Source organism: Macaca nemestrina, chromosome 10 (genome assembly GCF_043159975.1).
Source record: "Macaca nemestrina isolate mMacNem1 chromosome 10, mMacNem.hap1, whole genome shotgun sequence".
NCBI lineage: Eukaryota > Metazoa > Chordata > Mammalia > Primates > Cercopithecidae > Macaca > Macaca nemestrina.
Window position 1 is genome coordinate 133674395 of NC_092134.1, and position 51386 is coordinate 133725780.

Sequence of the window (51386 nt, forward strand, 5' to 3'; positions counted from 1 at the left end):
AAAAAAAAGGAGTGCTAAGAGAAAAGTTTATAGTGCTAAATATCTACTCGAAACTTCTGAAACAGCACAACTTGACAACCTAATGTCACACCTCAAGGAACTACAGAAATAATAACAAACTAAACCCAAAGCTAGCAGAAGAAAGAAAATGACAAAGATGAGAGCAGATCTAAATGATATTTAGATGAACAAACCAAAAAAAATTTAAAAAAACCCAAAACATCAATGAAACAGAAAGCTGGCCCTTTGAAAAGATAAACAAAATAGATATACCATTAGCTAGATTAAGCAAGACAAAAAGAAGATTCAAGAAAGTTCCATTAGAAGTGAAAGGAACAACTAGTACCAGCCACTGCAAAAACATGCCAAATTATAAGACCATCGATGCTAGGAAGAAACTGCATTAACTAACAGGCAAAAGAGCAAGCTAACATCATAATGACAGGATCAAATTCACACATAACAATATTAACCCTCAATGTAAATGGACCAAATGCCCCAGTTAAAACACATAGACTGGTAAATTGGATAGAGTCAAGACCCATCAGTGTGCTGTATTCAGGAGACCCATCTCACATGCAGAGAGATGCCTCAAAATAAAGGGATGGAGGAAGATCTACCAAGCAAATGGAAAGCAAAAAAAAAAAAAAAAAGCAGGGATTGCAATCCTAGTCTCTGATAAAACAGACTTTAAACCAACAAAGATCAAAACAGACAGAGAAGGCCATTACATAATGGTAAAGGGATCAATTCATCAGGAAGAGCCAACTATCCTAAATATATATGCACCCCATACAGGATCACCCAGATTCATAAAGCAAGTCCTTAGAGACTTACAAAGAGACTTAGATTCCCACACAATAATAATGGGAGACTTTAACACCCCACTGTCAATATTAGACCAATCAATGAGACAGAAGGTTAACAAGAATATCCAGTACTTGAACTCAGCTCTGCACCAAGCGGACCTAATAGACATCTACAGAACTCTCCACCCCAAATCAACAGAATATACATTCTTCTCAGCACCACATCGCACTAATTCCAAAATTGACCACATAGTTGGAAGTAAAGCACTCCTCAGCAAATGTAAAAGAACAGACATCACAATAAACTGTCTCTCAGACCACAGTGCAATTAAATCAGAACTCAGGAAACTCACTCAAAACCGCACAACTACATGGAAACTGAACAACCATCTCCTGAATGACTACTGGGTACATAACGAAATGAAGGCAGAAATAAAGATGTTCTTTGAAACCAATGAGAGCAAAGACACAATGTACCAGAATGTCTGGGACACATTTAAAGCAGTGTGTAGAGGGAAATTTATAGCACTAAATGCCCACAAGAGAAAGCAGGAAAGATCTAAAATTGACACCCTAAGATCACAATTAAAAGAACTAGAGAAGCAAGAGCAAACAAATTCAAAAGCTAGCAGAAGGCAAGAAATAACTAAGATCAGAGCATAACTGAAGGAGATAGAGACAAAACAAAAACAAAAACAAAAAACCCTTCAAAAAATCAATGAATCCAGGAGCTGGGTTTTTGAAAAGATTAACAAAATTGATAGACCGCTAGCAAGACTAATAAAGAAGAAAAGAGAGAAGAATCAAATAGATGCAATAAAAAAATGATAGAGGGGATATCACCATCAATCCCACAGAAATACAAACTACTATCAGAGAATACTATAAACACCTCTATGCAAATAAACTAGAAAATCTAGAAGAAATAGATAAATTCCTGGACACATACACCCTCCAAAGACTAAACCAGGAATAAATTGAATCTCTGAATAGACCAATAACAGGCTCTGAAATTGAGGCAATAATAGTCCACCAACCAAAAAAGTCCAAGACCAGACAGATTCACAGCCAAATTCTACCAGAGGTGCAAAGAGAAGCTGGTACCACTCCTTCTGAAACTATACCAATCAATAGAAAAAGTGGGAATCCTCCCTAACTCATTTTATGAGGTCAGCATCATCCTGATACCAAAGCCTGGCAGAGACTCAACAAAAAAAGAGAATTTTAGAACAATATCCCTGATAAACATCAATGCGAAAATCCTCAATAAAATACTGTCAAACTGAATCCAGCAGCACATCAAAAAACTTATCCAACACAATCAAGTGGGCTTCATCCCTGGGCTGCAAGGCTGGTTCAAAACATGCAGATCAATAAACATAATCCATCACATAAACAGAACCAGCGACCAAAACCACATGATGATCTCAACAGATGCACAAAAGGCCTTTGACAAAATTCAACAGCCCTTCATGCTAAAAACTGTCAATAAACTAGGTATTGATGGAACGTATCTCAAAATAATATGAGCTATTTATGACAAGGATGCCTTCTCTCACCACTCCTATTCAACATAGTGTTGCAAGTTTTGGCCAGGCAATCAGGCAAGAGAAAGAAATAAAGGGTATTCAATTAGGAAAAGAGGAAGTCAAATTGTCCCGCTTTGCAGATGACATGATTGCATATTTAGAAAACCCCATTGTCTCGGCCCCAAATCTCCTTAAGCTGATAAGCAACTTCAGCAAGTCTCAGGAAACAAAATTAACATTCAAAAATCACAAGCATTCCCATACACCAATAACAGACAAACAGAGAACCAAATCATGAGTGAACTCCCATTCACAATTGCTACAAAGAGAATAAAATACCTAGGAATACAACTTACAAGGGATGTGAGGACCTCTTCAAGGAAAACTACAAACCACTGCTCAACGAAATAAAAGAGGACACAAGCAAACGGAAGAATATGCCGTGTCCATGGATAGGAAGAATCAAAATCATGAAAATGGCCATGCTGCCCAAGGCAATTTATAGATTCAATGCCATCCCCATTAAGCTACCAATGACTTTCTCCACAGAATTGAAAAAACTGCTTTAAAGTTCATACAGAACCAAAAATGAGCCCGCATTGCCAAGACAATCCTAAGCAAAAAGAACAAAGCTGGAGGCATCATGCTACCTGACTTCAAACTATACTACAAGGCTACAGCAACCAAAATAGCATGGTACTGGTACCAAAACAGAGATATAGACCAACAGAACAGAACAGAGGCCTCAGAAATAATACCACACATCTACAACCATTTGATCTTTGACAAACCTGACAAAAACAAGAAATGGGGAAAGGATTCCATATTTAATAAATGATGTTGGGAAAACTGGCTAGTCATACGTAGAAAGCTGAAACTGGATCCCTTCCTTACACCTCATACAAAAATTAATTCAAGATGGATTAAAGACTTAAATGTTAGCCCTAAAATCATAAAAACCCTAGAAGAAAACTAGGCAATACCATTCAGGACATAGGCCTGGGTAAGGACTTCATGACTAAAACACCAAAAGCAATAGCAACAAAAGCCAAAATAGACAAATGGGATAATTAAAGAGCTTTTACACAGCAAAAGAAACTACCATCACAGTGAGAAGTCAACCTACAGAATGGGAGAAAATTTTCACAATCTACCCATCTCATAAAGGGCTAATATCCAGAATCTACAAAGAACTTAAATTTACAAGAAAAAAAAACAAACAACCCCATCAAATAGTGGACAAAGGATATGAACAGACACTTCTCAAAAGAAGACATTTATGCAGCCAACAGACACATGAAAAAATGCTCATCATCACTGGTCATCAGAGAAATGCAAATCAAAACCACAATGAGATACCATCTCACACCAGTTAGAATGGAAATCATTAAAAAGTCAGGAAACAACAGATGCTGGAGAGAATATGGAGAAATAGGAACGCTTTTACACTGTTGGTGGGAATGTAAACTAGTTCAGCCATTGTGCAAGACAGTGTGGCGATTCCTCAAGGATCTAGAGCTAGAAATACCATTTGACCCAGCGATTTCATTACTAGGTATATACCCAAAGGATGATAAATCATGCTGCTATAAAGACACATGCACACGTATGTTTATTGCAGCACTATTCACAATAGCAAAGACTTGGAACCATTCCAAATGTCCATCAATGATAAACTGGATTAAGAAAATGTGGCACATATACACCATGGAATACTAGGCAGCCATAAGAAAGGATGAGTTCATGTCCTTTGCAGGGACATGGATTCAGCTGGAAACTATCATTCTGAGCAAACTATCATAAGGACAGAAAACCAAACACCACATGTTCTCACTCGTAGGTGGGAATTTAACAATGAGAACGCTTGGACACAGAGTGGGGAACATCACACACTGGGGCCTGTCATGGGGTGGGGGGCGGGAGGATTGGGAGAAATACCTAATGTAAATGATGGGTTGATGGATACAGTGGGCCAGCATGGCACACGTATATCTGTGTAATGAGCCTGCATGTTGTGCACATGTACCCTAGAACTTAAAGTATAATAATAAAAAAAAAGAGAGAATAATATGATCTATGGAAATAATGTTAACTGTTTTTTCTAGTTTTGTGTCTTTTGCAAATTTGACATTGTTGATATAGAAATATAGCTTCCCAAGCTGTTTATAAGGCAACCGTCACACATTTGTATCTGTCAAATTCTGAATTTCTAGGTTTTTGTTTGGTTTGGGTTTGATTGCTTTTTGAAGCAGTCAATATGTTATATAGTAACAAATAAAATATAAATAGTTTATCCTCCGGGGAAAAAAAAGAAATGAGAATGGAAACATTACAATAGATACCACAGAAATACACAAAATCATTTGAGACTACTATGAACACCTCTAAGTACACAAACTAGAAAACCTAGAGGAAATGGATAAATTCATAGAAAATACAACCCTCCTAGATTAAATCAAGAAGAAATAGAAACCCTAAACAGACCAATAAAAAGCAGCAAAACTGAATCTGTAATAAAAAAAAAAAAAAAGCCAACCAAAAAAAGCCTAGGACCAGATGAATTTACAGCTGAATTCTATCACTCATTCAAAGAATTGATGCTAATCCTACTGAAACTATTCAAAAACTGAAAAACAGGGAATCCTCCCTAAATGATTCTATGAAGCCAATATCACCCTGATACCCAAACCAGGAAAGAATATAATTTTTAAAAGACCAGTACTACAGACCAATATCCCTGATGAATATAGACATAAAAATCCTTAACAAAATACTAGTTAACTGAATCCAACAGCCAATCAAAAAGATAGTACAATGCTGGGCGCAGTGGCTCATGCCTGTAATCCCAGCACTTTGGGAGGCCAAGGCAGGCGGATCACTTGAGGTCAGGAGTTGGAGACCAGCCTAGTCTACATGGCAAAACCCCATCTCTACTAAAAATACAGTAATTAGCCAGGTGTGGTGGCACGTGCCTGTCATCCCAGCTACTCCGGAGGCTGAGGCAGGAGAATCGCTTGAACCCGGGAGGTGGAGGTTGTGGTGAGCTGAGATCATGTCACTGCACTCCAGCCTGGGTGACAGACTGAGACTGTGTCTCAAAAAGAAAAAAAAAAAAAGAAATATATAAAAAGATAATACATCATGATCAAGTGTGTTTCATCCCGGGGATGCAGGGATGGTTTAACATAAGCAAGCCAATAAATGTGAAACATCACATAATTAGAATTAAAAACAAAAACCGTACGATCATCTCAAAAGATGCAGAAAAAGCATTCAATAAAATCCTGCATTCCTTTATGATAAAAACCCTTAACAAACTAAGCATAGAAAAGGCTTAACCTCAAAATAATAAAAGCCACATAGGACAAAGCCACAGCCAACATCATACCGAAGGGGAAAAGCTGAAAGCATTCCTCTTGAGAACTATAACAAGACAAGGATACGCACTTTCATTATTTCTATTCAACATGGTACTAGAAGTCCTAGCCAGAGCAATCAGGCTAGAGAAAGAAATAAAAGGCCTCCAAATTGATAATGAGGACGTCAAACTATCACTGTTTGCCACCAATATGACTGTACACCTAGAAAACTCTGAAGACCCCTCTGAAAGACTCCTAGACTTGATAAACAAATTCAGTACTCTTAGATTACAAAATCAATGTACACAATTCAGTAGCACTGCTATACACTAATAACAACCAAGCTGACAGTCAAATCAATAACTCAACCCTTTTACAACCGCTGCAAAAATAAATACCTAGGAATATACTTAACCAAGGAGGTGAAAGAGCTCCACAAGGAGAACTACAAAACACTGCTGAAAGAAATCATAGATGACACAAACAAATTGAAACACATCCAATGCTCATGGATTGGAATAAACAATATTGTGAAAATGACCATGCTGCCCAAAGTGATCCACAGATTCAATGCAATTTCTATCAAAATACCATCATCATTTTTTCACAGAACTAGAAAAAACAATCCTAAAATTCATATGGAACCAAAAAAGAGCTTGGATAGAAAACACAATCCTAAGCACGAAGAACAAATCTCGAGGCATCACACAATTAGACTTAAAATTTTACTCTAAGTCTATAGTTACCAAAACAGCATGGTACTGCTATAAAAGTAGACACATGAACCAGTGGAATAGAAAAAAGAGAACTCAGAAGTAAAGCCTAATTAATGTCCAGGCAACGTGCCTCACACTTGTAATCCCAACACTTTGAGAGGCCCAGGCGGGCGGACCACTTGAAGACAGGAGTTCGAGACCAGCAGAGCCAAGATGGTGAAACGCCTTCTCTACTAAGAATACAAAAATTAGCTGCATGTGGTGGCCAACACCGGTAATCCTAGCTACTCGGGAGGCTGAGGCAGAAGAATCACCTGAACCTGGGAGGCAGAGGCAGCAGTGAGCTGAGATTACGTGTCACTGCGCTCCAGCCTGGGCAACACAGCGAGACCCCATCTCAAAAAACAAAAACAGAAAACAAAAAAGAGGCGGCGGCAAGGCGCCAGCGGGAACTGGTTTGTGGGTAAGTGGGTTCTCTGCGGAGGCAGCTGGGAAGGAGGGGTTGCAGTTGAAGCGGCTCAGTCAGCTGACGAGGCCAGACCTCAGCAGTCCGAGCTGGAGCACAGCAGAGCCCAAGGCGCTTTCCCCGGAGGGTGGGGACAAGTGGGTGAGTAGCCGCCACGACTCGGCCTATCATGTCCTCAGAGACGACTGGAGCCACGGAGAACCGAGGCCTCCCCGAAGGCGAGTCGTCGGTGCCGCCGCAGCGCCCTCGAGCGGGAATCAAAATCAAAACTCGCCGAGGACCACGCCTATAGTCCCAGCTACTCGGGAGGCTGAGGCAGGAGAATGGCGGGAACCCGGGAGGCGGAGCTTACAGTGAGCCGAGCTCTTGCCACTGCACTCCAGCCTGGGCGACAGAACGAGACTCCGTCTCAAAAAATAAAAAAATAAAAAAATATATCACTGAGGACGAACAGATCAACGCCAGCAAAAACGAGGAGGATGCAGGAAAAATACTCATTGGTGGCCTGAGCTGGGATACCAGCAAAAAAGATTTAAAAGACCATTTTACTAAATTTGGAGAGGTCATTGACTGTACAAAAACAATGGATCCCAACATTGGATGGGCAAGAGGGTTTGGGTTTATCCTGTTCAAAGATGCAACCAATGTGCAGAAGGTCCTAGACCAGGAGTACAGGCTGGATGGCCGTGTCATTGACCCTGAAAAGGCCATGGCTATGAATGAGAGGTGACAACGTGCCAGCAGCCCTCGCTCGCTCTCGGCACCTCCTCGGCCTTGGCGTCCGCTCTGGCCGCACCTGAGGAGCCCTTCAGCCTGCCGCTGCACTGTGGGGGCCCCTCTTGGGGGCTGGCCAAGGCAGGAGCCAGGTCCTTCTGCTCGCCAGGAGGTGTGGAGGGAGAGGCGCGGGCGGGAACCGGGGCCGCCCGCGGCAGTCGCGAGCAGGCGCAGGTTCTCTGGTGGGCGTGGGCTCTGCGGCCCCGCATTCGGCGAGGGAGGTAGGCGCCTGCTGGGCTTGATCAGGGTCGAGATCCCTCTGGGCTGCGGGGGTGTCCTGGCAGGGTGCCACGGAGTCCCATGGCGACTGCCAGTGAGAGGTGAAGCCCGCTGGGCTTCTGGGAGGGTGGGGACTTGGAGAACTTTTCTGTCTAGCGAAAGGTTTGTAAATGCACCAATCAGTCCTCTATATCTAGGTAATCAAGTGGGGACTTGGAGAACTTTTGTGTCCAGCTAAAGGATTGTAAACACACCAATCAGCACTCTGTGTCTAGCTAAAGGTTTGTAAACACACCAATCAGCCCTTTGTGTCTAGCTAATCTAGTGGGGACTTGGAGAACTTTTGGGTCTAGCTAAAGGACTGTAAACGCACCAATCAGCACCCTGTCAAAACAGACCAATCAGCTCTCTGTAAAACAGTCCAATCAGCTCTCTGTAAAATGAACCAATCAGCAGGATGTGGGTGGGGCCAGATAAGGGAATAAAAGCAGGGCACCAGTGGCAGCAGTTGCAACCCGCTAGAGTGCCTTTCCGAGGGGTGGGGACTTTGATTTTTTGTTCTTTGTAGTAAATCTTGCTGTTGGTCACCCTTTGGGTTGGCAGCCTTTGTGAGCTGTAACGCTCCCTGTGAAGGTCTGCAGCTTTACTCCTGAAGCCAGCGAGACCCGGAACCCACCAGGAGGGACAAACAGTTCCGGACGCGCCAACTTTATGAACTGTAACCCTCACTGCAAAAGGTCTGCAGCTTCACTCCTGAAGCCAGTGAGACTACGAGCCCCACCGGCAGGAACGAACAACCCCAGATACATTTAAACATCCGAAGAAACGAACAACTCCGGACGTGCCACCTTTATGAATTGTAGTCCTCACTGCCAAGGTCTGCAGCTTCACTTCTGAGGGCAGCGAGACCATGATCCCACAGGGAAGAATTAACAACTCCAGACGCGCCACCTTTATGAGCTGTAACACTCACCGCGAAGGTCTACAGCTTTACTCCTGAAGCCAGCGAGACTACGAACCCACCTGCGGGAACAAACAACTCCAGACACATCTGAAGGAACGAAAAACTGCAGAGGCGCCACCTTTCTGAACTGTAACGCTCAGGAGTAAGGTCTGCAGTTTCACTTCTGAGGCCAGCGAGACCACGAACCCTCCGGAAGGCATGAACAACTCCAGACGTGCCGCCTTTTTAAGAGCTGTAACACTCACCGGGAAGGTCTGCAGCTTCACTCCTGAAATGAGGAAGACCACGGACCTACCAGAAGGAAGAAACTCCAGACACACCATGTTTAAGAACTGTAACACTCACCAGGAGGGTCTGCAGCTTCATTCTTAAAGTCAGTGAGACCAAGAACCCACCAATTCCGGAAACATGACTTCATGGAGGGTCTGAATCCTGAAGCCACTGAGGAAAAGATCAGGGAGTACTTTGGCGAGTTTGAGGAGACTGAGGCCATTGAAATTCATTGGATCCAAAGTTTAACAAAAGACAAGGTTTTGTGTTTATTACCTTAAAAAAAAAAATCTGTGAAGAAGGTTCTGGAGAAAAAGTTCCATACTATCACTGGAAGCAAGTGTAAGATCAAGGTGGCCCAGCCCAAAGAAATTTACTGGCAGCAGCGGTATGGTTCTCGGGGCTGTGGAAACCACAACTGAGGTAACAAGGCGGCGGCGGTGGTGGTGGTGGTGGTGGTGGTGGTGGTGGTGGTGGTGGTGGTGGTCAGGGTAGTACAAACTACAGCAACAGGCAGTGACATGGTGGCCCTCAGAATACCTGCAAGCCATACTGAGACAGCAGCAGGAGAGACCAACCAATCACACACATGCTGTGTTTGGATATGGAGTGAACACAATTATGTACCAAATTTAACTTGACAGACTCTCTAGGCTTGTCCCACGTGCATCTTATTTAAAATTTCCCACACGGAAATCACTCTCTTGTTTACTATTTCCAGAGCTCTAGTTATTTAGGCAGCGTGTGGTGTCTGAGAGGCCGGAGGGGCATTACTCGCTGATTTTTAGTACCAGGTCCTCCAGAACAAAATGGCAGTCTTTGCTTCCTGTTGCCACATGCTGCAGCCTGGACCTGTGGGCCCTGGTTGTACAGAGTATATTGTATCTCAGGAAACCAGTGTCACCTTTTAATTTTATATTATTTATGTCATACACTTCCAGTAATAGAAGGGTTAATTTTACTGTACTTTTTAGTACCTTTGGGGAATCTAATGTAACATATTTTACACGTGTCCTGATTTTGCGACAACCTGGGTATTGAAGCTATCCAAGCATTTAAAATAAAACATTAACCCCCCGCCATAAAAAAGCCAAATACTTAACATCCAACTGATCTTTGTTGAAGCATGCAAAAACGTAAACCTATTTAATAAATGATGCTGAAAAGACTGGCAAGCCACATGTAGAAGAATGAAACTGGATCCCAATCTCTCGCCTTACACAAAAATCAACTCTAGATGGGTCAAAGACTTAAATCTAAGAACTGAAACCATAAAAATCACAGAAGATTACATTAGAAGAACTCTTCTGGACATTAGCCTATGCAAAGAATTTATAACTAATACTCCAAAAGCAAATGCAACAAAAATGAAAATAAATAAATGGGACTTCATGAAACTAAAAAGCTTCTGCACAGCAAAATAAATAATCAGAGTAGACAACCCACAGAATGAGACAAAATATTTGCAAACTATGCATCCAACAAAGGACTAATATCCAGAAGCTACTAGGATCTCAAATCAGTAAGAAAAAAAAAATCCCATCAAAATGTGAGCAAGGGACATACGTAGACATTTCTCAAAAGAAGATATACAAACATGAAACAATGCTCAACATTACTAATTATCAGGGAAGTGCAAATTAAAACTACAGTGAGATACCATCTTACTCCTACAATAATGGCTGTTATTAAAAAGTCAAAAAAAAACGATAGATGTTGGCATGGATATGGTGAAAAGCAAATGCTTATACACTGCTGGTGGGAATGTAAATTAGTACAACCTCCATGGAAAACAGTACGAAGATTCCTTAAAGAACTAAAAGTAGATGCACCATTCAATCCAGCAATCCTGCTACTGGGTATCTACCCCAAAATAAGTTGTTGTATATGAAAAAGACACTTGCACATGTATGATTATAGTAACAGAATTCACAATTGCAAAGATATGGGACCAACCTAAGTGCCCATTAACCAATGAGTGGATAAAGAAAATGTGGTATATATACACCATGGAATACCACTCAGCCATAAAAAGTAATGAAATAATGTCTTTTGCAGTACCTTGGTTAGAGCTGGAGGCCATTATTCTAAGTCAGTCAGGAGTGGAAAACCAAAAACTGTATGTTCTGACTTACAAGTGGAAGCTAAGCTATAAGTAGGCAAATCCATACAGAGTGATGTAATGACTCAGAAGCAGGAGGTGAAAAGGGAGGGGGAGGGATTAAAAAAACTACATATTGGGTACAATGTACACTACTCAGGTGACTGACAGGTGCATTACAAACAGAATTCACAACTATATAATTCATCCATGTAACCAAAAACCTCTTGTACCCCAAAAGCTATTGAAATAATACATAAATAAAAATAAAAATACCTTCCTGTTGCACAGTGCCTTGTAAGAAGTAGGAAATCAAAAATTGTTTGTTTGCATTGGGTTGGATATCAGAGAGCCATATAAAAGAGAAGGTAGTCAAAATTGCGAAGATGAAGTTATGTAAAGCCCATATGTGAATAAAACAGAGATAGAGGGTTAAAAATTACAACAGCTGGGATCAGAAAGAAAGGCACTTAGGAGGTGCCTGTAATTATGATTCTCATAAAATAGCAATTAGAACTATTTACCAAGCTTCGGTTATTCAAGTATATTACTAATAATTTTTGATAATCAACCTATAGTAACATTTATACTACTTTTCCTTAAAAGTTTTTTTTCAAAAATAAGAATATTTTTGACTATCAGCTGTATGGCAAGTACTATTCTCTGACTCTTGGATACATCCATGTACAGCAAAGCTGTCAACCCTTTTAGAGACTATATTCTATGGGGAAAAACAGATGATACATAAGAAAGATAAGAAGTATCAGTCTGGTGTAAAAGTAATTGCGGTTCTTGCCATTACTTTCAATGGCAAAAACCACAATTTTGCACCAACCTAATAAGTAAATAGTACAGTATATTAGACTATAATAAATGCTATGGTAAATAAACAGAGGTAAGGGAGATGAAGAATGTAGGGAGAAAGGGTTGGTAACTTTAGAGTTATCTGAGTAAGTATCATTAAGAAGCTCATGTTTGTGCAGAGATGGGAAATAGGTGAGAGACCAGGTCCTGCAGCTTTGTCAGGTAAGAATCATTCAGGTAAAGGAGATAAGAATCACCAGTACCTTGAGGTGGAAGCATGCCTGACATGGTTGAGAAACAACAGAGAAGCCAGCGTCCTGAGTGCAATGAGTAAAGATAAAGGAAGTAGGAGTTTAGCTCAAAGTTAAGAGGACCAGAATATGTAGCTTCTTACAGGTAATTACAAAGGTATTTCATTTTTGGGTGGTTTTGTTTTTACTCTGAGATACATGAGAAGTTGATGAGAATTTTCAGTAGAGAACCGACATGATTTTATTTAAATGTAATGGCCTCACTCTGATTTGTTTGAAAATAGACTGTAGAGGACAAGGGTGAAGGCTCAGACACTACTACAAAAATTATTGCTGTAATCCAGACATGTGAACATGGTGGCCCCTCAGCATGTCTCCTGGTGTGATCATTACTCATCTCGAATTTAACTTTTCAACTGAGGTTCAGCTAGCAGCTATTTCACTTTTTCTGTCTCTTGGAAAAGTGTGTATGTTTTCTGTTTATTCACATATATTTCCATATAAGCTGTGATATAAATGTATCTCAACACGTCAGGTACTCTTTGTCTTGCACAACCTAGAGCAATCTTACTTTACACCCTCACTTTCATGATAACTCACGTCATGGGTTAGGTTGCCTGGCCTGTCCTAGATTAGTACAGCTGGATCTTCAGCATCCAGTTATTTACCTTGATTACCATAATTTCTTGACTCATTCACTATATCCTGAGGACCTGGGAGGAATGAATCAAAACAAAACCAAAATTAAAATACTAGGTATCTCTTCCAAACTCCATCCTAAGCCTTAACTACTTAAAACAGTTAACCATACTCATGTTCTCAGCCTGATCTATCTCTTCCTTTTCTTTTATGTTTATTATACATTACATCATTTATTTATTTATGTATTTATTTTTAATTATACTTTAAGTTCTGGGATACATGTGCAGAATGTGCAGGTTTGTTACATAGGTATACATGTGCCATGGTGGTTTGCTGCATCTGTCTATCTCTTCCCTTTCTACATTTTTTTAAATAATGAAAACACAAATTTGCATATTAAACAACAATAGTAAACCTCACAAAAATCTTTACCTTCTCTTAGGTGTTTTAAATTTTTTAGATCTCAAATTAATGCTTTAATATCAAAATATCTACTGTAAATATCCACTCCACCCATACCAAATTCATCATCATTTTTGGGGAGAGGGCAAATTGTGATAGGGATTGTGACACACAGGCACATAATTTAGGGGCCAGGGGTTTTTTAATAAGAGTTTTTTTTATTGAAATGAAATGCACATAACATAAAAACAGCCATTTTAAAGTGAATAATTTAGTGACATTGTTACAATTTCTTTTCACATATTAATCAACATTAGAGGACTATAAATGCCTCACCAGTAATATAGAAATATCCATTGGAAATAAAAATAGCACCAGTGGGAAAGTATGAAAAAAAAAAGACAAATCAGCACATGAGGAAATATAGTTTCATTCCAATAATACCATTTTACAGTAATTAATGAAAAAAGTCAAAATTATAAAACAGTACATCACAAAACTAATAAAACATGTTTCATATTCCAAAATGTTAACACTTGTTCCAATGAGACTGGTTACTTTTTTATATTCATCATCAGATTTTATGTATTTCTATGTATTTTTGTATTTAAAAAGCAGAAAACTTTCCTATGAGAGCAGTTTCCCTACAATTACATATTATACAAGATTCTATTAGAGATACAGCAGACGTACTCTCTGGGTTATTTAACTGATAAAGAAAAAGCAGGAGTTCCTGCTTTTTAAAGATGATAATCATAATTATGATCAGATCGATGAAAATAATAAAATTGCTCTGATTGTGGTGAAGATTTTTTCCCATTTCTTCATTTAGCTATTCAGAAATATATTTCACCCTCAGTTCATATCTGATATACTGCTAGAAGTTGAGGGTCAAATCATGGCAACACACCATGCGCGTCAATGGCATTGTTGCGCACAAAAACAACTCGGATGGAGCCAGAAATTAAGACTTGCTTATGGTTTACCCCAGGTAAATGCCAAGTCAATGGCAGAATGAAAATTCAAGCTTGGTGCCAGGTGTGGTGGCTCATGTCTGTAATCCCAGCACTTTGGAAGGCCAAGGTGGGCAGATCACTTGAGCCCAGGAGTTCAAGACCAGCTTGGTCAACATGGCAAAATCCAGTCTCTACAAAAACAAACCAAAAATTAGCCTGGTATGGTGACATGCACCTGTAGTCCCAGCTACTTGGGGGGGCTGAGGCAAGAGATGGCTGCAGTGAGCCGAGATTGTGCCACCGCACTCCAGCCTGGGTGACAAAGTGAGACCCTATCTCAAAAAAAAAAAAAAAATTCAAGCTTAGCTGCCCTGATTCCATGTCTAGGGATTTAGCATGTAGAACAATAACACTGGCCTACCTGTAGGTCGACAAATACAGAAATCACAGCCTCTCCCTTCAATTTCTTGGTTAAGATTACAGTTTGCCAAGCTCACTAAACATTTTCTGCATTTATTTTGACCTCAGCTGTTACTCTTCTCTGTTCCTTTTTCTGTCCACCTTACTAGCTCACATATTTCTCTTTCCTCCTCCACCCTTCCCCTTACATTGAAAACTTCTTCTCACAAATACTATATGAAGGCACACTACACAGCTGGTCATAAATGACTGACACATGAATCCATACACAATTTGGAGATGGGTTTTCTTGGGTAGCTGTGGTTCTGATCTGAAATCTGTTAAAATAGAATACAGTGAGGTAATTAGAACAAATGTTAAAGAATACTGTCTACAGGACGCTCAAATAAATTAGTAAGGATATCGGTGAAAAGATTTTTGAAGTGTTTCTATTATTGGAAAAGGAAGCTTAAATCTAAATTGTTGTGAATCTCAAGTGGTTAAATGAATAGTCTACATTATTAAGGCAGAAAAATAACTTAATTTTTTCAAGAAATACTACTAGCTGCATAAACTTAAAAAAAGTTCCTGACAAAGAAGGAAAATTATTTAATATTCTATAAAAAGTTCTTTATATATCTTTCAGCCTATTACTTAAATGTTTCTTTATCAAACAACAGTTTAATAAATTATTACTGGATATACTTAATGAATAGACCAAGCAGAAGCATTAATGCTGAAAGGGATCTAGAACTGAAAAAGAATCAGAGATGCCCAGGCCATTTAAAGGCAGAGCAAACAACTCTGCATATTTTAATGTATCCTGGAAGGAGAATTACATTACAATACAATGCTTGATAGTTATGGAAATCAACACTGGTAAATAGAAGTATGGTCCTGTTCAATTTAGTCTTCAGTCTCCTGAAGCAGCAGTGTTAATTAGTCAAGCTCAAAGGGCATCACTGAGCCTCAGTGCAAAAGCTATGACTTGGCACTCTTCGTCCTGGGTATCTATCTCTCCTTCTTGACCCTGAGGTTGGAAGATTGAGAAAACTTTGCTTTAGAGATGACTAAGACTAAGATTAACTACTTAGATTCAGACCTCAGGGAGAACTCTGACCAGCATTATTCCTTCAAAATTTTCCTTGATCTCTAAGTGTTTTGGGGGCATAGACACAGCTAGATTAAATAAATGCCACCCAGAAAATCAAAGACTAGTAACATAAACATATCAAAATGTTAACTTGGGCCTGCTTGTGATTACAGAAAGAGTCCTCTAGCCATACATTTAAAATAGCAAAAGAAAATTCAAGACAAACAAGTGCTATAAAAAAGTAGAAAATACATTTGGCTGATTGTTAATAAATTCACTGTACATAGCCTCGTAGAAGTAAAACAGTTAAGTGATTATACTCAGCTGTTTGTACTGTTCACACTATTGGGTGAACAGATCTGGTGGTGAGAACAGAGGCAAATGAAAAAACACTTCAAATTAATTCTGCAAAGATTTTAAGATACAATGTTAACAACCCTATAAAAAGCAATCTGACATAAAAGAAAACTAATCAACACAAAACAAAAATAGGAAAAAAAACAGAAACAGATACATATAGGAAATTGGAATTATTAGACACAAGCTAAAACAACTATGGTTAGTGTATTCTGAAAGTTAAAAGATAATACTAAGAATGTTGGAAGAAAAAATAGAAGTATAAGTGTTGAAATAATAGATTTGAGAAAGAACCGAACTAAAATTATAAAACTGAAAATGTCACCAAACAAAATAAAAAACTTAATAGAGGCATTTAACAGTAGATTAGCCACAGATGAGAAAAAATAGATGAACTGGAAGATATGTGAAAGGTAATTACATAGATTGGAGCAAAAAGCTAAAACAGAATGAAAACACAGGAAAAAGCAAAAGAAACATATAGGATGGTGTCAACGGGTCTGTAATGAATGTAACTGAGATTCCAGGAGAAGGGAAAAAAGATGGGTCAAAGCAAAATATGAAGCAAGTATGGTTGAGAATTTTTCAGTAACATGTATTACCTTCAAACAGATGACCTCTCAAAAACAACAATAAAAAATAGAAAACAGTGGAATAATATATTTGAGTGGCTGAGAGAAGAAACAACCAACCTCTAATCCTATACTTATTGGAAATATCAGCCTTAAGAAAAAATACCTGAAATGTGCAGTTGGAAAGGAAGAAAGAAATAAATAAAATCATAAATATGTGGGCAAATTGAAATGAATACTAGTGCATAAATCTGCTGTGCACCACCATTTCTAATTTGTGTGTGTGTGTGTTTTTTTTTTTGTTTTTTTTTTTTTGTAGAGATGCGGGTTCACCATTTTGGTCAAGCTGGTATCGAACTCCTGACCTCAAGTGATCCGCCCACCTCGGCCTCCCAGAGTGCTGGGATTATAGGCGTGAATCACTGTGCCCGGCCCAAGGGCTATTTTTGTTTGTTTGTTTTAGACTGAGTCTGGCTCAGTCACCCAGGCGGGAGTGCAGTGGCGCGATCTCGGTTCACTGCAACCTCCCGGGTTGAAGCAATTCTGGTGCCTCAACCTCTGAGTAGCTGGGATTACACGCGCAGGCCACCACACCTAGCTGGAGGCGTAGCTGTAGTCCCAGCTACTCTGGAGGCTGAGGTGGGAGAATCACTTGAACCCAGGAGGCAGAGGTTGCAGAGAGCCAAGATTGCGCCACTGCACTCCAGCCTGGGAGATAAAATAAAAATAAATAAATAAAAATAAATACATTAATATAATAGCATATAAATGGAGGAGGGAGTCAACAGAGTAAAGGAATGCTCTATGATTTTTATATTGGTCAGGAAGTACATAAAAATGTCAGTTAATATTAGTCTTTGATGAGTGAAGTATACATGTGTAATTCCTAGGAAAACTACTAAAAGATTAGAAAAAGAGATGTAAAAGACACGAAAGAGCACATTACAAATGAAAAGAAAAAAAAATAAGAAAAAGTGTTAAATCAGTCCAAAAAGGAGGAAAGAAAGGGAAAAAAAGTAACAATTCTACATCTTTATGTGCCTGATAACACAGCTTCAACACATCGAATCAAATGTTTACAGAACTATAAGTAGAATCGCAGCGGAAGATTTCAACACAATTCTTTTCATATGGAAAGAGGAAGAAGCACATAAAAATCAGAGAACTGCAAGCACGTGGAGCATGTTCTCTGATCACAGTGGAACTAAGCCTGAAACCTAAAACAAAGAGATAACTAGAAACACATATGTTTGTAAATTAAGAAATACATTTCTAAATAACTCCGGGGTCAAAGAGCAACTCACAGTGGAAATCAGAAAGTATTTTGAACTGAATGACAATGAAAATACATTAAAATTATAGCCTTTAAATCTACATACTTGAGATAAAGGAAGGCTTAAATTCATGAGTCAAGCACCCAATACAAGAAGTTTGAGATGGAATAGCAAATTTAAAACAAATAAATTAGGTCAGGAGATTGACACCATCCTGGCTAACACGGTGAAACCCCGTCTCTACTAAAAATACAAAAAATTAGCCAGGCGTGGTGGTGGGAGCCTGTAGTCCCAGCTACTTGGGAGGCTGAGGCAGGAGAATGGCATGAATCCAGGAGGCAGAGCTGGCAGTTAGCTGAGATCGCCACTGCACTCCAGCCTGGGCGATAGAGCAAGACTCTGTCTCAAAAAAATAAAATAAAATAAAAATAAATTAGATGGAAGGAAGTAATACAGACTAGAATCAAAGTTAATGAAAGAAATAATAAAAAGAGGCAGAGTCAACAAAGTCAAAAGTTATTTTCTTTGAAAAACTAAATCAAACCATACTCCTACTGAGATGAAAAAACACACACAGGTGTGCACACACACATACTAATAATAAGAACTTAAAAGGGACATATTTCATATTCTGCAGATATTAAAAAGCAAATGAATGACAACTGCAGTGACAAAGACCAACACATAATAAGGAATAATGTATAATCGTGCGAATGTGAAATACGTTTAAAATATCTTTTTAAAATGCAAAATGTGAAAATGTGGTTGCTTTTTAACTTAATAATATCGCTCATTAACTATGTACAAGACACTGTGCTAAATTATTTTACTTTTATACCCATCTCACAATTCGAAGAGGAAAGTACTCTTTCTTTCTTTCTTTCTTTTTTTTTTTTTTTTTGAGTTGGAGTCTCACTGGAGTCTCACTCTGTCATCCAGACTGGAGTGCAATGGTGCAATCTCAGCTCACTGCAACCTCCATCTCCCCGGTCAAAGCATTTTTCCTGCCTCGGCCTCCCGAGTAGCTGGGATTTCTGGCAAATGCCACCACACCTGGCTCATTTTTTAGTGAAGATGGGGTTTCACCATGTTGGTCAGGCTGGTCTCAAACTCCTGACCTCAAGTGATCCACCCACCTGGGCCTCCCAAAGTGCTGGGATTACAGGTGTCAGCCACCGCACCTGGCCAAGAGTAACTTTCTATTCTTGTTTATGGAAAATGAAACTCATAGAGGAAAAGTGACTTATCCGCAATGTCACACGATCAGTGAGTGGGGTAATCATTAACCCAAACTGAGGTCTGGCTTCAAAGCCCATGTTCTTAACCAGGGGGTTACACTGACTGACAGTGACTGCTCCTTGCCTGGACAACTTCAAACATGTTGGATGCCTCCCTGGTAAGAAAACTAGAAAAACAGCTGTGTTGATGCTGCTAGATGGCCTCGCTCCTTTTCACTCTAAGGTTCTCCTCATCTTTCTCCTTTTGTTGTAGCTCACTCTTTCTCTTCTTCTATATCTTTCTCTCTCTCTTTCTCATATATGGTCAGCAAATCAGGTTCTTAGATGCTTGACAGAGGTTTTCATAGATGAGGTGGAAACTTCTCTGAGAAAGAGGATGAAGCATTGTCTCTCCAAACACTTACAGGTTAGAAGAGAATGTTGATCCATCCTCCCAGAGCCATGGTACCTCAGTCTGGGGCCGAGAAAGGCCTATCCAAAATGAATTATCAGGTTGGGAAGACACTTGTTTTACTATAAATCCCTGTAACAAAACATATACAAATATATAACAGAGAGAGAGAGAGAGACACCATTATCATGGACACTGAGAAAAAGACAACTGATCGAATCACTTTGGTAAAGAATGCATGCCTAACCTGGCATCAACCTGTCATTGAATGTCTCAAAAGGCCTACCTTATTTATTTAAAGTAATTATCATTTAATTTTCCGAAAGAATAGATTTATAATGTGAAGATTGTACTGCCTCCATTCAACCTATCTGACAAAATCCCAGATGACAGGCCCCCTAGGCAGTTTTCATGGGTGATTAGCCATTGTCTTCTCCAATTGAAGAAATAAATTGATGCTACTTTTGTTAAGAAATATTTCTCAGAGTTAGATAAAAACTTAAAAATGATTTAGTCCAACTGCATATTTTATGAATAAGTAACCTGAGATTCAGCGAAGATATCTGAATTGTTTACAAATCTATAACAATTTATTTTCAATTATAGGCTGGCCTAAAAGTCAGATAGACTTGTAACCCAATACTCTTTCTTTGCCATACATGTAGTTCCATTAACTTTAAAAAAATTATTACTACTGAGTAAGGCATTACAGAAACAAAAACAAAATTAGAATAGTGAGAGTAGATGTAGAAGTTATAGACTGGTTTAGATTTATAATGTAGAATGTTTCCTATAAACCCCTTCTCGTACCTCATCTAAGCTCTACCCTTCATTCAAGTGCCACTTTTTCTGAAAACTTCTTAGGAACACGGGGATCTCTTTAAACTCCTATAGCATTTATTGCCAATGCCAGATATTTAACTTTTAATAGCTGCTGAGTTGCATTTTTTTTTACTTAGAAGATTATATGTGTCCTGTGATAGCAGGGTTATTTTTTAACCCTCTTTGCCTTTCCCAGTATCTTGCAAAGAGTAAATAATTTCTAAACATATATTATCATTGTTGCCATTTTCTTGATAATTATGATGACAAGGAGGAGAATTTTCTACTTTACTCCACCAAATTTAACAATTGAAATACAAACGCACAAAAACGGGTAATGGCCTGATTATTGCAGTCATGCATACATGGAGTGTGTTTGAAAGGATTTGTTTCAAGGTGAAATACAGTTTTTTTTTTAATTAGTTAAAAATAAATAAATAAAATTAGTTAAAAATAAAAGTATATATTATGCACTTTATGTGCTTAAGGCATGCTATGATTATAATTATAGAGATATTAAAAATGACTTTTGGCCAAGTGTGGTGGCCTCCACCTGTAATCCCAACACTTTTGGAGATCAAGATGGACAGATCGCTTGCGCCCAGGAGTTTGACACGAGCCTAGACAATATGGAGAAACTCCATCTCTACGAAAAATACCAAAAAAAAAAAAAAATTGGATGAGCATGGTGGTGCCCCCTCTAGTCCTAACTACTCAGGAGGCTGAGGTGGGAGGATCCCTTGAGCCTGGGATGTCGAGGCTTCATTGCACTCCAGCTTGGGCAACAGAGTGAGACTCTGCCTCAAAAAAAAAAAAAAGACTTCATTTTAGGAAAAATTGTTATTACCTGGAATCTCCCTCTATTTTCCTTCTGGATACAGACCACAGATAATTACAACAGAAGTTTACACTTACCAATTCCTTTGAGCTGTCTATCTTTATGAGATTAGAGCCCAGTTGCGAGCATTGTCTTTTACTTCCATCCCAGGAATTTAGTGACGGGCTGAATAGGTAACAGCTCTTCTCATATATAATCCAATTAGGAGGACAAGGGCTGGAAAGAACCCCTGGAAATAAAAGATTAGTACCATGAGGTTCATAGCACACCAATTCACTCTTTTAGTATGAACAACATTCATCTTAAGGACACTTATGAAAAAACCAATGAGTTGCCATTATTATATTTCATTTTCAATTCAAACTACAGTGATATGATTTTACAGATGAGAATACATTCAAATCTTCCTATTCATTTAGAATTTAAAAATGAATTAGCTATAAATAGTATTTTAGGCAGCCAACTATCCTTTTTTTCTTGATTTGTCTTCTATTCCTTCTAATTTAGCTCAAAACTACCTTTCTCCTTAATAACTCCTTAAAATAATTCCACTCACAATCAATCATTGAGGTACACAGCAATTTCATATTGCTACTTAACTTATTTTATGATGTAAGATCTACTTCAGAATGTGACTTTCCAAATGAAAAAAGTATAGGTCAGTTATTCATATTACATACTCTCTCTCTTATATGTTATTAGCTACTTAATAAAAATAGTGAGGAGGTATGGGACCAGAGATGAAAAACTGAAGTGAAAACATTAAGTCATAGTCAATTATGATGCAATTAGAAGTAAAGGTCAAGTGTATATAGAATTGTAATTAAGTAAATGAAATTGTATGATTAAACAAATTTGATGAGTTTTCAGGAACATGTGTATTAGGTCTACCTCTTTTGTATATTTTTAATATAGCTTCTTTATTCTTGGCAACATTTTCCCTTCTTTCCTTTCTCCCTGTCATTCTTCCTTTCTAATGTCATATTTTCTATTCTAACTGTATCGCATTAAAAATCTCAATTCTGTAAGGGGAGAGAACACTTTTCTTTTATTTGTATCAAATTATATGATCTCCTGTAGATCTAAGCACATAGCCAGTGATAAATCGGTTACTGATTTTAAAAATTAATAAAGTCCAATTTAGAACCGTTCAGCCAAGTGCATAGAGTACTTATAATTTCACCTTATTGTATATATGACAGGGATATATTACACTAAGTTAATACTAATATGTGTGCTTGCCTTAAATGTACAATCATTGAATCTAAGCATATTTTCCTTATACCCCTGCCCCAGGCCTCAGCACCAACAATTAACCCTCTTGAATCAAGATTCCATCCTTTAACTATGCCCTTGCCTGTGGTTTTGACAGCTTTGGTAGGAGTCACACTCTCTTCTAAAGGTGATTGTGTGGGTTGACTGTGGTTCTCTTTATTTCTTGATGGAAAGTAGCCATTCTCCAATGAGTTTCTTCCTGAATTGGGTCTCCAAATAGCTTCATATCCCAACAATAACAGTGACAGAAAAAAAGTCATTCTTCTGTGTTTGAAAATGAAAATCCCGAAACCCATATGTTATTGGAATAAAAGAATACATTATTGATTAATGATAAATAGATGATATATTGCTGTGGAGAAGTAAAGATGATTGATAGGATAGATGAAAAGAAATAAATAACTTTCATAACGGAGGTATAGTTAAAAAGAAATAAGAATGTAGAGAAGAAGAAATAGAACGAGGGAGGCAGCAAGAGGCAAATGTCATAGAGTCAACTGGACCCATGGCAGATTTGAAATAGCAACATCTTTCACCTTTCTTCTATTACTTAAAAATGAGAGGTCCTTGAGAAACTGCCCAGTACCTATAACATAGAATGCACTTGACTAAGTGCATCTGACTAATTAAGGAATGTCATGAAGACTCTCTGAAGGTGTTTAACAACAGATTGCATGTGATATAAAATCTAAAAAACAATTCATCCATTACAAAATACCGACTTAAGACCAAGTACCTCAGGAAATTTCTGGTCTATGCAAAGGTGTTTATATTAAAGATCAGAAATAAGTTCCCTAAATAATATGACTCATAAAAACAGCTTAATGTCTATTTAGTGAATTTATTTCATTAGGAAGACAGCACCATATTGTACTTTCTTCTTCAGCTCCATGTGTTTCCTTCCATTAATTTATTATCCTTTGGATTCTACAGCTTTGAAACCAGCTATGCAAGGGAGGTAGGAGAGCAATGTAGTTAAGAGTATGAGTTTTTTAGACAGATCGCCTAAATTTCTAATCATGGTCCCACCACTAACTAGTTTATAACCCTGGAAAGGAAAAATAACCTCTCAGTCTCTCACACCCTTTATAAGTGAAATGGGCATTAACAGCTCCAACCCAATACAGACAAAACCAGATTACATACAAATTAAAGTAGATTATGCATGTCAAGCCCTTAAAAGAGTGCCTGGCACATAATAATTGCTTACTAAATTGTCTGTTGTTGTTATTGTTGTTGTTGATCTTCTCCACCAAATACTCACCCATGGTACCCAGGACCACAGCTATCACCAGTATCACCAAGCATAGGATTCCCAAAATCACAGCAATGAGGCGCCAAGGAGGAGATGCAACACAAGATCCTGAGGAGCCAGAGGGGGCAGAAATGGAATAAAGAAAGAGAATGACAGAAGGTGGGGCACTTCAGTTCTACAGTTCATCAAAAATCTGGCCTTGCACAGTGGCTCACACCTGTAATCCCAGAAGGGAGACAGAGGTAGGAGGATTGCTTGAGGCCAGAAGCTCAAGACCAGCCTGGGCAACACAGGGAGACTCTGTCCCCACCAAAGAAAAAAAAAGAAGAAAGAAAAAATTTAACTAGCTGGGCATGGTGGTGAGCTCCTGTAGTCCCAACTACTCTGGAGGCTGTGGCAGGAGGATCGCTTGAGCCCAGGAATTCCAGAGCAGCATGGGCAACAGAGCGATACCCTGTTAAAAAAAAAAAAAACAGAACACAAAACAACAATAACAAAAAATACTGGCAAATTTTAAAGTGAATTATTAATCACTGCCTAGGTTACCTAGTCATCAAGGATTCGCTGTATTTTTCTCCCCTGGTAAGGATACCTCTTCTTCAATTATAATTTCAGCACATTGCCTTGATATCTGTATGCTCCTAATTTCAGCTCCACATTGATATCTACAGGTCACGACATTAGTAGGATCCCTGAAATCCCACTGATTCTTAGAGGAAATAGCTTAATGTTGGGAAGAGAGCAATGATTACTAAGGGTAATTTTCCCTTTTCATATGTTTGTTGCATGACCCAGGGCAAATTACTCCCTTTGTTGTTTTTTATTCCTCTTTATGAAACTGGGGTAATAATATCTCAAAGGATTATTGTGGGAATTAAATGAGCTAACACGTATAAAAGCACCTCGTTTAGCCACTGCTAGCACATTATAGGTGTGTTGTTACAGGATACCGTTTGCCTATACATATGCATAAACATGCACATGTCTCCCTACCTCTTGCCTCACCCACTTTTTCCACCCTTCCTCAATAGGCTGCCCAAGAAAAGAATTACATCAGTACTGAGAGGAAAATATTTGTGCAATGTGAAGAATCAGAAAGCAGAAGAAAGCAAACTCTGGTGTCAAAACCAACAAATGATCTATCTCTCTCTCAAAGAAAATAGGGAACTAATTTTGTATTAACATTGCCATAACCAGAATGTATTTCTGCTTTCCACTGAGACTAAGCTGTCAGGACATTTCATAGAAGTGTCACATAGAGTAGGCGAAATCACCCACTTTGTGAATACAGAGATCCTCCAAAGCCCTTCTTTCTATTTCATTTCGTTTACTTTTTGTTTAAGACTCATGTCCTGCCAATGGGATGTTTTTATCCACCATATATTAATATATTTTCCTTCACTGGTATACCAATAATTGTTTTTTGTTTAAAAACAATTTAATCTCTTACCACAAAAAAACATGTTGTTCATATATATACTTCTTTAAGTTTCCTGGCCTCCATTCAATAATCTAGCCTTTCTATCAAACAAGCAACAAGTCACTCATACGGAAATCCTTTATCTTTGTGTATTATCCCACTTATTACCGATTCCTCACTGATGAAATGTCTATATCTATATAAAATAGAAATTGTATTTTCTGCCATCAGACATAATTAATTTAAATACTAATAATTAGTCACTGAATAATTTTCATGAAAAAAAGTTTAGGGTGCATTCAAATTATCTTCATTGACATCTGAAGCCCTTTAAAAGTATATCCATAAAAATGTACACATCACAAGCCTCTCAAATTTTCTCCCCTTATATCTTTTTGTTTTGTTTTGTTGTTTGTTTGTTTGTTTTTATTTTTTTCAGAGATGGAGTCTTGCTCTGTCACCCAGGCTGGAGTGCAGGGGCGTGATCTCGGCTCACTGCAACCTCCACCTCCCGAGTCCAGATGATTCTCCTGCCTCAACCTCCCAAGTAGCTGGGACTGCAGGCGTGTGCCACCATGCCTGGGTAATTTTTGTGTTTTCAGTAGAGACGGGGTTTCACCACATTAGCCAAGCTGGCCTCAAACTCCTGACCTCAGTCAATCCACCCGTCTTGGCCTCCCAAAGTGCTGGGATTATAGGCGTGAGCCACTGTGCCCAGCCTCCCCTTGGATCTTTTCAAATGGGAGCGCTAAAGGCATACATTAGAAAAAATATATATATATACCTTTCTCTGAAACAACAGCTATCCTGGTATTGCTTCGAGAGTCGAAGTGTAACTGAGTATATCCATCTTCATCCAAATTTTCTAAATCAGGATGATAGTCCATTGTTCTTGAGAGCCCATGAATAGACATAGCATTTGGGAGCTCTGTTCTTTCTGCTCCTGAGATGACTGCCTGTGGAGGAAAGAGAATCTCTGAGTCAAATCATGTGGGATAGGTACTTACTGGGGTTTAACAAATTAAGCTTAAGTAGTTCAGCCAGATATTCAAGAGCAGGAAATGAAACTATGCTGTGGTAATTTTCCATTTGTACCTTTAGATCCTGTTTCTGAGACTGCTGACTCAGGAAAACTGAAAGGTAGCATAGCAGACAAGTCTTTGTTTCAGACCAAATGTAAGAAAAAATGCATAAATTAATGTCTTATGCTGCCTTCATTACTCTCACAACTAAATCTGACATTAATTAATTTAACCTATGCAAACTATTACAGTTTTGGTGCTCTAAGTTTACCATAACTTTGTTGTAACTTTGTTCATGTATGTATTCATGTATTTTTTAAGTTACATAAACAGGTACTGAATATCCACCTTTTCAATTGGCGGGAGCTTAGAATACACGGAAAAATGATACCTAAGAAGAAAGACATCGCCTAATAGAGGAAATATATAGACAGGTAAATGAGGGATGGCATGAGGAGGTGCATTGTTGTAACAACAGACAGAGAGACAGAGAAAAAAATCTCTTTGAGAATTATCAGATATTAATAACACAAAATAATAATTATTTATTGAACAATCACTATGAGTTAGGAACCACATGTTGCACATGTTTTCTTGTTCAATCTCACTTTTCCAAGTCTATATAGTAGGCATTATTATTTCTATTTTCAAACGAAAAAATGAGACAGAAAATTTAGTCTCTTTCTCAGGTTTAAGAAGCTAATTTTAAAAATTTAGAGCAAGGAATCAAATCAAAGCTGACTCTTGCTGCAAAACTCATGATCTTTTCTGTTATGCTACACTGCCTCTTTCATCATTCCATACACTTATATTGCAAGGAACAGCTTATGGAAGGTGTTGGGACTGAAATATTATGCCAGATATTTGATTATTTTTCCCTCTCTTCCAGTTTCCATAGTAATGATCAAATCAAAGAAATATAGAAAACACCTAACATTGCTGGAAACTGAAGAGGTGTTCAACTCATTTACCAGATCTTGAAGCCAGTAGAGTGCAGGAGACATCTGTGTGTTGTCAAAGATCAACAAATCTGGATACTAGTTAATGTGGTGAGGACAGGTTTTATTCGGTAATACTATTGCAATAGGAAACAGCTGCACTGTTTCCTGTTGAACTGAACCCAACTTCCCCAAAAGTAAAGCCGATGACATTTTAAAGTGGAGTGTGCTAAGGAAAAGATACCGAGTGGTGTTAAGGAAGGTTAATGTGACTAGACCCTCTGGATTTGTTAATTGGCCCTTATCCAGAGGGGAGAGAAACTTCGCCTCTCTATATGACAGAAGGACATGGTGATATAGTTGAAGTGAAGCACCCAGCTAAGTTGGTCCTTATGTTCCATATGAAAGAAAGAGCAAGATTTATCTCCCTGAATGTTTGCATTTCAAAGAAACAGCTCCCAAGTCCTTGAAGAAAGAGTTCTGTGTGGTAGATTTGCTTCTCAAAGGGCAGAGAAAGAATTTAACGGTAAGATTTCTTTTTCTTTTTCTTTTTCTTTTTTAGATGAAGTTTTGCTGTTGTTGCCCAGGCTGGTGTGCAAATGGCATGATCTTGGCTCACCGCAACCTCCGCCTCCTGGGTTCAAGCGATTCTCCTGCCTCAGCCTCCTGAGTAGCTGGGATTACATGCACCAACACGTCTGGCTAATTTTGTATTTTTAGTAGAGATGGTATTTCTCCATGTTGATCAGGCTACTCTTGAACTCCCGACCTCAGGTGATCCTCCCGCCTTGGCCTCCCAAAGTGCTGGGATTACAGGCGTGAGCCACCGCACCTGGTCTAACTGTAAGATTTCTAAAGTAACTGCTCTAAAAGGAATTCGGGAGCCTATCTGTTACCAAGTTTTGACTGGAACAAAAAGTAAATTCTCCTAGCAGCATTGGGCTTCCTTAGCTGGCATTTTAAGTAGAGCTGAGTCATCGTATGGACCTTGCCGTAAGCTGCTAGAAGGCATGCTAGAGTTTGCCAAGTCTCTAGTGCAGAGATTTGGGAGGAGTTGTTATATGATGAGGGTTCTGCAGTTCTCACGGTCTAACACCTATCAAAATGGAAGAGCGCTCAAGGAGAGTACATAAATGAGCTTCCCGCCTTACTTAAGCTGCCACGAAAGTTTTACTAAGTTTTTGTAGACATGTTGCAAAGTGGTAATGTGGATCTTAACCTCAACATTCATCAGTCTTTGCCGGGCGCGGTGGCTCACGCCTGTAATCCCAGCACTTTGGGAGGCCGAGGCGGGCGGATCACAAGGTCAGGAGATCGAGACCACGGTGAAACCCCGTCTCTACTAAAAATACAAAAAATTAGCCGGGCGCAGTGGTGGGCGCCTGTAGTCCCAGCTACTCGGGAGGCTGAGGCAGGAGAATGGCGTGAACCCGGGAGGCGGAGCTTGCAGTGAGCCGAGATGGCGCCACTGCACTCCAGCCTGGGCGACAGAGCGAGACTCCGTCTCAAAAAAAAAAAAAACGAAAAACAAACAAAAAAAATTCATCAGTCTTTCAGTTCTATAATGCAGTGGTTGGAAGGCAACGTAGGAGGTTGAGGACACGCAGCCCCAAAATATGGATTCTTGGCATTTGAGAAAACAGCAGGATCAGGAAGTTCACTGTCACACCTTTCTGCATCTTTCTGCCCTGAAGCAGATCATAAGACCCTTATTCTAGAAGTATCCTTTCCCAGAGGAAAGAAACATCCTTATCTTTGAAGACACAGAGATGCCAAGAAGAATCTGAACAAATTAGCCTTGCTAAGTTCCCTCCAGTTTATTACCATTAGATCACACTCCCCTTGTCCAATGTAGGGGAGAAAAAGTAATATCTTTTCCTTGCCCATCACAAGGTTCATGACTGAGACGCCTACAGCAAAAGACAGATGAACAAAACAAAAGCATATAAATGTTTTATGACAAGAGAGCCTTCTGAAATGAAGACACAGGACAAACTGAATATTTCTATGGACAGTTATGCAGAAGTATGATTGGAGAACAAAAGGGTATAATCTAATGGTAATAAGCTGAGTAGAATTTAACAAGGTCTGTTTGTTCAGGTAACTTCTATTAAATAAATTTGGATGCTATTCTCTTGTTAATCTATGTTTTATTATAGGTGCCATGAACCTAGCAATAAGTGAGGAAAAGGAATCTTTCACCTCTACAAAGGGATACCATGGAATTTCTCAAACAGTGAATAAATTGTCTCCAGGAAGAAGGGTCAGCCTCCTAAATAGAAATAGAGAAATAGAGAAATGGAGAACAATAACAAGGGGAGTACCTTGCAGTCAGTAATAAGAAGCTGTCTTGGCCGGGCGCGGTGGCTCAAGCCTGTAATCCCAGCACTTTGGGAGGCCGAGACGGGCGGATCACGAGGTCAGGAGATCGAGACCATCCTGGCTAACACAATGAAACCCCGTCTCTACTAAAAATACAAAAAAATTAGCCGGGCGAGGTGGCGGGCGCCTGTAGTCCCAGCTACTCGGGAGGCTGAGGCAGAAGAATGGCGTAAACCCGGGAGGCGGAGCTTGCAGTGAGCCGAGATAGCGCCACTGCACTCCAGCCTGGGCGACAGAGCGAGACTCCGTCTCAAAAAAAAAAAAGAAGCTGTCTTTACTATCAAATCAGGCCTCCAATGGGAGTCTTTCCCTGTAGTGACTTTAACTGTCTCCCCCTATTTAATCACAATCCTATGGAAACAGTTAACTCTCTAAGTTGTCGAAGAAATTTTTCAATAACATAAACTTTAGTCTAATTCTCATTTTTCTCCTTTTTTGTCTCTTTGTCTAAAACAAAGCAATTAAACGTTAATTACACAAATCATTGACAAACTAGAAAAACGATGCCCTTCATATGTCAAGACAGTGGGAGAGATAGTCTGTGTATTCAGAGAAAAATACCCCTCATTAAATGTTAATGCAAGAAACAGGTAGAAGGCCAAGCATGGTGACTCAGGCCTGTAAGCCCTGCACTCTGGGAGGCTGAGGTGGGTGGATGACCTGAGGTCAGGAGTTCGAAACCAGCCTGGCAAATATGATGGAACCCCATCCCTACTAAAAATACAAAAAATTAGCTCGGTGTGGTGGCGGGCGCCTGTAATCCCAGCTAGTCAGGAGGCTGATGCAGGAGAATTGCTTGAACCCGGGAGGTGGAGGTTGCAGTGAGCCGACATCACGCCACTGCACTCCAACCTGGGTAACAAGAGTGAAACTCCGTCTCAAAAAAAAAAAAGAAAAGAAAAGAAAGAAAGAAACAGGTGGAAACAAACCAACCTAATGACAACAACAAAAAAAGACAAACAAACAACGATTATCTAATTTACATTTTCAGGGGGATTTGTTGAAAACTTGCATCCGTAAAACAAGTGGGTCTTCCGAGAAAAAAGAGCAATAGGGCTGGGTGCGGTGGCTCACACCTGTAATCCTAATACTTTGAGAGGCTGAGGTGGGTGGATCACCTGAGGTCGAGAGTTTGAGAACAGCCTGAGCCACATGGAGAAACCTGGTCTCTACCAGAAATACAAAATCAGCCGGAAATGGAGGCGCTTGACTGTAATCCGAGCTACTCAGGAGGCTGAGGCAGAAGAATCGCTTGAACCCGGGAGGCAGAGGTTACAGTGAGCCAAGATCATGCCACTGCATTCCAGCCTGGGCAACGAGAGCAAAAACTCTGTCAAAAAAAAAAAAAAAAAGAAAAGAAAAGAAAGAGGCCTGGCGCGGTAGCTCACGCCTGTAATCCCAGTACTTTGGAGGCCGAGGCGGGCGGATCACGAAGTCAGGAGATGGAGACTATCCTGGCTAACACGGTGAAACCCCGTCTCTACTAAAAATACAAAAAATTAGCCGGGCGAGGTGGCGGCGCCTGTAGTCCCAGCTACTCGGGAGGCTGAGGCAGGAGAATGGCGTGAACCCGGGAGGCGGAGCTTGTAGTGAGCTGAGATCGCACCACTGCACTCCAGCCTGGGCCACAGAGCAAGACTCCGTCTCAAAAAAAAAAAAAAAGAAAGAAAGAAAAAAGAAAAATGAGCAATCTGAGAAGAGTTATTAGAAGTGAAAAACACATTAAAATTATAATTAATGGAACCCAGAGGTAGATTGAATACTACATCAATAAAATAACTGAAAGAACCGAATTCATAATAGCTGAGTCTCAGGAATGGAAAACAAAACATTGTATGTTCTCACTTATAAGTGAGAGCCGGCCGGGCGCGGTGGCTCAAGCCTGTAATCCCAGCACTTTGGGAGGCTGAGACGGGCGGATCACGAGGTCAGGAGATCCAGACCATCCTGGCTAACACGGTGAAACCCCGTCTCTACTAAAAAATACAAAAAACTAGCCGGGCGTGGTGTCGGGCGCCTGTAGTCCCAACTACTCGGGAGGCTGAGGCAGGAGAATGGCGTAAACCCGGGAGGCGGAGCTTGCAGTGAGCTGAGATCTGGCCACTGCACTCCAGCCCGGGCGACAGAGCGAGACTCTGTCTCAAAAAAAAAAAAAAAGTGAGAGCTAAGCTATGAAAACACAAAGGCATAAGAATGATACAGTGGATTTTGGGGACTTGGAGGGAAGGCGGGAGGCAGGTGAGAGATGAAAGATTACACATTGGGTACAGTGTACACTGCTCAGGTGATGGGTGCAACAAAAATCTAAGAAATCACCACTGAAAACCTTATCCATGTAACCAACACCACCTGCTCCCCAAAACCTATTGAAATAAAAAATAAAAGAATAGCTGAGTCGGTCTGCTCATTCACTGCTAAATGCATTAAGTAGTAGTGTTTATTCTCAGAATTAAACCTCAAAAAGTAGCATTCTTTACAAACAAATATCTATTTTGTACATGTCTAATGTGCCTTTCTTGAAAACTCATACAAATAAATGAAGAGAAATAAGTAAACATGTAAATATATAGAAATAAATGGATACATGAATTAAATAGAAAAGATTATGGCTCACGATGGCTCATGACTGTAATCTCAGCATTTTGGGAGGCCAAGGCAGGTGGATGACTTGAGTCCAGGAGTTCGAGACCAGTCTGGCAACATGGCAAAACTACATCTCTACAAAAAAAATACAAAAAATTAGCCAGCTATGGTGGTATGTACATGTGGTTCAAAGTATTTGGGAGACTGAGGTGAGAGGATTTCTTTGAGCCCCAGAGGCAGAGGTTGCAGTGAGCCAAGATGGTGCCACTGCACTCCAGCCTGGGTAACAGAGCAAGACTCTGTGTCAAAAAAATAATAAAAATAAAGAAAACAAGATTATTAAAACCAAGTTAAGCATTAAACTCAAGAACCACTGCAGAAAAATATGTTAAGTCCTCAGAAGATAGCAACATTTCAAAGTACCTTCCCAATTAAAAAAAAAAATTAAACTTCTCTTCCAATTTGAATGCTAAATCAAACTGGGAGGCGGAGGTTGCAGTGAGCCGAGATTACGCCATTGCACTCCAGCCTGGGAGGCAAGAGCGAGACTTCGTCTCAAAAACAAAACAAAAACACAAAAATTAGCTGGGTGTAGTGGCAGGTGCCTGTAATCCCATTTGCACCCATAACAGGGACGGTCTATTTCGAGGGTAGATTGTGCCCCCATGCCATTGCTCAAGGGTCCCCTGAAACTGTCTCGGGCAGTCAAAATGAAAAATGGTCAGTTTGGAACTCAATGTCCTTGGTCAACTACCTTGTTCCTGCTTCTTCCAGTTCATCTCACTGAACCCCAGGACTCCTCTTCCTTGAAAAGGTGGACGTAGAAAACTCATAAATCGACTATTTATAAGTTTATAAGTAAATTTCATATACAATAAATAAACAGCCTATTTGTAAGTTTTCTGTGTCCACCTCTTTTTTTAAAAAGTGTTATTTCTTCTCCTCCCTCCTTTGCTTCTGACCATTTCAATAGTAGATATTACACTTACTTCTTTTTCAAGAGTACAATTAGAGAAAAATTCAATTAAATGAATTTTAGAATTAATCCTGAAACCAAGTTTGGGTACTTTTAAACTTATCATTTACTTGAATTTTGAATTGTCTTTTTTTCAGGGGGATGGAGTCTCACTCTTCTGCCCAGGCTGGAGTGCAGGGGTGCCATCTTGGCTCACCACAACCTCCGCTTCCCGGGTTCAAGCGATTCTCCTGCCTCAGCCTCCCGAGTAGCTGGGAAAAGGAGTCCTGGGGTCTAGTGAGAGAAACTGGAAGAAGCAGGAACAGGGCAGTTGACCAAGGACACTGAGTCCCAAACTGCCCGTTTTCATTTTGAATGCAGGAGGTAGTTTCAGAAGACTCTTAAGCAATGGCATGGGGGCAAAATCTACCCTCTAAATAGACCGTTCCTATGTGGGTACAAATGGAGAAACTTTGGAAGAAAAAAAAAAAAAAAACCATCTCCAAATGTGGGAGTCAAGAAAAAAATGGCATAGGAAGCAAAATTCAGCTGTGTATGTTTATTTGTTTGCTTTAGGTTACCTGCGGGTCACCCTTCTTTATTTTACCCATAGCACCTTTGTGTTCCATTGCATTCACTTTTGTTACTTTATTGGCCATCCATGTTTCAGTGAAATATGTTAACTCTATTGTTTCTTTTCTCCTGTATCCTGTAACGCAGCATTATCTTTAGTAGAAAAGCATGGCAGAATGTGATGCGAGACAGGCCAAACAGGAAGGTCTCTGGACTGTCCCAATATTGATTCAACCAGAGTATCTCTGATGTTGCTTTTTTGATAGGTGGAAATTTTATATACAATTTCATTTAGAAAAAAAGCAATTGAGCTATGAAAATATTGGGAAGCTATTCACCTGACAAATTCCATTCATTTTTAAAAAGAGAGACAACAGGCCAGGCACAGTGGCTCACACCTGTAATCCCAGCACTTTGGGAGGCCGAGGCGGTGGGCAGATCACCTGAGGCCACGAGTTCGAGACCAGCCTGGCCAACATGGCAAAACCCCATCTCTATTAAAAATACAAAAATTAGCAGGGCGTGGTGGTACAGGCCTGTAATCCCAGCTGCTCGGGAGGTTGAGGCATGAATCCTTTGAATCCAGTAGGTGGAGGAGGTTGCAGTGAGCTGAGATCCTGACACTGCACTCCAGCCTGGCACCAGAGTGAGACTCTGTCTTAAAAAAAAAAAAAAAAAAAACACAGGTGGGCGCAGTGGCTCATGCCTATAATCCGAGCACTTTGGGAGGTCTAGGTGGGTGGATCACCTGAGGTCAGGAGTTTGAGACCAGCCTGGCCAACATAGTGAGACCCCATCTCTACTGAAAATACAAAAATTAGCCAGGCATGGTAGCACACCCCCGTGATCCCAGCTACTTGGGAGGCTGAAATGAGAGAATTGCTTGAACACGGGAGGCAGAGATCGCACCACTGTATTCCAGCCTGGGCAGCAGAGCGAGACCTCACCTCAAAACTAACTAAGGCTAAATAAATAAATAATTTTTAAGAAAAGAAACAACTCAATATAGGTGAATTAAATTACATAAGAAAGAAAAAACTTCAAGTCACTGGTAGAGCTTCGAATTTCAGAGTCTACATGCTATCCAATAAATGCCGCATGTGGCATTGCTGCTTCTGACTCTGTCACTGATGGACTGTGTGACTTTAGATATATTGTTTAATTTTCTGTGCTTGCTTCTTGACCAGTAAAATGATAATGGGTCTTAAATCTCTGTTGGGATCCTTGTGTGGCAAATAAGATAAGTACAGAAAAACTGATAAAAAAAAGATTCCCTGTGGTGTTTGAGCTGAGCTAAGCCAGCATAAGTTAACCAAAATGATGTAGCAAAATCCGCAGGCGTGAATGAGGTGATGGTGCCATCTGCTGCTTCGTTTTAGGAATTTCAAGGTAAGTTAGAGGAAGTTAATCTATTTTATTCATTTGCAAGTAAAACTGAAAATTTTCTGCAGGCTAGACCTGTCTCATAATAAAAATGGCACTTTCATTCTGCTAACAGGCATCTATGGTTCTTCATTTCTTCATTCCTAAGGAATTATCATCATTAGGAGTTAGCTTCTATTAAGATCACCTGTTAGAGTTCAATAATTACCATGTACATTTATTTTTAATTTTAAATTTCTGCCACCATCAGTTCCCAGAAAGAAGGGAACATTTCTTGCTCAGTACCAATTCCCAGTGCCTACAGTGATGCATTAACAACATTAAATGAATGAATACGATCATATACCTAGCTTTCTCTCTTTTTTTTTTTTTGAGACTGAGTCTCATTCTGTCGCCCAGGCTGAAGTGCAGAGGCTCGATCCTGACTCACTGCAAGCTCTGCTTCCTGGGTTCACGACATTCTCCTGCCTCAGCTTCCCGAGTAGCTGGGCCTACAGGCGCCCACCATCACACGCAGCTAATTTTTTGTATTTTTAGTAGAAACGGGGTTTAACCGCGTTAGCCAGGATGGTCTCGATCTCCTGACCTCGTCATCCACCCGCCTCAGCCTCCCAAAGTGTTGGGATTATAGGCATGAGCCACTGTGCCCGACTAAAGCTATTTTTAATTTGTTTATTTTATTCCTCTATACCACACTGTAGGCACCACAAGAACAGGTTCTATGTATATTCATTACTGTCAACCCTATTAGCACTAAAGAAAGAAGGTATTCACTAGAGCGTTGATAAATAAATGAATTAATTAATGAATAAACCAAAAAATGAGAAAAAATATTTCTAATCCATATATCTTTGTCAAAATAAATTAAAGGGAAATCAAAATATCTGAAATTGTTATTTTTGTATCTAGCTTACTGAAGTATATGTTCAGCCTTTTACAAATTACATAGTTGGCCAGGCGCAGTGCCTAACACCTCTAATCCCACCACTTTGGGTGGCCCATGTGGGTTGATTGCTTGAGGTCAGGAGTTCGAGACCAGCCTGGCCAACATGGTGAAACCCCATCTCTACTAAAAATACAGAAATTAGCTGGCATGGTGGTACATGCCTGTAGACCCAGCTACTCAGGAAGCTGAGGCCCAAAAATTGCTGGAACCCAGGAGGCAGAGGTTGCAGTGAACCAAGATGGTGCCACTGCATTCCAGCCTGGGCAACAGAGCAAGACCTTGTCTCACAAAAAAAAAAAAAAAAAAAAAAAAAAAATTACATAGTAGATATCCTATATCATTTTCAAAATATAGCAAAATAATAAGACAGGCATAAGTAATTATTTTAATTTGTAAAAGGTTTGGCATTTGTTTTAAATAAATAAGACAATGTTGTGTAAGCTTAGCAAAGGCAGACAATTTGATGTTTAATGAATATACTGAGATAGATTTCTGCTATCAGTACTATAGGATGCTTTATTGAATTTGAATTATGTATAATACTACTATTGGATTGTATGTTATCTGAGAGTTGAGATACAGATTATCTACCAGCTGTGCTGTTAAAGGAGTAAAAGAACTAGGGAAGATCTGAGACATGTGACTGTTTGCTGGAGTGTACCATGGACCATTAAGTTTAACTGTGTTGTCACTGAAGGTCAGTTTAATAATTATGAAAGCCCTCAGATTTCCTTATGGTCCACACACAAGTCAGATGGATGATATTCCTACTTAACTCTGTGCTTCCCAACTGTGTCAATGCTTAGTACTCCTCACTTCTTTTATATATATATGAGAATAAAAATTAAAATATATGCATATGTAAAGAATAATAATGAAAAATATGTCCATATATTTTTAATTTGCTTCCAGGAAACGAGTACTCCAACAGTTTTATGGTTTATGGCACCTTTTTACAGGTGTTATCCATCATGGGATGAGGGGGGTCATGGAAAAGTGGAGATTAAGAGGATCTGGGAGATAAACACAGATGCAAAGGAAGTACATTTGAAGATATTAATATAAAGATGGAATGTCTTAAATTTGCTAATTTTACTTGTTACATTTTAAAAATCTGAACAGGCCTGGCACAGTGACTCACACCTGTAATCCTAGCACTTTGGAAGGCTGAGGCGGACGGATCACCTGAGGTCAGGAGTTCCAGACCAGCCTGGTCAACATGGTGAAACCCTGTCTCTACTAAAATACAAAAATTAGCCGTGCATGATGGCGGGTGCCTGTAATCCCAGCTACTCAGGAGGCTGAGACGGGAGAATTGCTTGAACCCAGGAGATGGCGGTTGCAGTGAGCCAAGATCATGCCACTGCACTCCAGCCTGGATGGCCGAGTGAGACTCTATCTCAAAAAAAAAAAAAAAAAAATCCAAATAAACACAAAAACCTTAAACAATAAATTCAGGAAAGTTTACGCATTCTGCTAAACCAGTATAGCCTAAAGTTGACTGTATGAAATACTCTAAGGTAATTGGATATTTGAAATTATATTCACTTATGTACTTTCTAGTCCCATACCAACTCAAGTTTTCTTTCAGAGTCCCAGTGAACCTCAGCAAAATCTCCACAATTAAAAAACAAACAAACAAACAAAAAAACAAAAAAAAACCCTGCAGAAATGCTGGACGCTACTTTTTATGGTTAGTAAAAGAAGCGCCAAGTCAGGATATGTTCCACAGCATGCTATTTTAACAACAGCAGCAACAAAGAATCCAAAGTAATGTTCACCAGTGCAATTAAACCTAATTAACAGGTCCTTTAGATTATTTCTTAGATTATGCTCTAAGAACTTAAGAATCGACAATCAAAACCAGAAATATTTATAGGGCCTTTAGAAGATAAAAAAAAAATTAAACAAATATATGAATAGCTAACATTTCTTGGACTCTTAACCAAATTCTAGGCACATTGCGAAGGACTTTATAAACATCATTCCATTAAATCCTCAAATATCTCTGAGGTAGCTATTAGCAGTATTCTTCTTTTAACTGAGAACTTTGAGGCATTAAGAGGGTACATAACTTGCCTTAGACAACAGAAATGTTCAGTAATTAACTGGGATTTGAACTCAGTTCAACTTCAGAGCCCTTGTGCTAAACTATCATATTTATTTCTCGTTAAAGAAATACATGCACGAACAACAGTGTATTTACATCAGGAGTCAGTAAATATCTTCTGAAAAGGGAGCGAGGGAACTGTTTTAGATTTTGTCTTTCAGTCTTTGCTGCATATATTTGTAATAACCCTTTTAAAATGTAAAAATTAGTCTTAGATCACAGCATGCACGTAACAGGCTTCAGGCCCAGAGCTGAAGTTTTAGCCCTGATTTAAATGATACAGTTGGGATCAGCAGTATATGAACTAATAGAAAGAGTTATCCCCAGGATAGATCAGATCATGGCAATTGCCTCTGAATCTAAGGTTTAAGAAAATAATGCACCAGTGTCTATAAAGATTGAAGACAGAAATAGTAAGGGTGAATGGACAATGACTCACAGGCACTGTCAGCTTGGCTAAAGAAGATAGCCCTGTCATCAACTTTAAAATAGAAACTACCAGACACAAAGTCAAGAATCCATCTTTCAGTCTTGAACTACAATGTTTTCCCCAGGGATACTCTCAGTTCAACATATCTTTGTTCAGTGATATCAGTAGCTCTAACAGAAAGAGAAACTTAAGTACCTAATTACAAAACACTTATCTTGAACTTTTTCTTATAGCCAAATAGAGTAACAAGGACTCAGTTCACCTTCCAAATTAAAACAAACCAAAGGATATACATATATAAAGCAACAGTTTTTAAAACACTGGCTATCAAGTAATCAAGGACAGTGATTCCCGAGAGATGGAAAACAAGCAAGGTGAGCTCTATAGTTGCCCCAGCTTACCATGTTTAGAATGTTTCAGGCCACACACACGGAAGGGGAACTGAGGATGAGGCTGGTAAATTCCATGGATTAAAGAAATGTGAAGTTGAATGTCAGAGAAGAAAAAGATAAACAGAGTTCAGAGGATAGCACAAAAGAACAGTAGGCTGCATCAAGAAAGAACCTCAGAGATCTACAGAGGATCTTGCTTGAGGACTCAGCAGAGTCCAGATCAAAGCACAAGTATGAGGAGCTACCAGAGGGTCCAAGAAAAGAAACATCCAAAGTGATTAGAGGAAGCACTTCCCAGTGGTGCTTCCCACACACACAGCAAGGAACAGTGCCCTTTCCCAACATTAAGGCTGGAAAAGATCATAGTTCAGTGAGGCTTTGAGTAGGATACTCAGAAAATCTTGCCTTCACAGTGGGAAATAATTAAGCCCCAGAATGACAAATTCTTTAATATTGCCCATCATAAAAGCAATAACAGAAACATCACACTGTTTCTGTGAAACTTAAACATATCTCACAATAAAACTCAAAGGAACACAAACCTATCTAGTATTGACCAAGGTAAAATGAACAATGTCTGGCTTTCAATCAAAGATCAGCAGACATGCAAAGAGTTAGAAAAATATGACCCATAAAGGAGAGAATAATAATCAAAACGAGCTCAGTGGTTAGAATTAGAAGATGCAGACATTAAGATAATTAACATGTTCAGAACACATTTATGTATTTTGAAAGTTACATAGAGATGCAGAAGACTAAAAAAAAAACAAAAAACCAAAGTGCACTTTTAGAAATGTAAATTACAAAAGATAAAATTAAAAATACACTGTAAAGTATGGATGGCAGATTGGACACCCAGAAGGAAAGATTAGTGAACCTGGAGATATAACAAGAGACACTATTAAAAATGAAGCCCTGAGAGAATATAATTTTAAAAGGAAAGGAAAGAAAGGGAAGAAGAAAGAAAAGTAAAATAAAAGAAGAAGGCAAGCAAGAAAGAAGGAAAAGAGGCCAGGCGTGGTGGCTCACGCCTGTAATCCCAGCACTTTGGGAGGCCAAGGCGGGCAGATCACAAGGTCAGGAGATTGAGACCATCTTGGCTATCAAGGTGAAACTCATCTCTACTAAAAAACACAAAAATTTAGCCGGGCGTGGTGGCGGGGCCTGTAGTCCCAGGAGGCGCAGCTTGCAGTGAGCGGAGATCGCAGCACTGCACTCCAGCCTGGGCGACAGAGTGGGACTCCGTCTCAAAAAAAAAAAAAAAAGAAAGAAAGAAAGAGAAGGGGGAGAAAGAACAGAAAGGAATAGAAAGGAAAGAAGGCGGCTGAGGAAGGGAAGGGGAAAGCAAGAGAGGGGAGGGGAGGGGAGGGGAGGGGAGGGGAGGGGAGGGGAGGGGAGGGGAGGGGAGGGAAAGGGCAGAGCAGAGAATTAGGTTACTGGGGGATAATTTTAGCACCTAATACATGTGTATTAAATCCCTTAATAGCGTGTGGGAGTCGGGTAGAGGTTGGAGCAGAAAGAATATTTGAAAAAATAATGCTTAAAATTTTCAAAGCTAATGAAAAATATTAAACAATAGATTCAAAAGCTAAAGAACACTGAATACAAGAAATAAACAAAAACAATTCACCAAGGCACTTCATAATAAAAAATGCATCAACTCTGTGACAAAACAAAAATAAAACATCTAACTAAAGCATAGATAATTATGTATAGAGAAAGAAAGAATGATAGAATATTTGTCATAAAAAATAATGTAAGTAAGAAGACTGTGGAGCAACATTTTTGAAGTATACAAAAAAATCTGTCAGCCTAGGATTCTACACCCAGTGAAAACAGCATTTAAAAGTACAGATGAAATAATAATGTTTTCAGACGTCTTAAATCAGAACTAATCACAAACAGACTTTCAGCACAGAAGACATTTTAAAAATTCTGCAGGAGGCTGGGCGCGGTGGCTCATGCCTGTAATCCCAGCACTTTGGGAGGCCGAGGCGGGCAGATCACAAGGTCAGGAGATCGAGACCATCCTGGCTAAAACGGTGAAACCCCGACTCTACTAAAAACACAAAAAAGTAGCCGGGCGTGGTGGCAGGCACCTGTAGTCCCAGCTACTCAGGAGGCTGAGGCAGGAGAATGGCGTGAACTCGGGAGGCGGAGCTTGTAGTGAGCGGAGATGGCACCACTGCACTCCAGCTTGGGCGACAGAGACTCAGTCTCAAAAAAAAAAAAATTCTTCAGGAAAAATGACAATGTCAAATGATGATAAAGCAGGACTAGAAAAACAAATGATTATCTTTGGAAATAGTAACTACATAGGTAAATACATATGATTTTGTTCTTATTATTTAAATGCCTTTAAACAATTTACTACTTAAAAATAATAAAAAGAGTTTTGGTGTTTATAACACACATAAAAATAAATTATATAACAACATTAGCATGAAGACTGGAAGAAGAGAAATAGAAGTCTACCAATGTGAGATTCTTATCCTAAACATAAAGTTGTATGATACCACTTTAATGTAGAGTGCAGTAGGTTTGATATTTTATAAATCATAATGCAATGAAAAATAAAACAGAGTAATAGCTAGTAAGCCAACAGGGGATAAATAGGATAGTAAACAAAATTCAATTAATCTAAAAGAATGCGGGGGAAAAAAAAAACAGGAAAAAGATCAAAGGAGAGTTGAGACAAATTGAAAACAAATATCAAGATGACAGACATAAGTATAATTATATCAAAATTGCATTAAATGTAAATGTTTTACACACCCAAAAGAAATTGTTAAATGATGAAAATAACAAGCCCAAATGTATGTCAGCTAAAAGAAATATACTCTGTTTAAAGACAAAAAAATAGGTTAAAAGTAAAAGGATAAAAAAAATCATGCCAATATTAATCAAAGAAAAGCAGGAGTTGCTGTACTAATTTCAGACTAATAAATTTCAGAACAAACATTACTAACAGGAATAAAAAAGATTACTTGATTAGAGGTCAATTCATCAAGAGAGAATGAAAATCCATAGTATTTATGCCTTGATTATCAGAGCTTTGAAATATACAAAGCAAAAACTGATAGAACTACAGGAGAAGCAGACAAAATCATAATTATCATCAAAGGTTAGATACTCCTTTTTCAATCATTGATATGATAATAAACAAAAAATATCAGCAAGGATATAACAGACTTGAACCAGACCGGGGGTGGTGACTCACGTCTGTCATCCGAGCACTTTGGGAGGCGAGTCGGGTGGATCAACAGAGGTCTGGAGTTCATGGCCAGCTTGGCCAACTTGACGAAACCAAGAATACAAAAATTAGAGGGGTGTGGTGTTGCATGCCTGTACTGTAATCCCAGCTACTGGGGAGGCTGAGGCAGGAGAATCACTTGAACCCAGGAGGCGGAGGTTGCAGTGAACCAAGATCGTGCCATTGCACTCCAGCCTAGGGGACAAAAGCAAAACTCTGTCTCAAAAAACTATACACACACACATATACACACACACACACATATATATATATACACATATATATATACACACACACACATATATGTAGCCAGGCATGGTGGCACACGCCTGTAATCCCAGCTTCACAGGAGGCTGAGACAGGAGAATCGCTTGAACCCGGGAGGTGGAGGTTGCACCCCGGCCACTGTACTCCAGCCTGGCCGACAGACACCAAGACTCTTTCTCAAAAAAAAAAAAAAAAAAAGTAAAGAAAAGAAAAAAGACTTGGATCAAATTATTGTCTGCATTTATTTGATGTACATTTTAACAACATTCCATCCAACAACAACAGATTACATATTCTCCGTCAATGTACATGGAAAATTTGCCAAGATAGATCATATTTTTTTTTTTTTTTTTTTTTTTTTTTGAGACGGAGTCTCGCGCTGTCACCCAGGCTGGAGTGCAGTGGCCGGATCTCAGCTCACTGCAAGCTCCGCCTCCCGGGTTCACGCCATTCTCCTGCCTCCGCCTCCCGAGTAGCTGGGACTACAGGCGTCTGCCACCTCGGCCGGCTAGTTTTTTTTTTTTTGTATTTTTTAGTAGAGACGGGGTTTCACCGTGTTAACCAGGATGGTCTCGATCTCCTGACCTCATGATCCGCCCGTCTCGGCCTCCCAAAGTGCTGGGATTACAGGCTTGAGCCACCGCGCCCGGCCCAATAGATCATATTTTTGGCCATAAAATGTCTCAATAAATTTAAGGATTTAAGTCATAAAAATATGTTTCTTCTCACATGGAAACTAATAGTATAATGATTTCTGGAAAATTGCCAAGTATTTGGAAATTAACACATTCTAAATAATCAATGAATCAAAGAGGAAATTTGAAGGGAAATTATAAAGTGTTTTGAAATGGATAAATATGAAAAATCACCATATCAGAATTTGTTGTATACCACCAAAGCAATATTTAAAGGAAAGTTTAAAGCACTGCATGACTATATGAAAAAGAAGAAATGCCTCAAATCAATGAACTCAGCTTCCATATTAAGAAACAAGAAAAAGAAGAGGAAATTAAAACCCAACTAAGTAGAAAAAAGAAACAATAGCAATCAAAGTAGAAATTAATGAAATAGGAAACAAAAATGTATAGACAAAGTCAATGAAACAAAGAGCTTTTTAAAAAAGCAATTTCAACTTTTATTTTAGATTCAGTGAGTACATGTGCAGGTTTGTTACATGGGTAAATTTCATGATGCTAAGGTTTGGAGTTCAGAGGATCCTGTCACCTAGGAAGTGAGCACAGTACCCAATAGGTAGTTTTTCAGCTGATGTTTCCCTTCCTCCCTCCTTCCCCCTTCTAGTAGTCCCCAGTATCTATTGTTCTCATTATTATGTCCATGCATACTCAATGCTTAGCTCCCACTTATAAGTGAATACATGCAGTATTTGGTTCACTGTTCCTATGATAATTCACTTGGGATAATGGCCACCAACTGCCTCCATGTTGTTACAAATGACATGATTTCATTCTTTTTTATGGCTGTGTAGTATTCCATTGTGTATATGTACCACGTTTTCCTTATACAATCCACTGTCAATGGACACCTAGGTTGATTCCATGTCTTTGCTATTGTGAATAGTGGTGTGATGAGCATATGAGTGCATGTGCTTTTTGGTAGAATGATTTATTTTCCTTTGGATATATACCCAGTAATGAGATTGCTGGATTGAATCATAGTTCTAAGCTCTTTCAGAAATCTCCAAACTGCTTTTTATAGTGGCTGAACTAATTTACATTCCCACCAACAGGGTATAAGCATTCTCTTTTCTCTGCAGCCTTGTCACCATCTGTTGTTTTATGACTATTTAATAATACCCATTCTGACTGTTGAGAGATGGTGTCTCATTGTGGTTTTAATTTGCATTTCTCTAATGATTAGTGATGATGATCATTTTTTCATATGTTTAAAGGCCGCTTTGTATGCCCTCTTTCATGAAGTGTCTGTTCATGTCCTTTGCTTCTTTTTAATGGGATTATTTGTTTCTTGCTTGCTGATTTTTTTTAACTTTTTTTTTTTTTTTTTTGAAATGGAGTTTCGCTCTTGTTGCCCAGGCTGGAGTGCAATGGTGTATAATCTCGGCTCACTGCAGTCTCTACCTCCCAGGTTCAAGTGATTCTCCTGCCTCAGTCTCCTGAGTACTTGGGACTACAGGCACGTACCGCCACACCTGGCTAATTTTTGCATTTTTAGTAGAGATGGGGTGTCACCATGTTAGCCAGGTTGGTCTCGAACTCCTGACCTCAGGTGATCCATCCACCTTGGCCTCCCAAAGTGACGGGATTATAGGTGTGAGCCACCAAGCCCAGACTAAATTTCTTATAGATTCTGGATTATTACACCTTTGTCAGATGCATACTTTACTAACATTTTCTCCTATTCTGTAGATTGTCTAATTTCTCTGTTGATAGTTTCTTTTGCTATGCAAACCTTTTTAGTTTAATTAGGTACTAGTGTTGATTTTTGTTTTTGTTGCCATTGGTTTTAAGGATTTAGCCATAAATTATTTGCCATAGCTGATGTTGAGTAGGGTATTTTCTCGATTTATTTCTAGAATTTTCTACTTTGAGATCTTAAATCTTTAATCCATCTTGAATCAATTTTTATGTATGATGAAAGGTAGGGTTTCACCAGTTTCAGTCTTCTGCATATGGCTAGCCAGTATATTCCAGCAGCTTTTATTGAACAGAGAGTCCTTTCCTATTGGTCGTTTTTGTCAACTTTGTCCAAGATCAGATAACTGTAGATGTGCAACTTTATTTCTGGGTTCTCTATTCTGTTCCCTCAGTCTGTGTGTCTGTTTTTGTACTACTATCATGCTCTTTGGGTTATTTAAGCCTTATAATATAGTTTGAAGTTGGGTGACATGATGCCTCCAGTTTTGTTCTTTTTGCTTTGGATTGTTTTGACTATTCAGGCTCTTTTTTGGTTCTACATGAATCTTAGGATTTTTTTTTCTAATTCTGTGAAAAATGATGGTTGTAATTTGATGGTGATAGCATTGAATCTGTACATTGCTTTGGGCAGTGTGCCATTTTAACAATGTTGATTCTTCCAATCCATGAGCGTGACATGTTTTTCCATTTATTTGTGTTGTCTCTGATTTCTTCCAGCAGTGTTTTATAGTTCTCCTTGCAGAGATCTTTCACCTCCTTGTTTAGTTGTACTCCCAAGTTGTACTCCCAATAATCATTTTATTTGTGGTTATTGTAAGCGCGATTATGTTCTTAATTTGGCCATCAGCTAGAATGTTACTGGTGTTTAGAAATGCTACTAATTTGTGTACACTGATTTTGTATCATGAAACTTTGCTAACATCATTTATCAGTTTTAGGAGCATGTTGGTGAAGTCTTTAGAGTTTTCTAGGTATAGAATCATGTTGTCAGTGAAGGGAGATAGTCTGACTTCTTTTCCTATTTGGATACCTTTTATGTCTTTCTCTTGCCTGATTGCTCTGGCTAGGATTTTTGGTACTACGCTGAATAGGAGTGGTGAAAGTGGACATCCTTGTCTTGTTCCAGTTTTCAAGGGAAATTTTTCCAGCTTTCGCCCATTCAATATAATGTTGTCTGTGGGTTTGTCATAGACGACGCTTATTATTTTGAGGTTATCTTTCTTTAATGTCTAGTTTTTTGAGGTTTTTCTTCTTTAACCATAAGAAGAGGTTGGATTTTATTGAAAGGTTTTTCCATGTCTATTGAGATGATCATATGATTTTTATTTTAAATTCTGTTTATGTGGTGAGTCACATATATTGATTTGCATATGTCAAACCAACCTTGAATCCTAGATATAGCCTACTTCATTGTGGTTAATTAACTTTTTTTGGTATTATTAATTTTTATTCTTTTTAGAGATCGGTCTCGCTATGTTGCCCAGGCTGGTCTCGAGCTCCTGAGCTCAAGCAACACTCCTGCTTCAGACTCCCAGAGTGCTGGAATTATAGGCATGAGCCACTGCACCCAACTGATTGTGGTGAATTAACTTTTTGATGTGCTACTGGATTTGGTTTGCTGGTGTTTTGCTGAGAATTTTTGCATCTACGTTTATTGAGGATGTTGGCCTCAAGTTTTCTTTTTTTGTTGTGTCCAAATCTTCATAGAATGAGTTAGGGAGGAGCCCCTTCCTCAATTTTTTTGTAATAATTTCAGTAGAATTGGTACGACTTCTTCTTTGTCCATCTGCTATAATTCAGCTGTGAAGCCATCTGGTTCAGGAGTGTTATTGGTTGGTAGATTTTTTATTATTGTTTCAATTTTTGAATTTGTTAGTGGTCTGTTCAGGTTTTTGCTTTCTTTCTGGTTCAATCTTAGAAGGTACATGTTTCCAGGAATGTATCCATTTCCTCTAGATTTTTAATTTGCATGGAGGTTTTCATAATGGTCTCTTAGGATCCTTTGTATTTCTGAGGAATTGGTTGTAATGTCATCTTTGTAATTTCTGATTGTGCTTATTCAGATCTTCTCTTTTCTTTTTTTTTTTTTTTATCAACCTACCTTATGGCCTATCAATCATGATTATTCGTTCAAAGACCAGCTCTTGGTTTCATTGATCTTTCATACGGTGTTTTGCAACTCAATTTCATTCAGTTCCTCTTTGATTATATTTTTATTTTTTATTTTATTTAATTTTTTGAGACAGAGTCCCACTGTGTCACCCAGGCTAGAGTGCAGTGGCACGATCTCAGCTTACTGCGAACTCCACCTCCTGGGTTCAAGAGATTCTAATGCCTCAGCCTCCCAAGTAGCTGGGATTACAGGCACGCATCACCAAACCAGAATAATTTTTTTTTTTTTTTGAGACAGAATCTAGTTCTGTTGCCCAGGCTGGAGTGCAGTGGCATGATCTCGGCTCACTGCAATCTCTACCTCCTGGGTTCAAGTGATTCTCCTGCCTCAGCCTCCTGTGTAGCTGGGACCACAGGCACACGCCACCACACTCAGCTAATTTTTGTATTTTTTAGTAGAGACAGGATTTCACCATGTTGGCTAGGCTGGTTGTAAACTCCTGACCTGAAGTGATCTGCCCACCTCGACCTCCCAAAGTGCCGTGTTGCAGGCGTAAGCCAGTGCGCCTGGCCTAGAGTTAGTATTGATATGTGACATTGATCCTGTCATCATGTTCTTAGCTGATGACTTTGTAGTTTCTATTGCATAGTTGCTTTATATTGTTGGTGGGCTATGTGGTTAAATGTATTTTTGTGATAGCAGGTATCATTCTTTCATTTCCATCTTTAGCACTCCTATAAAGACGTCTTGTAAGGCTAGTCTAGTGGTAACAAATTCCCTTAACATTTACTTGTCTGAGAATTTTATTTCCCCTTCACCTGTCAAGCTTAGTTTATCAGGACATAAATTTTTTGGTTGGAATTCCTTTTCTTTAAGAGCACTGAAAATAGGCCCCAATCTCTCCTGGCTTGTAAGGTTTTTGCTTAGAGGTCTGCTACTAGCCTGATGGTTCTCCTTTCATAAGTGACCTGACCCTTCTCTCTAGATGCATTTACATTTTTTCTTTTGCATTGACCTTGATGAATCTGATAACTATGTGCCTTGGGAATGCCTGTTGCGTCTAGTATCTCATGGGGGTTATCTGCACTTCTTTTTTTTGAGATGGAGTTTCACTCTTGTTGCCTGGGCTGGAGTGCAATGGCGGGATCTTGGCTCACTGCAACCTCTGCTTCCCAGGTTCAAGCAATTCTCCTGCCTCAGCCTCCCAAGTAGCTGGGATTACAGGCATGCACCACCACGCCCAGCTAATTTTTGTATTTTTAGTAGAGACAGGGTTTGCCATGTTGGCCAGGCTGGTCTTGAGCTCCTAACCTCAAGTGATCCTCCCGCCTTGGCCTCCAAGGTGCTGGGATTCAGGCATGAGCCACCATGCCAGGCCCTGTGTTTCTTAAATGTTTGTGTTAACATCTCTAGTGAGAGTGGAGAAATTGTCATGGATCATATCCTCAAATACATTTTCCAGATAGCTTACTCTCTCTCCTCTCTTAAGAATACCAATGAGTTATAGGTTTGGTCTCTTTATATAATTCCATATTTCTATTGTCCATTTTTAAAAAATTCTTCTTTATTTTTGTCTAACTGAGTTAATTCAAAGAACCAGTCTTCGAATTTCTTCACAGCTTAGTCTATTCTGCTATTAATGCTTCCAAATGTATTATGAAATTCTTGTAGTAAATTTGTTAATTCCAGAAGTTCAGTATGGTTCTTTCTTAAAACGTTGGGTTTTTTTTTTTTTTCAGGCTGGGGGTAGTGGTTCACGCCTGTAATTCCAGCACTTTGGAAGGCCAAGGCAGGTAGATCTCTTGAGGTCAGGAGTTCAAGACCAGCCTGGCCAACATGGCAAAACCCTGTCTCTACCAAAAAATAGAAACAATTAACCAGGCATGGTGGCGTTCGCCTGTAATCCTAGCTACTTGAGAGGCTGAGGCAGGAGAATCTCTTTAACCCGGAAGGTGTAGGTCACAGTGAGCTGAGATCGTGCCACTGTACTCCAGCCTGAGTGACAGAGCAAGACTCCAGCTCCCCCCCCCCCCAAAAAAAAAAAAAAAAAAAAAAAGTTGGTTTTTTTTTTTATCTTTCAGCTCTTGGATCATTTTACTGGATTCCTCGGATTGGGTTTCAACAGCCTCCTGAGTCTCAGTGAGCTTCCTTACCACCCCGATTCTAATTTCTGTGTCTGTCATTTCACTTTGGTTAAGAGCCATTGCTGGGAGCTAATGTGCTCATTTGGAGGTAAGGGGACACTCTTACTTTTTAATTGGTAAAATTCTTTCTCATCTGAGAGGGCTGGTGTTCCTTTAACTGTGGTTTAAGTTGAATCTAGTCCTTTACTTCATTTATGAGTGCTGTCAGAGGGCCAAGGCTCTGTACAAAATCTTTGTGGCTGGATTCTTGCCCTGGGTTTCCCAGGCCAATATTTAATATATTGCCAGAATATTTTTGGTGTAATTTGGGCTATCATCCAGCAGATGGCGCATAAAGTAACGGCCAGCGTTGCGGGTCTTTTTTACGTTTCAGCGAGTTCGCAGCAATGTCCCGTGGTGTGGCCCAGCAAGGGGAGCTGACCCCACCAGGTCAGCTCTTAAGCCTTGGGAGAGTCCCCTCCAGTCACTATCGTCATGCCTGCATTTCCTTTTTTAGGTTGTCCGGGCTGGGCAGCTCCCTCAGGCAGAGACCCATGGCTGGCAGACCTTTCTTCCGCGCCTGTCCCTAACCTGGGCATGTCACTCCCTCGGTTTTCTGAGACTCGGGACTCCTCGCCCGCTGGAGTGCAGGCCATGAATCTGGGTTCTGCACTGCGGAGCTGCAGGCCGCAGCCCAGGGCTTTGGCCGCTGCCAGCACATCCGCCATCCTGCACCCCAGGTTCGAGCACGGGCTGCGACGGGGGATTAGAAGTGCTCCCAAGAGGCTGGGAAAGAACTCCGTCAGGCAGTCGGCCTGCAAAGCACCCAGGATGAGCAGTGGAGGCTGCACCGTTCACACGCTCCTAGAGCGGCCAGGCAGAGAACTTGAGAGGGGCTGGAGGGCAGGAGGTACTGGGGAACAGAAGTGCCCCAGTCCCAAGGGAAAGTTGACCCTGATTTTCTCTTTGCACAGCAGTCAGTGGGGTTAGAGTTATTCGGAAGAAGACCGGTAGCCTTGGGGGATGGGTGCGTATGGCCATGTTCCACTGGAACTGCCCCCAACGCAAAACAAACAACAAAAAACCGGGCTCTATGCAGGCTGGAGTTCTGCCTCTGCCTGCTTGTAGGGCATATCTCCAGGCCAGTTCAAATGTTTACGGGGAGTTGTAGGATCTCCTGTGACTGGGATCCTAGAGGTCCACAGCGAGAGTGGGCTGCCTTGCCAAGGGTTGTTCAGGGCCAGGAACTGGTCCTGGTGTTCCAGAACCTGAACAGGGTTCCCAGTCTCCCTTTCTGTCAGCGGAAGTGGTGCTTCCTGGCTGCGTCTATTTGGCCATCTTGTCTCTGTTGACCAAATAGCTTTTTTGAGAAGAAAAATGAAACTGATAAATCTCTAGCATTAGTTGAAAACAAAAAACATACAATTAACACTGTCAGGAAGGAAGTGGCAATACTAAAGATTCTACAGCTATTAAAATAATTTTTTTAAATGGTAACCCAATAAATTAAACAACTTAGATGAAGCTCATAAATTCCTTGAAAGTAATCACCAAAGCTCATCGAAGAAGGAATCCTTCGAACAGCTCAACATCTAAAGAAACTGAATCTGGCCAGGCGCAGTGGCTCACACCTGTAATCCCGGCACTTCGGGAGGCTGAGGTGGGCGGATCACAAGGTCAGGAGTTCAAGACCAGCCTGGCCAGCATGGTGAAACCCCGTCTTTACTAAAATACAAAAATTAGACGGCCATGGTGGCTCACGCCTGTAATCCCAGCTAGTCCGGGGGCTGAGGCAGGAAAATCGCTTGAACTCAGGAGGCGGAGGTTGCAGTGAACTGAGATGGTGCCACTGCACTGCAGCCTGGGCGACAAAGCAAATCTTGGTCTTGAAAAAAAAAAGAAAAAAAGAAACTGAATCTGTAGTTAAAAACCTTACAACACAGAAAACCGTATGCCCAGATGACTTCAGGGGTAAATTGTATCAAACATTTAATGAAGAAATAGTACTAACTGTAAACCAAATCTTCCAGAAAAATTGACATTGAGAAATATCTGATATTCAAACAAGGCAAAGCCATAAAAAGAAAAGAAAACTACGTTTAAAAATACTAGCCACAGCTGGGCACGGTGGCTCACACCTGTAATCCCAGCACTTTGGGGGCCTCAGCGGGCAGATCACCTGAGGTCAGGAGTTCGAGACCAGCCTGGCCAACATGGTGAAACCCCATCTCTACTAAAAATGCAAAAATGTGCTGGGTATAGTGGCAGGCACCTGTAATCCCAGCTACCCGGGAGGCGGAGGTAGGAGAATTGTCTGAACCTGGGAG

General features: G+C 39.7%; 1 protein-coding gene and 1 pseudogene across 6 annotated transcripts; one reads left to right on the forward strand and one right to left on the reverse strand.

Annotated features, from left to right (window-relative positions):
- Positions 1-5805: 5805 nt before the first annotated feature.
- On the forward strand, positions 5806-28379 carry LOC105463184 (heterogeneous nuclear ribonucleoprotein A/B-like; annotated as a pseudogene).
- Positions 13506-27236, reverse strand: LOC105499923 (C-type lectin domain containing 7A). 6 transcript variants are annotated; one of them, XM_011772805.3, is made up of 7 exons: positions 27190-27236; positions 25981-26152; positions 23786-23884; positions 22604-22741; positions 21324-21475; positions 19600-19718; positions 13507-14453 (listed from the first exon to the last, which is right to left on the reverse strand). In XM_011772805.3, the coding sequence occupies exons 1-7, from the start codon at positions 27220-27222 to the stop codon at positions 14432-14434; spliced, it is 735 nt and encodes a 244-aa protein (XP_011771107.2). In that variant the 5' UTR covers positions 27223-27236; the 3' UTR covers positions 13507-14431. The 6 variants fall into 6 exon arrangements, with proteins under 6 accessions (XP_011771111.2, XP_011771107.2, XP_070928338.1 ...); XM_011772804.3 differs by having other exon boundaries at positions 13508-14999; XM_071072237.1 differs by lacking the exon at positions 19600-19718.
- Positions 28380-51386: the final 23007 nt, after the last annotated feature.

What these genes read in the sequence shown, in the direction of transcription:
- LOC105499923 (XM_011772804.3), bottom strand. Translation starts at nt 27,222, where the DNA reads ATGTCTCCTGCACTCTACTGGCTTCAAGATCTG. An exon ending in AGCTGTTGTTTCAGAGAAAG is followed by an intron (nt 23,885 to 25,980) that starts GTATATATATAT and finishes CTGGCTCCTCAG; the next exon opens with GATCTTGTGTTGCATCTCCT. An exon ending in TCAACATTCTCTTCTAACCT is followed by an intron (nt 15,000 to 19,599) that starts GTAAGTGTTTGG and finishes CTATTTTAACAG; the next exon opens with ATTTCAGATCAGAACCACAG.